Raw genomic sequence first — 62,496 nt, 5'->3', positions numbered from 1 at the left:
CGATGCTAGACTTCTGTCAAATTTTTGCAACCTGGAAAACAATATTTTTTATATCAATGTAATTTGAAATTGGAATCTAAATTAAAAGAATTAAACTCAAATTTTATGCTAAAAGCTTACAAATAAAGTTCCATATATTTCCTTGGTATAACCGCACAATAATTTAGCACCTTGACCATTTTTTTACTGTCAATCGTTAATTTTATTTTCTTTGCTTCCGGTCTCCTTTGGAGAATTTCATCCAATCCATGATGCGCCCCAAGTAATAATACTTCATCTCTGGACGTTGCATGTTATTAATGTGATCATTATTCATCAATTAAAACAATAGCTATATTTGAGTTGGGGTGCCGGTTATTGTTGTTTCATTTTAACCAACTCTTGATATTTTGGTTTAGTACTCTTAATTTATGATTATGTGGATTCTGGATTCTATTTATTCCAATACTTTTCTAGTAATTGAAATACATTAAATTAAATATTTCTTACTAAATTTTGTTTGCATTATATTAAGATTGCCTCTAGTTTTTTATGGCAGAGAGATTGGAGCAGTTTGATACGGTTAGTGATGGGTTGGAAATCGATGAAAAATGAGAGAGAAAAGAGAAAAAATGTGATTACCCAATTAAAACGGGTCAATCTTACTTTCTTATTTTTTATTATTATTTTGCTGATTTTGTTATTAAAGCTGATGTGTTATTTTATTATTAGAACACATAAGGGGTGAGTAGGATGAAGCTACTCAGCTAAGCATTGTCCCTAATTTTAATAGAGAGTTGTGTTATTTCCCCCAACTAGTAAAAAACATACAAAAATACGACACCAACGTGTATGTCATTGTGTGAGCCAGCTGTTCCTTTTATTATTATTATTTTTAATCTTTTTTTATCGCTCCACCAAAGTAATCATGCATCATTTCTTTTCCAATCACACAAACTCTAATCGTGCCTGGATATTCATCAAGTCGGTAGATTCAACATCCCCAAGAGTTGCTACTTTGATATATTTTTTTTACTATGCATAAAACTAAACTGAAAATAAATAAGTCTCTATACCACTCAAATAGCTATTTCTAGAAGAAATAAAAAATACAAAAGATCAATGATCTCAAATTCAATTCAGGCATGTATTACCCAAATTCAATCCCGGAATCGCCTTGTTCAAGATGATTTTGATGTGATTGTTTGGGCTCCAGCTGGTGTCGAATTCAACGGCGAGGATTAGGGCGAGACAATGTTGTTGGAGAAAACATTGAGTACTCGCCGGAGAGATTACTAGCAGGTGAGGTGGAGTTGAAGACGACGAAGGCGAGGCTAAATCTAGGACTGAAATTGATCTCCGATAAGGTGAAGAAGATGAAGAATGTTTAGTTGTATAACCTTAATTACTTCATAACATGAATTGATTTTTTTTCAATAAGAGAGAAATTGGAATATATATATCTATGAGATTTTGAGACCACCAGGTTGTCGTCGCTGCGGCCAATGATTTCAAATGAACGGAGACAATAGCAGAGGAGAGTGTGCGAACAAGAGAGAACATTTATGATTATTACGTGGTATTATGTGACTTGCCAAGTTAATATTTTTTATTTTTGTCGGTTTTAAATGGTTAGATGGATGTCATTAAAATTATCATTTTCCTTTAATAAATGGTTAAATGAGCGAGGTTTGAGTTTATTGCTATCACATTAAATCTTAACCAAAATTGTTGTGTTTGGCTTAATTTGCTTTAACACCCCTTTTTTAAATCAAATGCCTAAATTATCCTCCATTGTTTTAATGACATTTTTATCGTTAATTTGTTAGGCTTTTATACCCCTCTTACACTTCTGAAGTTCTGATCCTGTAGCTTCAACTCATCAACTATGGTATTCAGAGACCATCACTGACCCAGGAAAGAGATTGAAGAACAGAACCACAGAAGAGGACGGAAAAGCATTTGAAATGAAAAAGGAAAAATAATCTTCCTCATTGATATGCAACAAACACCTCAACCAACCAAACTCCTGAAGCTCAGCATCTCACCTATCCAGAGACATAAGCGGGACTAACTAAACAGATTTATTTGATATGATTTAATTGTGCGGGTTTCGTGGGTGTCGTAGCACCTTGTGGTTGTAGCTTTAGAGCTGTTGTGGCCTGACTTTTGGGTCACTCCAGTTTGCTGTATTTCTTCCATGATGGTTCCGTTGCAAAGTTTTAGGCTTTGTTTTCTCCATAGATCTGGAGTCTGTTTTTCATTTTATTGCTTTACTTCATGATTTGTATGTTTTTTTTAGCTTGCCTTTTTATCTCTGTATTGCCGTTGGCCTGGTCTTTGTGCCTTTGAGATGATATATGATATCTTTTCATCCAAAAAAAAAAAAAATTGTTGTAAAGTTTAGGATCACTGTACTACAGCTATTATATTTAATTTTGTTCACAGAAATCTAAATTTTGCATGAAAATATTTAATGTGTACTATATTTTGTTTATAATTTGACTTTTTTTTTTCTACTATGATATCATTGCAATATTTTTTAAGCAAGGCAAGCAAGAAAAATTCCAGAAATAAAAAATAGAACCACTTGGTAGAATCAATCACACATAAATGTTAAAAATTAAATAAAAAAAAAAAAAAAAAAAACTTAAAAGTAATTTATAACAAAACCCATTATATAAAAAGAAAGAAATTGATTGTTTGATCAAATTTGGCATAAAGAAAGAATAAAAAAAAAATGCAATAACTATACGAATTAAAGAGATGGTGTGATCAATATTGAATGTATTGCTGTGAAAAAAGTGGAAGGGCAAGAGTTAAATTTTATTTCTCTGTAACAAAAATACAAAGGGTATGTTTAGTTTGCAATTATGGAAATAGTTTTCTATTCTCAGAAAATGGAAAATAGTACAAAAAAGTTCTACTTCATTCAGTTTTCTGAAAACTGTTTTATGAAAACTTAAATATAAAAAGGTCTGTTTTCAAATAACCGTCTTTGACTGTTCTCTGAAAATGATTCTCTATTTTCTGAGAACTATTTTTAGAGTTACAGACCAAACGAGATTAGAATTACCAAAACAGTTTTCCAAGTCCCTGCACAAACCACATTTTTACATCCTCCAATCTTGTTCTAAGTTACTATAACTATTATAATGTGTTACTGTGAGGAAAGTTTTTTTTAATAAATATTAAAATAATGTAGTACTCCAATTAATGGTGTACACGTAATTGTTATTTTTATTATCAAGAGAAATAATGGATATTTTTATGTTTTATATTAATTGGTTACCGTACAACTATTTATCCATTATCCATATATATAATGAGTGAATAATCATAAACACACCTTATAAGGCCATCTGCACCTGCCTCTCCGGATTTTAGCTCTCTAAAAATGCCATATCAGCTTTTCCAAGGGCCGGATTTTAGCTCTCTAAAAATGCCATATCAGCTTTTCCAAGGGTCACGTCAGCAATTTCAAAAGCCACGTAAGCAGTTTTCGCTCTCCAGAAACGTGCACTTCATCAGGCTTTCCGAATTTTCGCTCTCCAAAAAAAGTAATAATAAAAAATTAAAATTAAAATTTTTATTTTTTATTTTTTAACTTTTCCTAAACTGCTATATTTGTAATGGTTATATTTTTAACAGCTATATTTTTAAGTAAATGGATTTGTAATTTTAATTATTTTTTTTACAAAAACTTTTAAAAAAAATTTTATATATATTTTTAAAAAAAATATAGCCGTTAAGGCACTATTTGTGTCGGCCAAACAGTGTCTTAACGGCCAAATGTATTATTTGTGATACACATTTAAAATTTAAAGCAAAAAACAAAAAAAACAAAAAAAAAAACAAATTTTAAGGGAAAAAAACAAGTTTTTTAAATTTAGTTTTGGCCCAAATAAAATTTATTTTTGACAAACAGTGCCTAAATAATATATTTTTTATTTAATATATTTTATTTTTTTTATTTTAAAAAAACAGCTCAAAATAACCTATTTTTAGGTTTAAAAAAAAAAAAAAAACCTATTTTTAGACACTGTTTGGCGCACTGTGGAGGGAGCAAAGGATTAAGACAAAAAACGGTGCAACAGGAGCGGCGTCGTTTTGACGCAAAAAAAAATATTCAGCGATCGCGGGCCGGCTCGCTGAATACTGCAAGCCGGCCCACGAGCAAAAACTGGGCCCACGCATTTTAGCTAGGGCGCTGTGCGCCCATTTGGTCCTTGGCTCGCGGAAATTGGGCTTCCAAGAGCCCCGCTGCAGATGGCCTAAGAAAATTTCTTTTTAGAAGCCATCATAGTAGTAAAAATTCATTGCACATTGTTGTTTTCCTAATTGATAGTTACACACTTCAGATTTTAGTAATATATCATTGCATATTTTTCTGTAACTTATTGATGCATAACATTTGTCTATCAAATTTTATTATTTTTCACCATGCCTGTATCTTAAGCGTACTTTTTCACTTTTTAACATGAGAGGTTGATTGTTCAAATTTTCATAGGGACTAAGTAAATGTGTAAATGAATCAATTTTCATGAATCAAAGTTACTTGAATATATATCTATATATATATATATATTAATTTTCATGAGTCAAAGTTACTTGAATTCTAACCGTTTAATATCATTTTCAAAATTCAAATAAGTATCGTGCAAAAATTTAGGCCATTTTTCTTCTTCTTCGTTGTTATATTTACTCTCATTTTCTCACCGACTTTATTTAGGATAAATTCACTTACCTTTCTTAAAATTTGTCAATATTTTACATAAATTATCTCTGTTTCATAATTTCACTTATCTTTTCTAATGTTGAGAAAAACTTAATTACTCCAAATGTAGTGAGACATAGTATCTCTAATTACACATAGTGATAAGATTCATCAAAATAAATATTCTCTCACTTAGGTGTCAGTGTATAACTAGTATTTGATATCATGTAATCACTGCAACATAAACAATCTATGCAACACTTTTTTTCATGTTGTTAGGTACTTGACAAGGACAAATAAAATCTGCTGATATAGTGAATAGATCAGAGATCATTTATACCTTTTTAATGCAATGACAACAAATATTTGGTGGACAACACTATAAAATAACATCAAACACCTTATTAAATTCATCATCAGATCAACAAAATAATCCAACGGCAACAAACACATAACCATTGGAAAGCAGCAAGAGGTGTACGAAGGCATGATGGACAAAAAATTATTGGTTACAACAATTGTACCACGTCATTAATACAACAAAGTATTCTGATTTATTAAGCTATTGTAGGATCATGCTTGCTTTAGTAGAGTGTTTCTATTAATTTGTTGTAACAATGATGTATTTTATCTGTTCCCAAAAAAAAAAATGTGACTCATAATTTGAAAGCCACATTTTCCAAAAGAAATATTTATTTTATAACGGATGAAGTATATATAATTGTTGTAACCAATAATTTCTAACGAGGAAGTATCTCGTGTGCTCATGTTGCGATATAAAAATAGTTTCCGTCGCCTACCATGTTGGGTTGGGGTGCTACTTACCTACAAATATATATATATATATATATATATATATATATGATGACGGTTGTGTAAAGCTCTTCTAACATTCTTAGTTACTTGGTAACTTTTTTCGCAACCTATTACAGTACCCATGCCGTAGTGGTCCAATCATATAACTTTATATTTAAGGGTGACAATTAGTGTTCGTAAGTCTTGTCGATGTAAGAGTATTATATTAAATAGGTAAATCTAAATCCAATTTATTTAATAATTGTGTCAAAAATCCTTAACACTAACTCAACCCATTTATTAAACTGACATGTTTATCAAAATAAGACATTTAATATTTAATAAAATACTAAACAATAGTAAAAATTTATCATAATTAACCTAAATATTCAAAATAAAAAGTAAAATCATAAGGCATAGACAAGGTTTATGTTGAAATGACTTAATTATTCATAATAATTGGGTTTAAATAAGTAACATATTACCTAGGTCATATTCACGATTATAAAATGTTGAGTTAAATGGGTTGAACCCTTCAACTCTAATCCGACACGATTAAATAAACGGGTTAATCGTGTCGACCCTTTTATGACCCAAACCCGTTTACACCAAACCCAAATTTTTTTAACTCATGTCGTATTGTTGTATCATGTCGTAATTTGCCACCCCTATTTATATTGGATCCATTCCATTCTTTTGGTCCTATCCCCTTACGCGGACCTCTTGACTCCTTATGGCCCACTATGACTAGGAGGAGGAGCTTGACCTCACTCTTCAATAGGGTTAAGTGCAAAAAAAAATCATGATATATAGGGTTTGTGCAGAACTAGTTCCTATTTTTTGAAAATGTGCATGTTAGTCCATAAAATTCAAAAAAGGTGCAAATAAGTCCCTCTGACCACTTTAACAAAAACTAAATATGAAAATCCGATTATACCTCCCCTCTCTCTCTCTCTCTCTCTCCTATTTTGCCCTTCTCACCTTATATACTTAAAAAATTTATCACCAACCCAATGTTGCCGCCACCACCACCTCTTCTTACATCTCTTCCTTGTATATGTACATAGCTTCAAGGCCATGTATGTATCCAATTTTAAAAGTGGATGTTCGATATAGATGGAAAATGACTCACTCGGATGCAAGATGTGGAATAAGAAGCCTTAAACAGTGCAGAACTGTCATAAAGGAACCTGGAGCTGTGTGTATAAATGCGCTATGCCTGTTTATAAACAAAATCATCATTGAGATGAGGGAAATGCCAATGGAAATGACTTTTATGTATAAAAAAAACCCTAATTAATTTGTGTTAGACTTTAATAAAAAATTATCATAAAATCCTAGATCTTAGAATTTCAATTAATTTCACATCCTTATAACGCATAAATAAATATAGTTAGATATACATACCTCGATTCATGATATCAAACCTTGTTGAGATTAAATCTAATGTCCAGATCCTTTAACCACGAACCAATCTGTAACTCTGATCAACAGACAAAGGTGGAAACTGGTTTCTCTCTCTTACCCTTTTGCACACAATAACCTTTTACGTGTTATCTCAATAATTGTACATAATTGATGAAGCATATGCACTTTTATAAAGGCAGAAAGAGGACCAGTTTTCCTTTTAGTAACATAATTCTACTTTCCATCAAAGTAAGGAATTGGAAGGAAAACACTTCTCCAATAAGTAATTACCAAAAAGGTAATTATAAGTTGACCAAGAAAAATTAATTGATATCTATTTACTTAGCCACCAAGTAATATGTCACATGTCCAAATCATGTGGGCCACAATTAAAAAAATAATCTTACATTCTCCCACTTGGCACATATGATAACTTCTGTAATGGTTTAGTAAAATAGTCATTAGTGTGCACCATAAATCAAATTAAGATATTAATATGGTCATCATAAATACCATGGTAAACAAACTACCAATGTGAGTCATGGCGGTTGTATGTCCCTAAATGACACAGTCCCTTCCATGTACCACAACACTAGTAACCCATTTAACATAGTCTATAAGTGAGAAACATCAATAAAGGTCTAGCTATAATGTCTTTTCTAAGACTATTCATGTTTTCATCATTTAAAGTAATACATGAATGTATATACATAAATTAACAGGAAATATCATAAACAAATTTTAATGAGCTCAAAATGTCAAATATATATAAGCATTGTTAAGCAATCCATAACAAAAATAATAATTAACTTTGATTACATTCAAGACCCATTCTTTTAACATGCCCTATGAATGTCTTGGGTGGTAATCCTTTTGTCAATGGATCTGCAACCATAAGCTGTGTGCTTATATTTTCAAAAGACACTCGTTGTCTCTGAACTTTTTCTTTAACGGTAAGATATTTCAGCTTCATATGCTTAACGCTATTGGAATACTTATCGTTTTTAGTAAAGAAGACAGCTGCGGTGTTATCACAATAAATTTTCAGCGGTCTAGAAATTGAATCCATAACACCAAATCCCGAAATAAAGTTCCGCAACCACAAACCATAATTTGTAGCCTCAAAGCATGCTACAAATTCAGCCTCTATAGTTGATGAAGCAATAATAGACTGTTTTGCGCTTTTCCATGATATTGCCCCTCCAGCTAAAAGGAACAAATAACCAAAAGTGGATCTTCTACTATCCACACATCTAGCAAAATCTGAGTCTGAGTAACCAATAACCTCTAGCTCACCAGTCTTTCTAAATGTGAGCATATAATTCTTTGTTCCTTGTAAGTATCTCATAACTTTCTTTGCAGCTTTCCAGTGATGCATTCCTGGATTGCTTTGGTATCTGCCTAACATTCCAACTGCAAAACCAATATTTGGACGAGTGCAAACCTGTGCATATATCAAACTTCCCACAATAGATGCATAAGGAATATTTTGCATTTCTTTATGTTCTAATTCATTCTTTGGGCATTGCATCAAACTAAATTTATTCTCTTTTTGTATTGGAACAATACTAGCTGAACAATGTTCCATACCAAATCTCTCTAGAATTCTCTCAATATATGTTTTCTGAGACAATCCTAACAATCCACGTGACCTATCACAGAATATTTATATTCCTATCACGTAGGATGACTCACCCATATCTTTCATCTCAAAATTCTTAGAGAGATAATTTTTAGTTTCATGCAATAAACCAAGATCACTACTAGCAAGCAAAATATCATTAACATATAGAATCAGAAATATAAACTTGCTCCCACTAATCTTCTGGTATATACACCGATCAACAATATTTTCTTTAAAACCAAAAGAAGTAATACTATCATTAAACTTAATATATCATTGTCGGGAAACTTGTTTAAGTCCATATATTGACTTCTTAAGTTTACAGACCATGCGTTCTTTACCCTCTAATATGAAGCCTTCTGGTTGATCCATATAGACTTCTTCCTTTAAATTCCCATTTAGAAAAGTTGTTTTCACATTTATTTGATGTAACTCTAAATCATAATGAGTTACAAATGCCATGATAATTCTAAAGGAATCCTTCTTAGATACAGGAGAGAAGGTTTCTTTATAATCAATGCCTCCTATCTGAGTGAAGCCCTTGGTTACAAGTCTGGCTTTATATCATTCAATATTGCCATTAGAGTCGCGTTTGGTCTTAAAGACCCATTTACACCCGACTTGTTTAAATCCTTCAGGCAATTCAACGAGTTCCCAAACTTTATTTTGTTCCATTGACTTCAACTCCTCATTCATGGCATTAATCCAATTAATAGAATTATTACTATTAATGGCTTGTGAATATGTAACCGGATCCTTACATATCCCTATATCAAAATCAAATTCATGTAGATATACCACATAATCATCCAGAATAGCAAGTCTTTTTTCTCTTTGAGACCGTCTTAATGTTATTCCTTGTGGTTCTTCTATAACTTCATTGGTGATAGTTTCATTATGGAGTTGTTGATCATTTAATTGTTCTTCGTTGTTATGCAGTTCAACAACTGGAGAAACAATTATTTCTTTAGAAGTTGTGGGTAAAGGGATTTGTACCCTAACTTCTTGAATGATTACATTCTCATTTTTATTACTCCCACTGATTTCACCATCCTCAATGAATCTGGCATTACCGGTTTCAACAATTCTTGTACTATGTGTAGGACAGTAAAACCTATACCCTTTGGATTTTTCTGGGTAACCAATAAAGTACCCACTAACTGTTCTAAAATCTAATTTCTTTTCATATGGATTATAAATCCTAGCTTCCGCTGGGCAACCCCAAACATGCAGGTGCCTTAAACTAGGTTTCCTTCTTGTCCACAGTTCAAATGGAGTTTTTGGAACTGCCTTATTAGGAATCCTGTTTAATACATACATAGCAGTTCAAAGAGCATACATCCACAATGTTATGGGTAACGAGGAATTACTTAACATACTCCTAACCATTTCCATAAGAGTACGATTATGCCTTTCAGCTACACCATTCTGCTGTGGCGTGCCTGGCATAGTGTATTGAGCACAAATGCCACGCTTTTCAAGGAGTTTAGCAAACGGTCCAGTGCATTAACCCGTTTCATCATACTTGCCATAATATTCACCACCTCTATCTGACCTTACTATCTAAAACTAAACGAAATGTCCCAATGGCTTCAACTGGAATTTTCTCCCTATTCCCTGTGAACAAGAAATCATCATTTGGATTTGTGGTTTGGGTTGAAAGGAATCCCTGCATCGTATTGGAAATACGAACATTAGAGCCTGAATCAACCCACCAAGTATTAGAAGGAACTTCAATTAAGTTTGATTCAAAACATACAAAAGCCAAAGGTTTACCCTTCTTTTCGAACTATTCTTTACATTTCATGTAATCTTTCTGAAAGTGTCCAGATTTGTTACAAAAATGACACTTATCATTTTTACGTTCCTTCTTTTGAGTAGCTTGATCAAAATCCTTTATTTGGGGTGTTGCTTGCTTAATGCCTTTTCCAGGCCTTTTCCCAAATTTCTTTCTAGCTTTTTAAGTCATGAGATGAATATTATGATTATCTTGTTGCTTAAGCCTTCCTTCTTCCTGAACTAACATACTGGCCAATTCATTCACATTCCACTTATCCTTAATAGTATTATAGTGAATTTGAAATAGCCCATACTGAGTAGGTAAGGAATTGAGGATAAATTGAACGAGAAAAGTCTCATCCACATTCATCCCTAAAGTTTTCAATTTCGCAACAAGATTAGTCATGTCAAGAACATGCTCATGCATACTACGAGTACCATCAAAACGCATAGTAGTGAGGTCAGCCATTAATTTCCCTGCAAGAGACTTATCTGCAGTACGAAAACGTTCTTCAATATTTTTCAAATATTCCTTAGCACTATCAGTTTGGGGAAGAGTTGTTTTGATATTGTTTACAATAGTCATTCGCATAAACAAAATACTCAATCTGTTCGATTTCTCCCAAACTTTGTGGAGAGACTTTTCTTCCTCACTGCTTTCACCAGTAATAGCAGTAGGTTTCTCAATTGGAAATGCTAAATCAAGATCTAGCACACCTAAGTTGAACTGAACTTGTTCATTCCATTCTGAGAAGTTAGTCCCATTGAGAATTGGAACAGATAAAGCATGCGAATTCACTGAAACAGGAAGAGATATTGCAATAAAATAATCATAATAAGGTAAATGCTCATAATATTAATACTTTGAGATAACAACACATATAACAATAAATAAATACATTATACAACTATGGTACTCCTTTGGGTAGTAACCATAAAATATAAAAAAAAAAAAATGATGCTTAGATGTATTTATTTATATATATAGCTTCATTGGTGATGCACTAATTAATTAAATAGACAAATTACTTTTGGATATCCTATATCTACCCAATTAAAAATTACATATAACCCCTTAATGTTTATTTAATCACTTGAAAATTAATTCCATTTGAGGAATTATTTCTAATAATTAAATAAACCCAATACTCATGAATTTTACAAAAATTATAAGCATCATTATTCATGAAATATTGCAGTTATGTCTACCACTAAAATTAATATTCATTAATCTTTATGGTTAGGCCACTTTGGTAACTACCAATCTTTCTATAATATGAATATTTAATTATTTAGTGATAAATTTAACATTAAATTACCCACCATATTATGCAACCATACTTTACAAAGTCAATTAATAAACAGTGGGCATTTAAAATATCAATAAATATACATGTACAAAACAACAACATTACAATTCACAGCCTCGATTTGCGCAACGGAATCAAAAGTAAAAAAAAAAAAAATCATTCTGTATACTACTAGTTTTCAGTAGTGTTTTCCTTCCTCTAAACAATTCTACATCATCACCATCAACATCAAAAAGGAGACAATTTGATAGTCACGAAAATCACTTTGATTTGTTTCATTATTTATATATATATATATATATATATATATTTGTCTCATTTGTCTCATTATGATATGTGTATATATATATAAGTTATATATATATAAATATATAACTATACTAAGCAATTAAGTTCGGAAATCGAGGCATAATATAACATAAGGCAACAAAACTATCAATTCAAACAGATCTGTGATTAAAAACGCTACTGTACACTCGAATCGGAAAAGTTTGATCATGCCAAGCCGGTTTACTCTTAAAGTAGCGTCCAAATATAATAAATTAAAATTAAATAATTAAATAATTTTAATTTAAACTTAAACATATTATTTATGCAAGTATAATGGAAAATAATGAGTTCCTAAACTATGGGCTCTGATACCACATGTAAAAAACCCTAATTAATTTGTGTTAGACTTTAATCACAAATTATGATAAAACCCTAGATCTTAGAACTTCAATTAATTTCACATCCTTATAACGCATAAATAAATATAGTTAGATATACATACCTCAATTCATGATATCAAACCTTGTTAAGATTAAATCTAATGTCCAGATCCTTTAACCACGAACCAATCTGCAACTCTGATCAACAGACAAAGGTGGAAACTGGTTTCTCTCTCTTGCCCTTTTGCACACAATAACCTTTTACGTGCTGTCTCAATAATTGTACATAATTGATGGAGCATATGCACTTTTATAAAGGTAGAAAGAGGACCAGTTTTCCTTTTAGTAACATAATTCTACTTTCCATCAAAGTAAGGAATTAGAAGGAAAACACTTCTCCAATAAGTAATTACCAAAAAGGTAATTATAAGTTGACCAAGAATAATTAATTGATATCTATTTACTTAGCCACCAAGTAATATGTCACATGTCAAAATCATGTAGGCCACAATTAAATAAATAATCTTACATTTTATCCTCAGCCAGTCCAAGAATTTAATGAGGTAACACTCATATTCTTAGTGAATTGGATCAAGCTTCCTGGGTTCCAGTTTTGAATGGGCAAAGGGACATGGAACACCAATTGACTCATCCTCAAACCGAATCGTCATCTAATAAGCATCTATGCTCTCCACACTACTATGTTTAAGCTAATAGAATCAAATTAAAAAAAAAAATTAATTGTAATTATAGACAAGGAAAAGAGGTTAAGGAAAGAAAATGTTAGGAAACAGTTTAGAACCCTAAAAAAAAAAAAAAAAAGATTTGATCATTTATTTTGCATAAGGTATCTCTCCAGTTTGCTTCAGTTGACAAAATCTCAAGTTCACCCAAATTGGCCGCAACATCCCCACCCCGGCACCATGACCACCGTCCCACAATAACACCAGCAGGCGTATTTCAGACTGTAATACAGTATCTCCAAATGTGCATGAAGGGGCTTATTCCTTTAGGGTGTGTTTGGTAGGGTTGATTTGGAGGGATAGGGAGAGAAAATTAAAGAGAGGATAGTGTAAGTTTGTGTTTGGATAAGTTAAGTGGAGGGATAGAGAGGGATAGGGAGAGATAGGGAGGGATCCCTCCCTATCTCTTATTTGCTTTCTCTTCAATTTTGAGAAGATAGGGAGAGATAGAGAGAGAAAGCATAGTGATTTTAAGTGGTATTTTGATAATACCAAAAATAGCCTCCACAAATCAATATACAGATTTATTATTCCATTCAAGTCCTATGGTTATGAAAGAGTAAAAAAGTAATTTGTCTACTATCCTTTCTTTTCTTTTCTCTCCTCTATCTTATTTAAACAAGAATAACTATCATTTCTTTTCTTTTCTCCCCTATCTATCCAAACACAAATAGAAATTATTACTATCCTTTCTTTTCTTTTCTTTTCTCTCATAACTAATACTATCATTTCTTTTCTTTTCTCCCCTGTTTATCCAAACACACCCTTAGTGTTGAACTGGATGCGAAACCGTCCTAATTTCCTGATCTAAGATATTTCCTTTCTGATCTCTCAATGCCCAATGATAGCAGCTCTTTACGAAAGACGTTACACTAAACTCCCTCTTATGAGTCCCACCTAATAGATGTAGAGGCAGAAGGATTAGGCAAAGGCTTGAAACCAGGATTGTCAATAATCCACAAGGTTTCCATCGGCCACTTTACAGACTGGACCAGATTGGAGCACATTCATGGAGGCAAAGAAAGGTCATAATCCCTCGTGGTCGTGGAGGGGCCTGCAGCATAACGGCAGCACCATCCCACACCTATACCGACGGCACCACAGTTCGCAATGAAAAATCTTGTTTACTGCAGCGACAGGAAAGGGAAAGAATAGAGAAAAAAAATGCCGATTAGGGTTTTTAAAGAAAATTACATTAATGTACATCATTTTTATGAGGTGGCATCCTCTAATAGGGTTATATTTGTCTAAAAAAAATTGGTATAAGTAAGATATTGATTAAAAATGAGTTTATGGGATTTGCTTTATTATTGTCCCAGACAGAATAGTTATTTTACATTGCTAGTATTTTTAATTATTAATTTATTTTACTGACATGATGGTATTACAGTTATTTTAAGTTTCAAGGGAGTTATTTGTACCAAATCGATAATATATGGGGATTTTAAACTAGACAGGAGCTATTTTACACTATATCAATAGTACAGAGGGATTTTTTACACTTAACCCCTCTTCAATAATAATAATAATAATAATAATAGAGAGAAGAAAGAGATAACAAAGGGAGAAGAGAAAGTAGAGAGAAGAAAGTAACAGAGGGGCAAGAAGAGGCGATGGAGAGGAGGTGATCGAATAGAGGGGAGGTGTCGCTGCCGGAGAATCTATATCTGGCGGTGGTGCTTCTAATCGAGACCACCGATCATATAGCAACAAATCCAACAACTCAGAAGTGAAAGTGGTGAAAACGACATTTTGATTATAGAAGATGGTCCAGTGTACCAAGACGAACACAGCGGTGCAAAGAACAGCCCCATACTACACGCGCCACCTGAAGTTCTTCGAGTAGATCTCACGCTCCAGACACGCGAGGCACGCGCCTTCACCGACAATTTTTTTGGTTATCTTCTCCGGCGACGTTCTCCGACCATTTTCAACAAAGTGGTCCAGAATTCATTTTTTGACAGTTTCATGCCATTTTAAGGCCCATTCTAACTCCTTAAAGACTGGCATCCTTGCTCACCGTCGCTATCGATTCAGTTCAGCAGACCCTTCCTTCATTGCAGTAGTTTTTCACTCCTGTTTAAATTCCGACCAACTTCTTGCTCACCGCCAGTCGGTCTCGTTTGTTCAGATCGTCCATTGTCCCTGCCATTTCAGTCCATTTCATTACTGGATCAGAGCGTTGAGCACAACCTTGCTCGCTAACACCTCCATCCTTACCCGACAAGCACAGTCTTGCTCGCTGAGTTGCCCACCGGTTCATTCCGCCGATACAGTCACCAAGCTCAGATCGTCGCCGTTATTCCTTGGTCGCTGGTAAGTTCGTCCTTGCTCGTCAGGGCTGGCTTTACTTCTTCCTTGTTTGGAAATAGAGGGTAATGTGGGCTCTTTGTAATAGTAGTTTCTAGAAGAGGAAAAAGAATGGGTGGGCAAGGTGGTACTGTAGGTGGACAGATGGAAAAAGAGAAAGGGGGTAAGGTTATGTAACTTAAGATCATTACCTAGGCGTTTAGTTATTTCACTTTTAAGTTTTTTTATTGAAAAATGAATTACAATAAAGGGGTAAATGTGACATTTCAAACATTTCTTAAACACTGTTAGCTACTAATTAACGTTAGTATAGTTATAGTCATTCTCGAATGTAATTAGAGTAAAATTCAGGGGTGTAATCAATTTTCTTTTTTTTAGGGTTAAATGCAAAAAAACCCCCCTAGACTATTGGAGTTTTGCAACAAACCCCCCTGAACTATAAAAAAAAACCCCCTAAACTAAGATTTTATTGCAATTTACCCCATGACGTCAGCTTCTGATGCCGGAAAATTTAAAAGACCAGTTTGTCCTTGTAATACACTACATTGTTTTATACCCTCTTACTGTTTTGATTTTTTTTTTTTTTTTGCCAAAACATTTTAACACGAAGACGAAGTTGTCGGGGAGGAAAACTTGGTCGTACGGTCCGGATCAGACGTTGTCCACATCATGTGCTCTGTGCACACCACGTGATCGACCGGAATCGATCCCGTGTTCTGCGCACACCACCTCCCAGAACTTGGTTCCGATTTGGAGACGGCGACAGGCTGAAGTGGCGGCAGCGGTGCTGGATTGAATCGGCCTGTGGAAGAACTGCGGTTGAAGTGGTGGCAGTGTTCGACGATGAAGTCGTCGTCAGCAACAGCGGCGGGGAATTTGTGGTAGTCGGCCGGGAATCGTCGCCGTCCATGGTGATCCGCGTCTTCTTCTCCGACCACATCTGCCGCGACAACACCACCGTCGCCTCCACTGGATCCATCTCCTCCTCCGACCATAGCCCCCGCCGCCGCCACAACACCACCATCACCTCCACACACGACTTTCCCCACTTCCGCAATCACTATCGTGAAAATCAGATTTGGAGAAGGTTGTTGATTCATACGGATCCATCTCCTACTGTTTATATATAATGTGTTGTATAATCATTTTGCTATAATTGAGACATTGACAACACAACTTGAACTTCACCTTCGTTTTCTCACTGTAAATTGCAGAATTTGAGCTAAAAAATGAATTTGACGCATCAAAGATTGATTGTTTTGAAATAAATAAAGTGAAACTCTTTTAGCAGTCACGAGAGAAATCAAAGATCTCATCCTCTATGATGCACAGATCTCATCTTCAGCGTCAAGAACTGAAACGATCGGAGGTAGCATCTCTCAGAGACAAGACATGGTAGTGTGGGTGGTCTTACGGCAGTCCATTAGAAACGGTTTGGAAATGGAATGTTGGGAAACAAGCCAAACAGGAGTGAACGTTGGTGTGGCGGAGGACTTGGTCAATGTGAGGAAGGCGACATTGACGCTGGTGAGCTTTAGGATGCACTTTACTGGTCTTCGCAGATGACAATGGCGATTTGTGAATAAAATTAGGGTTAAAAATTGACAATTTGGGGCTTTCAATTTGGAGTTTTTATTTATTTATTGTCCTAACAGTAATAAGGGTAACTATGTCATTTTGAAATTATTTTATAGGTCCTGATATTCACACGCCGGAACAGTGTTACCTGGTGTTTTTTGCAAAAAATTAGATAGTTAAGGAGGTTTATTGGAAAAATAAAAGTTCAGGGAGGTTTTTTTGGGAAAGAGAGTAAAGTTCAGAAGGGTTTTTTGCACTTTACCCCTTTTTTTATGCGGAAGTTTTTAACAAAGGCTTAATTATTTTATAGAAGTTTTTAACGTGAGTATAGTTATGGTCATTCTTTTTACCTCTCATGGTATCCAGAATAAGAACTTTTCTTCTCCCTATTTGAATTATAGGACATCTTTTTATTAATGAGACTGTGTACCTTGGAAAAAGTAGTGACAATATATGATTGTTAGAAATTTGTTTAAAATTCATTTATGATATGGCAAAAAAAATTTGGCTAAAGAAGTGTGATGGTGAAGCTTCCAAATTAGCTTCCGAAGGAAGCTTTGAAATTCTTGGGTAACAAGAATTATTCTTGGGCAGCAAGAATTATTCTTGGTCAACAAGTGTTATTTGGCTTCCAAAGGAAGCTTTGTAATATACTTGGACGCCAAGTATATTTTTGGCTATAAATAGCCTTGCATTCATTCAATGAAAAGCATCCGAGAGGCATCCAAGAGTAAGACAATATTTGGATCAAGAGAGTATATTGGTTTTGTGTGTGTGAGAAAATCCTTTTGTGTGTACAATCTTCAAGAGAGAGTTGAAGTTTGTATTTAGGTGGGTTTTTCTCTTTGTGTAAACCATATACTATTTGGAATATTTTTTGAGTATTGAGTGAGTCTTCTTTGTTGGTGAGTAAGTGGTGTGAGAAGAGAGATTATTGTGAGGAAGAACCAAAACGTTCTTCAGTTTGTAATCTTCTTCTTTATAGTGATACGAATCATCATCGCCCGTGGACATAACCCTATTTGTGAGGATGAACCACGTATAAATTCTTATCTCGTTTGTGTGTGCGCTATTTTATTTTCTTGTTATTTATTTTTTTCTTATTCTTATAAACTCCTATACAATCCTTATTTCATAACAATGATAACATTTGTGTGACCATGAAACATTATGTCAGTTCATCAATTTATCAATTTTGTACTAATGTTATTAGCAAAATCCTTTTACGTATTTATCTCTCTATTATTAAGGATTCAAGTTGACGCCTATTTTTATTTTTATTGCTTTTGATATATTTAATTTACAATTTTCTGTAGCTTCTTTGTAAAGCTATCAAAACTCATTTGTACCTTTTTTTTTTTCAAATGAGTTGATTTATAATAGTGGGCTGATGAACCACTTAGTCTCATTTGCATTTTTATTTCTTTTGAGTTGGAAGATAGTGGAACCTTAAGGCTTTCGAAATATGAATTTATATTTGAATACACAGAAAAGGGAAATTCTTCTAGATTTCTCGAAATGAGGCTTTGGTTGGGCAAAGTGAGAAAAAAATGTTTATATTTTGGTCAAATAACACTCCTATCCTTTATTTTGAGTATGTAAATCCATTGAGTTTGAAAATTGTGGCAAAGAATGGCTTAATGTCTATATTTTGTTAGAAAATGACCTTTAAGAAGTCATATGTGTGGAACATGGCTATTTTAAGTTATAAAATTCCTAAAACACCCTTTTGCTCTCCTCAAAATGCCCCTTATACCATTTTTTATATAAATCACATTTCTCCCTCTTTTTTCAAACCCATCTACCTCTTTCTTTGGCCTCTCTCTCTTTCTCCACGGTCTCTCTCCGATCCATTTCACTGTAAGTTTTTCCTTATATGTATATATAACACCCTCCAGGAAAACACAAAAACACTCTTAATTTAACATTTTGAGCAAATAACATCCAAATACTTTATATTTGGGGTTAGATATTTTAGTCATTTTACATTTGCTTAATTTTTCACTTTTTTTTATTTATTTTATTTAGTTACATAAGGGCACTTTAATCTTTTAATCATTCCACTTACAACGGGTATTGGTCTCACTTTTGGCACTTGCTTCTGCTATCAATCCCATTATGTATGATTTAGATTTTATCACCTTTGCACTCTCGCTCTAGCCCTCACTGTCTCTCCCACTCTATGTAACTTAGGTCTAGATCATTAAAGCGTATAATAGATTATTGCAATTGCAGGTGTAGACATTTTTAAATTATTCAACAACAAATAAAGCTTTTTGTATAAAGACATATCGTTCGTCGTCGATCAAAAACCGAAGGTTGAACATATTGAATATTTTAATTCCTAATTACACGTGGGGGTAAAAGTTGGACGGGTTCAAGCCAGCCCAACCTAAACCCGGCCGAGTTTTTCGTGCTAGGTTTTGTTTTATATATATTAGAATTTGAATACAAAAATTCCTTCTCCTCTTTGGAATTAAGAAATTTTTTTAAAAAAAACTGAATTTTGAAAAAGTTTTACGCTTGCTTCCCTGTTTAATGAAAAATGATCAACTGCCATACAATGATTTAACGGGCTGGGGAGCTATATGAGCATAGATAAGAAATTGGAACCGTATAAAAAAATAAAATAAGGGCGGAGGAAAGGTCAGATACACAATAAAGAATTTTAAAATATATATATATATTCGTATTCACAGTATTTTATTTTTTTGAACTTTTCTTTTAAAGGAAAGGTCAGATTGGGCTTACTCGTCAGTTGACCCCAATCAAGTGGTAATAATGTACTGCCAAAGTAAATTAGTGGAGAGAAATAAAGGTCCAACGGCTTCTTTTGGAACAGCGTGCTCTGCCAAAATGAAAAGAAAGCCAGCTGCCAGCTCGCCCTTTGTCAGGAAAATGTTAATACATCATTGAAGACCGTTTCACACACTACTCTAATTCAAAGACAAAACCAGAGCCATTAAGCATAAATTGCTTCTTTTGCTTTGGAACTTTCACTGGCCGTTTGATTTTACCCTTTATATTTTGACAGCTAAATCAGCTTTTAGAGAGTTCAGAGCAAGAATGGAATTGAAAGTAGGTTTATAAAATTTAAGTTATACCGAAGGAAAATCGGTCACATGTATACAGAAGGAAAATCGGTCACATGTACCATAAAAACGAACATCCTCTGAATAAAATTGTGTAATTCTGTATGGAGCCTTCCACTATTGAAAAGGCTCATTAATATATAATTATTAAATAATTTTAGACAATACATGACTTAGTAGTTCAGATCAATCACTGATACATAAATTATTAGATAATTTTATGTATGTATGTGTACATGTGTTTATATATATATATATATATATATATAGAGAGAGAGAGAGAGAGAGAGAGAGAGGAGGGGGAGGGGGGAGATGGAGCTCTTGATGATGTGTTTTAATGCTTTTGCTTGATTATATTTTTAAAAGATGGACTTAAGGTAATATTAGAGGTGGGAAAGACATGGAAAGTCGTATTTAAGTACTATTTGGACAAAGAGGGTAATGTGGGTTGGGCGAACCCAAAAATCTCTGGCTGAAGTAATAATATAAACGTGTATATATATAAATGGGATAAATATTTACTTTTCGGTGGTGTAGCACCGTACGAAGGATTGAATTTATTTTTAATATCAACTATAATGGGTATGCGTTTATTCATTTATTCAAAAGTTCAAATTATTAGATAGTGCTGCATACCCACCTATTTATACCCAATCACTTTTGAGCCATGGCCACACTTACACACCACCCCAACTCATGGCCATGGCATAGATGGTGCCAGGTGGTGAAGGTGGACGGACAGGGACCAAGCCAAAAAGTAAGATAAGGGAGTAATTACTATTAATAAAATTTTTAGAGGCCATGGCCCCGCTTACACGCCACCCCATGGCCATGAGGTGGTGGTGGAGGTGGACAGGCGCCCCTTGGGTGGGAATGAATTTTGGAGGGCAATAATGCATTTTTTAAGGAATTTTAGGGGTCTAAAAGTAATATTTTATAGGTATATTATTAGAAATGAACAAATTATAAAGGTGTATTACTAAAAAAAAGGTATTCAGGGGCCAATTGCCCTCTACTTGTATTTGGCTCCATCCCTGTGGACATATGAAGATTAGGGAGGGAGGGTGAAGTTGTGTAACTTAAAATTATTGTTTGAACCATGTTAGTTATTTCACTTTAAATTTTTTTTAATTGAAAAATGTATCAAAATAAGGGGTAAAGATGACATTTCATATGTTTTTTAAACGCGCTAGCTACTAACGTTGCTCATTCTCGAACGTAGTTAAAGCAAAATTCAAGGGTGTAATAATATTTTTTCCTTTTTTAATGCCAAATTTTTAACAAGACTTATTTTTACGAAACCCCTGAACTATTAATCTTCGACGCATAACCCTCTAAACTACTAAATCATCATGAAACCTGGGACTTTTTTCAAAATAAATCAAACCACTCCTTTCTGTTAGAAGAAAAAGATGGAAGTATACAGGTGCACCCCCTGTAAAAACACACATGCACATTTCTTTATCCACTCATTCTCTCACAGTCAACATTTCTTTAGTCTTGACTCCTGAACATTGGGACTTGAAAGTATTATTTTTTGAATTTTTAATGTTCTGAAGTGAAGTCTTGTGGTGTTACTTTTTAAATATTTTTCATTTATTTGTTAAAACCTGACATCTTGATAAATTTATAAGGGGCGAATACATTAATTGCACGTTTTCTTAAAAAATATAAATAATAAAAATAAATATTTAACACGTTTGGTATAATGGTTGGAAGATGGAAATCATGGAATTCTTTTGGATAATGTCAAAATGAAATGGACAAAAAGTCTAATTTTATCTTACATTTTATTTTATTTCATTTCACCAAAGTTGGACATTTTTGTCATTTAAGAATCTAACTAACGGCTTTGTCACTTTTTGGCCTTAGATACCATATTTTGTTAGTTCATGAAGATCTTTGATACTAAGTGGGTTATATGAAAATTTTGAATAGTTAGGGGGGAGTTTTGTAAAATTAAGCCTTTTAAGAGTTTTAAACGAATTGTATCAGTAAACCGTATTTTATTAACCACGTCGAATGATCTCAAAATTGGACGGCTGATATTTACTAGCCGTTGTGTTTTTTAAAAACGAAGAGGCATGTGCGAACATATATCCGCTGTTTACGATTCAATTTGGGTTATCAGGATTCCAGTTTCTCTTCTTCAGATTTTCTCTTTTTCTTGATGTGACCCAAAAACCTAAAGAACCAGAAGAGAAATAGCGATTTGGAGAAAGAGAGAGAGAGAGACTTCAAGATCAATCACTCGATTGCTGAATTTGATGGAGCTTTTTGAGTAGTCTCTCTCTTCTTCTTCGAGACCATTTTAGGGGATTTTTTGACTTGTTAGATTGACCAAGCGATTCTTGATTGTAGGTTTTTTTTTTTTCCATTTTATGAACTCTATCCGACGACTTTGTCGATCTCAATTTCTTGATTTTTTTTTTCTCTTTATAATTTGATTTGTTACGAGGAACTGCTTTTTGATTGCGATGAGTTTTTGATGTTCTGATGAGTGGTTGTTGCTGTTCTTCGTAGATAGTCAAAATGGTTGGATCAGATGAGAATCATCCGGGCATAATCAGACCCTCAAATATTCAAGGTAATTTGAATTTTGAACCAGTTCTGAATTAGCCCCTTCTTAGATTGGTGTATGCACTTGACCCATTTGGTATACGTCTTTAGATTAAGCTACAAGACCTTTATTTATTTAATAAATGAAATTTTAATTGATCATCCACAGTGGGATTACGCGCCGGAGCCGGAAAGATCCCGGTGGGGATCGGACACAACCGGAGAGCTTTGAGTACCATTGACTGGAATGTAATTGGAGCTCCATGTGCAGTCAACAAGAGAGGAGGAGTATCAGAGTAATTTCTAAAACCCTTTTCTTTGATGATTAAACCCTTTTCATCGATTGTTCATTAGGGGTCAGAGTAATTTCTTCTTTTTTCAAGTAACCATGTTGATCTCTGTCATCTTTAATCTTCAGAAAACATGCAATCTCTAATAAGAACCACCCGCCCATTCCGGCACATCGGCCAATTACTAGGTCTGTAACTAATTCTAATTGTTATGTTTGTTCTGACGATTTTGCTTACAGAATTTTATGTTCTTATTGAGCTCTGTGTTTGTTCATTGTGGTTTTATTAGGAAGTTTGCTGCACAAATGGCTAGCAAGCAGCAGCAACCATTACCTCAGGTAAGTTCATGTTGGTTTTTTTTTTTTTTTTTTTTTTTTTTTTTTTGTTGTTTTTGTTGTTGTTGTTGTTGTGGTGGTGGTGGTGAAGTATACATAAATCTGATTCAAATAGGAAACAAAGAAGCTGGTTCAATCTGCATCAGAAGATTGTGCCATCATAGATGTGGATGACTACGAGGCAGCTTGTGACCACCCTGTGCCAATGTTTGTGCAGCACACAGAAGCAATGCTGGAGGAGATAGATCGGATGGTATTTGGATACACTTGCTTAATTATGTTTTCAGAGCTTGGTATTGACCTTTTTTATACAGCAGAGAGTATCATTAATGTTCTAATTTTATGTAGGAGGAGGAGATTGAAATGGAAGATATTGCTGAAGAGCCAGTTGTGGAGATTGACAGCAGAGATAAGAAGAATCCACTTGCAGTTGTGGAGTATATAGATGATATATATGCCTACTACAGGAAAGCAGAGGTGATGTAGAATTTCTACTTTACTTGCATTCCTTATTTGGAATACTTTGGCCTTATCTTTGCTGAAAATGATGATTTTGATTTTTTTTTTTTTTGGGGGTCTCAATTCACTTTTACTAATTTATAGAATTTCTACCTTATTTATATTCATTATCTGGAAAACTCTGGCTTTATCTTTGTCCCACTGTTATGCTGAAATTGATGAATTTTGTTGTCTCAATTTACTACTACAAATTTGTATTTTGATTTAATACTTCTTTTTTCCTAAGTAGACTTGTGATGCTACACCAAAATCCAAATTTGACTTGAACTAAAAGGAATTGTTGGGATTCTTTTTTGCATGATGTTTTTGGAAAAATCTGTCCTTATATTTGTGCCACTGTTATCATAGCTGAAATTGATGAATAGCAGAATGGAAAATTACTTATAAAATAAATAAATAAATAAAGAATGGAAAATTGATAGCATAGGAGTTCCCCTTGCTAGCTAATTGTTCAACCATATCATTCCTTTACTTTTTATGCATGAGGTTTTTGGCCATGAGAATAGATGCGTCTCTCTCTTGGTTGTTGTGTGCTAATGGTTGGATAACACGCAATGATAGATCGCTTTTACACTTGAACACTTAGCCAAAAAAAAAAAATTGTCTTGGTAATTTGTGTGTCTTGTATTAGTGTGTGTGAGTCAGATTTTTGCAGCATATTTTACTGGTTAAAATCTTTTCTTACAAGAAACTAGCCACGAGGATTAGTTGGAAGACCATGAATGATGTCATTTTTGGTTTTAGGGGTGGAGCTCAAAACATTCGTTTGGGGAGGGTTAGTAATATGAAATTAAAATGTACAAAATTTCACAATACAATTTTTAATGTATATTCTTAAAAGCATGTATCACGAGTACTATTGTACAATATATATAACCCCACACTTCCAATAAGTTTGCGTTTTTATAAACTGTAGATTAAGAGGCTGAACTCACAGCACGTGTGAGCTTAATGAGAGAGCTTCCTCATAAAATGTGTTTCATAACCTAAAAAAGAAGAAGAAAATATAACTTAAATAAACGAAGACTCAAATTTGATATAAGAAGGGGAAAAAAAAAATAGAGAGAACATGCTGGCAGCCGATAGATAAAATGATTGTCTAAGTGTTGTCAAGTGTATGAATGGAGTATTGATATAGATAACAATGTATATGAATGGAATATTGATATATTATAGCAATGACTACAACAATAATGGACTCTCTTTTTTCCCGATGGATTTGAATTTTTAAAAGTAAATTTAAGAAGGTTCAATAGACTTTGTTGTAGGAACCATATGTTATTTTCTTTTGTGAACACAGTGTTAATAGATAACAACAAATAGGCCCTCTAGTTCTGCCCCTGCCCATCTGTTTGGTATTTATAGGTATGATGACACCCTTTTACTATCATTTGAATAGTGTAACAAGCCATACCTATAATATAAAAAAGGGAAATGTCTCTCCTTGAACTCCGAATTCAGAATGTGAGAAAGAGGTGATGGTCTTGTGCGCAATAATGGTGAAATCTGAAATGAAAAGGTGTGGTTTTTTCAACTAAAACCATTGTTTACAGCAAAAAGAAATTGACCCACAAAATGGGCTGCAAAATTCTAATTTTCACCCTCTAATGTGGGGGTCACAAATTACCAAAAACATATTCTAGATTATGATTGTTTGGAGGATAATGCCCTCCATATTTATTTACAGCTTAAATTTTCATCCATTAATATAATGTTATACTATAAGCACTTGCATGCTGGTTTTAAATATTTAATGACGTTTTTTTCTTCACTAAAACAGGTCTCCAGTTATGTCTCACCAAACTATATGGCACAGCAATTTGACGTTAATGAGAGGATGAGGGGTATTCTCATTGACTGGTTGATTGAGGTACATGCGAAGTTGTATTTTAGTGGTTTAATGAATTGGCAGGAGGTGAAACATTATGCAGCCTCAATAACTAACCATTTCTTTGAATGAACAGGTCCATTACAAGTTCGAACTGATGGATGAGACCTTGTATCTCACTGTCAATCTTATCGATAGATTCTTAGCAGCTCAACCAGTAGTGAGGAAGAAACTCCAGCTTGTGGGAGTGACCGCTATGCTTCTTGCATGCAAATATGAAGAGGTTTCAGTTCCTGTTGTGGAGGATCTCATTTTGATTTCTGACAAGGCTTACAGCAGAAAAGAAGTTCTTGAGATGGTAGATTTATGACTAATGAGTTTTCTGTGTTTACCTAGTTTTCTTTAGCATTATAAAAATTAGAATGTATTGTTTTGATTGCCTGCAGGAAAAAACAATGATCAACACTTTACAGTTTAATCTATCAGTTCCCACTCCATATGTGTTTATGAGGCGGTTTCTTAAAGCTGCTCAATCTGACAAAAAGGTTTGTATATTGGTCAAGAGTTCCTTTAATCTATTACTTCCCACTCCAATGATCAGCGCTTTACAGTTTAATCTAAGATCCTTGTACTTAAATGACTGAGAGAAGTATTTAATTCTGATCTTGAATCAGCTGGAGCTTCTGTCTTTCTTCATTATCGAGCTATGCCTGGTTGAGTACGAAATGCTCAAGTTCCCATCTTCTCTATTAGCGGCTGCAGCAATCTTTACTGCTCAATGTACACTCTGTGGGTGTAAGCAATGGAGTACGACCAGCGAGAGGCATACTAAATACTCCCAAGATCAGCTACTGTGAGTGGTTTCTGTCATTAATTACCATATATTTTTCTAGCAGCTCGGTGTATGTGTTTTTACCCCTGCTATATTTCTTTGGTTTCTACAGGGAATGCTCAAGGCTAATGGTTACTTTCCATCAGAAGGCGGGATCTGGAAAACTCACGGGTGTGCACCGGAAGTATAGCACATCTAAATATGGCTATGCTGCAAAATCAGAACCTGCTAATTTTCTCTTAAAGGCTAGATTTTAGCAGAACCAAATACAATGATGAATTGTGTTCATAGTAACTAGCTTTATGGAAATAAAGTACTTGTGGGGGGTGGGGTGCAATTGAGCAACATAAGTTGCCCCTGGCTGGTTTTGAACTTACTATGGATGATGTTGAATTTGTTGTTGAGAATTTTAAGTTCCCATTGAATGTTCTTTTTGAACATTTCTTTATGTTTAGTTTGATCGAATAATAATTATTATTCTTTCGATATTGCTTTAATTCATGAAACTTTTCCTTTGATTCTTAGCAATAACGGTATCTGCACACGTTAGTGGCTGGCCTGGTAGTACCCTCCCTCTTCGTTCTAACCCTTATCTTTAACATGCATTTTCTGCAATGCTAGCATGATGTTTAATCGCTTTTTTTATTTTTATTTTTGGATCTTAGTGTTCAGATTATGTTATCAAACACCATCTAAGACTGTTAATTTTATTGGTATGTGATTCAAAAATTCTTCTTAGAAATGCATTTTAAGGATCGTTCCAGTTGGGGATAAACGGGTGGTCAGTTACATATTGGAGAAAGTATAGTTGTTGTAAAGCAGTCCTGGTTCTAAAGCCCCATCAACGAACTCTCAGCTGCTATAGTCCTAGAGGATGTTCATCTCCTATTGAAATGGAGCATGGATTACTCTCTGGCTAGATGGTCACTTCAGAACATCTTGAATGAATGGTGCATTTGGCCTGCTTGGCTCATTTAAGCCCTCTTCCTTGTAGTTTTTCCTTCTTTTGAATGGAAAAAATAAAATCATGAAAGAGATGGGAAAAGTCTAATATAAAAATAGAAGGCGGCCTCCGAAATGCTTCAAAAAGAAAGTACGTTGAAACTTGAAACTGTCCTTACATTCTTTAACGGTGTTTTTGGATATATATACGAGTGGAAGGAATCGGAGAAGGTGATGAGTATGAGGGAAAGGAAAGGAGAGGCTAGTGCTAACCTCTCTGTGTTTGGTTAACTAGGAGGAGGGAAAAGAAAGAAAAAACAATGAAGATAGTACGATGACTCACAAGCCAACTGATAGGTAGTAGAGTGCTTAGAAGATAGATGAAAATAAGGGAGTGTATCCTTTAACTGCAGTGTTTTAAGGAGAGCATATAAAACTATTCACCCCCTCCAATTTGGAGTGCTTTGAAGGAAACAGTTAAACCTCATTTTCGTATGTATGATCAACACAAGCCTGTGAATAAAGAAAGCTGAGTGCTTCAAAGAAATCCAAGTGTCCTTGTACAATGACACACGGAATTCTACTAATACACACGAAATCAAAGTGCTACAAAGAGAGGAAAATTGAAAATGCTGGTTATGAAAAGAAGAGAGGGTCACCAGATAGCAATCGTAGCATACAGAAAGAGAGGAACCCCTGTATTTGACTACTTTAAAGAAAACAGATGAAACCATGCCGCCATAATAACCACCATCAGCCCAAGATTATATATATATATATATATATATATATATATATATATATATATATATTCTTCAAAAAAAAGGAAAACGGCGAATTATATTAAATCCAATTGTCTTAGAAACCATGTGTCTGTTGCGAGATTCCAGAGTATGGAGAGAATACTCTTAATTTAACTAGGGTAGCTCTTTTCAAAGGGAATTTAACATGTTTTTGCTGCATTCATGCATGGAAAATATTAAAGTTTGTATGAAGAAAAAAGAAGAAGATTGTTTGCTTTCTTAACACACATTGTTTAGTGTGCTTGATTGTGTAGAGGCTTTTCCATTTTGCGGCCCAAATTGCGGTGCTTGTTATGCATAATAAGCGTCTATCTGATCAACCATTGGAATCCTGTCCAAAGCAGTAGTTCACACAAAGTGTCAAATTAAGAGTAAATACACTCAAATTTCAGTTGGCTACTCCTTTTTACCACTCTATTGTTTCTAGCACTTTCATCAAACATATTACATGCAGAAAAGTACCTCAATAGAGAGTTGCTCCCCAGAACACAGAGAGAGATTCACATGTATATATATATATAGAAAGAAAAGAGAGAAACTTCTAATGTAGTGAGCCTGAAAAATAACTAAAAGAAAGTGTATGAAAATAAAAAAAGATTTCCGTTGCCGGGACTTGAACCCGGGTCTCTCGGGTGAGAGCCGAGTATCCTAACCAACTAGACTACAACGGAGTTGCTTAAATCTCGCTTATAAATAGTTTTATTCAAATAGATACAAATTACCTTCTATCGTACCAAATAATGTTTGAATTGAGCGTGAAGATAGTTACCTTGTTAAAATTGAGAAAATAATATCTTATTACATACGTTTATTGGTCATTCCGTACTCACTTTATTGTTATTTATATATTAAGTATTTTAAGAGATCCATTACATAGTAAAACCAACATATATGTATGGAAAATGATTCTTGCACAATAATTACAGTGAATTGTTAAATCTATTTTTTTAATTGGTCAATTATGCAATAAATAAGGAAATAGAACCCTACACTTAGTTGTATTTAGTATAAATAGTCAATTAAAAATTATTCGGTTAGATAATTCACTGCAATTGTTTCAGTGTATTACTATTCTATATGTATGTATATATATATATATATATATAGCAAGGTTGTACTCAAATTGAACATATGGTCCGAAAATTGAAAACCCTCCCATTACAAAAGATTAACATCACATGATAAAACTCAACATACTAGCAAAGATTGATTGCACTCAAATTAAACATTTGGCCCGAGAATTGAAGTCCTAAAAAGATTGGCACCTAGAATGTAAGTCTTAACCAAAGACTCAAAACTCAAATCATACAAGAAACTTCTCTTCTAACGTGACAAGACAAGTTACTGAAAATTAATCCTTTGTTTGATAACCTAAATCTAAATTATTATGTAAAAACAAGCTAACCAAATCTATCACCTTAGATCAAAACACTCATTCCTTCATGTAAAAAGTCATTCGTCCCCTATTTAAATCTAGATTTTACATGTAACAATCATCCAAGCAAGAAATTCTTCATTATTATAAATATATGGAAGAAAAAAAACATTAACATCATTCAAAATTTAATATTTTATTTAACTATAACTACTAAACTACTTTACTTGCATGTTTTTACACCAAAGTTTTTATTTTCTTCTCAATTACTTTCATGTTTTAGCTTGTAATCCCGTTAATTTTTTTTTTTTTTTTTTTTTCCCCAGTTTTGCACCAAAGTTGTTTATTTTCTTGTTTTTTAAAATCTCTCAAACATTGTTTTTATTTATCTGTGAGAAGAAAAAAATCTACAGTAATATAAGTAATACTCGTGGTTAAATACGTGGACCCAAGAGTTTTGACTTTTTTGCCATCGACGGTCTAGATTAACTGGACAAGTCAGACTTGCATTGTCAGAGACACGTCATACTTCGACGTTGATAGAGAGATATGGAACTTTAAGATCAGAAGGTCTCGCACGTTTAACGCCATTCATTGCCAGCCGTCACAACCTACACTCCTACACGACACCTTTCAAATTCGAAAAAAAAAATTTAAAATTAATAATAATAATTTCATTGATTCGTTAAAGTCTTGAATTTTGAACCATAAATTGAAGTGGATCGCCGAAAATATCCAATACAGGCTGATTGGACTCTCTGATCTCCCTCCGAAAATTTCATTTGTTGTGTTAATTCCCATAAATATCTGTTCATTTTTTGGTTCGATTTTATGACAGAGATGGTTTAATGAATGCAATAACAAGGTAAGACGACCCCCACCATAAAATTTATTTTTTATATAAATGAAATTATGAGGTGGGTTTTATCTGAATTTGATATTTTCTTCTAATATCAATGAAATTATGAGGCGGGTGTTATCTGAATTTGATATTTTCTTTTAATATTAACGAAATTATGAGGTGGGTTTTCATCTGAATTTGATATATCAATGAAATTATGAGGTGGGCTTTATCTGAATTTGATATTTTGTTGCGTTTGATCTCAACCCATTAGCTGGTTTTGTCTTTTTCTTGGATAGTTGCTCAATTTGAAGTTTCTTTCTCAGATATTTGCTTAGTTTTTGATGGATAAGTTGATAAGAATGTGGTGTAGGTTGGATTGCAAATTGTTGGATTGATATTGAAGTTTGCTTTGTGGGGTTTGGAGTTTGTGTCAAGTTCAGGGTTTCTAGCAATTTCTGGGTTTCACTCAGATAGTGACATTCGAACTGTCAGAAAATTTTTATTACCCATTTTTTTCCTTTACTTATAGAGAAATCTTGTTAGTGGCATTGATATTTTTACCAATATTGTGAAACTCATTTTGTTTCCCATTTTCATTTTTTCTATTGTCCGTGACTGATTTAGGTTGATGTACATAAATGGCTCGTTCAATATTTAGAACAATTTGTTAATTGTTCTCAGTGTGTCATGGTTGTTTTTTCAGTACAAGTGTCGAGTTAGTTAAGAAGGCTTGTTTTCTTTAAGTAGAGATGATGGAGAAGAAGCCTAAGAAGTTCCTTACTGTGGCACCTTTTGAATGTGCCTGGCGCAACGATTTGAGGTTCAAGGAAGCTGGAAGGGGATGTGTGGCTTTTGAAGCTTTCGCTTGCAACGATGTCACAGTGGTGTTCCGGGAGAATGTGGGTAGCCAACACTACCATTACAAAAGAGACAATAGTCCACACTATACTGTGATTATTGGTAGTCATAGGAACCGAAGATTGAAGATTGAAACCGATGGGAAAACTGTGGTGGATGTGGCAGGGATCGGGCTATGCTGCTCTTCTGCATTTCAGAGCTATTGGATCAGTATTTATGATGGGCTGATCAGCATTGGCAAAGGGAGGTACCCGTTTCAGAATCTTGTCTTCCAGTGGCTAGATTCGAACCCCAATTGTAGTGTTCAGTATGTTGGGCTTAGTAGCTGGGATAAACATGTTGGGTATAGAAATGTCAATGTATTGCCATTAACGCAGAATCATATATCCTTGTGGAAGCATGTGGATTGTGGTGAAAATGAAGGTGATGAGGATGAAGGTGAGGAGATGGAAACTGAAATTGGAGGTTATGAGAATTCGGGGCTTGAAAATTTTCTTGAGAGTTGGGAACTATCTGATATGTTCTTCATTGTTGGTGAGGAGGGAAGGGCTGTCCGGGCTCATAAAATAATCTTGGCGGCATCTGGGAATTTTAATTTAAGTTTGTCTGGAGAAGATGTTATCCAGCTCCAGGATGCAACATATCCAGTTTTGCATGCATTTCTTCAATATATTTACACAGGCCACACTCAGGTGATCTATGTGTTCTTGTGCTCGACTTTCATATATTTTCACTTGCCTTCATCAAGTTTTCACTTCTCTAGCTTGGTTTAGTGCATTATTATTTGAATATTACAAGTAAAATCTAAGGAATAATTTAGCGATTCTGGTTATATTTATTTCTCCATATTTTTTTAGAGAAACAACAGTTCTTGAGGTTATACACATATATGTCTGCGGTTTTGCATGGACCCCATTTGAGTACCCCTCCCCCTGTCTCTCTTTTCTGTTGGTTTGGTAGAAGGCTTATCAGTTATCATCACCATTAGCTAAATCAATCAATCCAGTCTTATGAATTCAGTTGTTCCTTTTCTCTTCTTACTCTCCTTTTGTGCTTCCAAATTCAGTGTTATTGCTCAACTTTAGCTGTGATCTATTGTCTCATAGTAATGGAGACAATGAGTTTAGTGCATCTACTAATAATTATCCTGTTGTCGTTTAGTCTTGGCCTAGGCTACTCTAGGGGTGATCTTAGTAACTGAAACAAAGACTTAACAGCGTATCCACTAATAATTATCTTCTTGTCGTTTAGTCTTGACCTCGGAAACTCCAGGGGTGATCTACAAATTTTATCTTGAGTTGCATCCTTTATGCTACATATCTTAGCATATGCAAATAAAAGATTGGTTCTGGCTTGAGCAATATTACTGCCTAGGTACCTTTCCAACTCAGGCTATGGGTCGCATGATGCTAGCAGTGCACATTAAACTTTTATGCTCTTCAGTATAAGTTCATAACTCACAATTGGTTACCTGATTACTTCATATGCTAATGTTAAGTTGCGAAAGCAGATTAGATTTTATCATTTCTTACATTTCTTATGTTTGTGTCTGATGTAGATTCCAGAGTCGCAACTCAGTTCCTTGAGGGCTCTAAGCTTACAATTTGAAGTGATTTCATTGGTGAAGCAATGTGAAGAAATTATTGCACGTTTTAAGCTGAATAAAAAATTGTTCGATTTAGGTAAGAATGTGGAGATATCATATCCTAGCCCTCGGCCCCATTGTGGTACAGCCTTTCCCTCTGGACTCCCCGTCAATATGCAGAGACTTAAACAATTGTGCTCGACTTCTGAGTACTGTGATCTGGACATCTATATTGAGGGTCATGGTCTTGTGGCCCATTCACATAAACTTATCCTCAGTTTATGGAGTGTCCCTTTTGCAAAGGTGAGTAGACTCATACCTCTTATTTATTATTATTTTTTTACACCCCCATGCCATTTATATAAGGGAAAACGACATATCGGTAAATTTAGTGGCCTTAAATAACAAAATAGTCTAATTTTAAACTTCACTTTTCAATTTGATTAAATTAAACAAAATAATTACAAATACGTCAACAATTATTATTAAAGTCCAAAGTACCTTTCAAACTCTTATTCGAAAATACTAAAATATCCTTATAATTATATAATAATAATTATACTTGGTCCAATATTTTGGAGCCGGTTTTGGTCCGATTCTTACTTGGCATGGACACATCATCGCTCTTACCATTTTGTTTCCTTTCCAAAACGATGTTTCTCTCTCTGTTCAATTAAATTGCTTTCCATTCCCTATATCTTCTTCTTCTTCTTGTGTCCCTCTCTATCTTCATCGTCTCTCTCTCTCCCCTCTCGTTCTAGGTCTCTTTCTTTACTTGATTGTTGTTATTATTGTTGCTTCTGGTTTGATAACTTTTCTGAACAACCACGTTGATGAGGGAGCGACCGCCATAACTGCCATGTCTAGAGGATTATTATACAGACGCTCGTCTTTGTCGTCTTCCTCAGATCTCTTGTACAGTGGCTTAAGCTTCATCTTTTTATCTACAATGATTTGCTTACCAAAAAAATTATAGAATATACTGAAAATTTTGGTCTTTTGTCAATTGATCTATACCCAGTATGGTCACATATATAACCCACGAAAAAAAAAAAAAAAAATCAGAAAATTTTGAAATCAGACAGATCTAATTGAAGGGAGAGAAAGTCTCATTGAAGGGAGAGAAAGTCTCATTGAAAACTAACAACAAGCATCACAACTTGAACCCTAAACATCTAGGGATCACCCAAATTTTACTATCGAAGAGAGAGAAGAAAACATATTGAAAAAAATCAGACCATATATAATTGAAGAAAGAGAGGTTTTTTTTTTTTTGCAGAAATAGAGGAGATGCCGTGGCAATGCCATGTTTGAATCGGACTAAAATCGGCTCAGATGTCATGGCAATGCTAGTCTCAAGGAATCTAAATTTGATCAGAAAATAGTGTTGTGTGTCTTCAAGGAGTGTTTTGTTTCTTCAATTGGGCATTTAATCAAACAATTTATTTGCATAAAATCAAACCTTAACAAAGCTGTCTTTCTTGTTTTAGAACAAGAAAATATTATTCTACCAATAAAAGGAGATTAAAAATTATATGTGTAAACATGTAAATAGTACATATACATAGGGAGAAAATACTGTGTAAAATAAATTTGGATTTATAAGATACTCTCTAATAGTTTATCATTCTTGTTGTAATGGATCTGATTTTCTTCAGTCACGCTTCTTCCAAACACAGGATCCACCATCAAGATTCCATAGTTTCTTAATTGATTTTTGGTATTTTGAAATTATATAACTCTAAGGATATTTTGGTATTTTAGAATAATAGTTTGGAGGGTGTTTTGGACCTTAATAATTATTATTGATGTATTTGTAATTATTTTGTTTAATTCAATCGAATTGAAAATTCAACTTTAAAATTAGACTATTTTGGTATTTAAGGCTACTAAGTCTACCTATATGTAGTTTTCCCTTTATATAATCTGAATGTGGAAATGAGAGAATAAAAGTTCTGATAATTTAGTGATCTTAATTGTTCAACCATTCAGCTTTTTGCACAATTGCACATATTTTCCAGAGGTAAAATAAAATTTCCTGAGGTACAACAAAGATTCTCTGTTGTGTGGGCATATTATTTTAGCAAAAAATGTTCAGAAATGGCAACAATTGTGCTCTTTTACCGAAATTAATGATTTTATGGCATTAGTATTGAAGGAAATAAGTTTCACTGGCAGATGTTCACCAATGGAATGAGTGAAAGCATTTCCTCAGAGGTGTGCTTAAGGGATGTACCACTGGAAGCATTTAAGGTTATGCTCGAGTTCATGTACAGTGGGGAACTGAATAAGGAAGAGAGAATGGATATTGGTACCTTGCTACTCCAGCTTCTTCTATTGGCAGATCAATTTGGGGTTACTCTCCTCCATCAGGAGTGCTGCAAGATGCTTTTAGAATGCATCTCGGAGGTAGTAGTTCGGTTACCCTTATCACATCAATGAATTTAGTGAATCAATTTATTATAATTATATTTTTTGTGTTTATTGTTTTTCTAAACTGCTAGTTGAATGACTAGAAATAAAGAACGGGGAAGTGTGGCGGTTTCGGACTTCTGAAAACAAAAGAAGAGATCCCTTTTTTTGCAATGAATTATAAAATATTAATACCTCTCGTCTACATATTATATGCAGGGATGGAGTTCTCTTATTGGAAGAAGGTCATACAACAAGAGTTTTTCTATTATGCACAAGTTTAATGGACGAGGAAGCAGACACTTTGGCAAAGTAATTGGGTTGTCAACTCTGTAGCTAACTATTGAACTTTGTTGCAGGATTCAGTATGCCCAATTCTCCAAGTGATTCCATCCATTCCTTCATGTAAACTTATTGAAGAAAGATGCGAGAGGATATTTTCAATGCACTTCGATTATTGTACAACCGCAAGCACTGATTTCATCTTCCTAGATGAGGCAACTTTTGGCAATATTCTTCAGGTGGGTTCTTAGTATCCAGGTTGTTTATGATATTGAGATGGTGGTTGATTCAAGGATTAAGATTGCTGCGTCAACTCATCATCTCTCATAAAAGCTAGATGGATTGTCCAACAATTTTAATACGGAGTTTATCAGTTGCAGAAGTATGGAGAAATGTTATTGAGTTGAAAATAAGATACATAAAAACGTAGGCAACTCCTAGTGAACTTTGTTTTATTCTTTTACATTATTTCTAGTGAGACAAGATATGGTCCTAATATGGTGGTTATCTGTGGGTGTGTGCACATGCTGGAAGCAATTATTTTCAGTGAATTTTAGAATGAACTGGTCACAATCCTAAGCCATAAGATTAAACTCACCTCATACATAGATTACACGCTAAAGAACCTCATCATTTCAGGACAGAAGCTGAATCACTCCTCACTTTTTCGGCTAAGCTGAATCACAATTTTCAAACATACTACTTTCGTGTGCTTATATATAATGGATGTTTCTTATAACCAAGTATGGGTTTTGCAGCATCCGGATCTGACAGTAACATCTGAAGAAAGAGTGCTTAATGCAATCCTACTGTGGTGTCTTCAAGCAAAGGAAGTGTATGGGTGGGAGGTAGTGGATGGGATGATGTTAAATTCAACACCCAAACTTCTTTTTGGGGAGAGGCTTCAGTCCGTTAATATATTTTTGCCCCTTGTGCGCTTTCCTTTACTTCCATATGATTTGCTGAAGAAGGTATGGTTGTCCATGATATACTGATAAAATCTGCATAGAAATTTATTATACATTTTGCTAAGCGGGCTATATCCTTAAAATGCTTTGTCATTATTTTTTATGACGTTACAGTTGGAAACTAGCAGTCTTAGCAGACAGATTCCAACTTTTGATTATCTGGTGAGTAGACCTTTTTCCTATGAATGCACATTTTGTGACAAAAGATTATCTGTGTGTTAATGAGGTTCTTATCCTTCTCAATAATTTTTCTTATGATAATGTAACAGGTGAAAGAGGCCTTAAGTTTCTTGGAGCTTCGAGTGGTTAACCCAGAAAATGGCCAAAAGTAAGTACTAAGAACAGATGTTTGAAGTACATAACTAACAAATTTATTCTTCATAGTTATGGATGTTGATTCTGGAGCCTAGATTGCTAGATTTGTTGATTATTAAGTACAAATATATTTCACTTGCTTAAGATGCATGCATTTCTCTTGGTTGCTTAGAGACAGAATTTGGAACTTGTCTCCAATATAAGTTTTGGTCCTTATGGGTCAAATGGTAGTTCTAGTTTGCCAATTATACTTTGTTCAACTCTGTCCATTATTAAGTTATGGATCTTATACTTGGGTCTCCAATATAAGATGCATACATTCTCTAATAATCAACAAATCAAGCAATCTATTACTTTTTAATCCCCACAACATTTTCATCCACTTATTAATACCCTAGATCTCCAAGCTTTATCTTGACTGAGTGCACCACATAAACAACTATAAGCACTGTCCAAGGTGTCCTAGTGCTGTTATACAATGGGTGATTCTCCTATACTACATTGACCGCCTGTCCACTTGTATGTCCTCCACCTGTTTTATGGTTGATTTTCAGCATTCTGAAATATTATAGAATTTATCAGAATGCTTTCATTACCATTCTGCATGACCGAACATTTTATTTTTTGTATACAACTATGCCTCATATATATATGATGTATGGCATAGGAGGTCATAAGATTTTCTCAATGTTATGGAGACATCTTTCAATGTGTATTTCCTTGAAAGAAATTGGTCGTCTTTGGACTGAACAAAAACAGGCAAAGTGACCATATATCTGGCCTGAATGTAACAGGGAGATATTTAGGGCAAGATCCCACATACAAAATGTACGAAAAAAGTACCTATATTTTTACCAAAATATGTCGTATACTTCCATTTTATGATAGGTATTTATAAGCACTACCACTTCATCAGTTCAATTACTGTAATACCTATATGGGTTTCTAATAATTTAGGCTCGTGTATTCAAATTCTCTAACCTTGATGGTTGACCTGAAACTCTCTTTGTAATAGTGCAGAAACGAATGTTTGCACCAGGGCAAGAAATTCTTATCACAACTATGTTTTGCTGAGTCTGAACAAGAGAAGTCTCCTAGCCTGTCTTCAAAATTCCAGCGTCACTCTTTTTGGAATCATTTTTTATTTGAGAATTGAAAAATAAAAAGTAAAAAAGAAAAAGAAGTTAGTTGGGAAGCAATTCCTTATTGAATACTCCGGTTATATTTGGTTTCTTCTTCAACTTGAATACTCCTGTTATATTTGGTTTCTTCTTCAACAAGATGAGTATTTTGATAGTCGTTATTCTTGAAACCTCTGTTGTGAGGAAATGCTTCTGTTGCACCGATTGGAGCATTCATATTTATGTTTTTTTTTTTTTTTTTTTTGGGGGGGGGGGGGGGGGGGGGTGTGGGGGGTTGTTTGTGTTGTGTAATAAGGGATTGGAGCAATAATGTTGTATTCACAAGTTTGTGGTGTTTATATTATGAGGATTGCTACTTAGAATTTTTCCTTTCTTTTTTCTGTTTATATTATTGTTTATCTACATTCAATGAGTATTTTGAAATGAGCATACATTTCTGACAACATGCTGACAGAAAATCTAGGGCTAACATAGTTTGTTTATACAGTGTAAGATTTCAACATAGACGATCTAGTTTTAAGGAGCTCCAGTACATATGTGATGGGGACAGCAATGGAGTCCTGTACTTTGCTGGCACGTCATACGGGGAACACCAGTGGGTAAATCCCATTCTGGCTAAGGTAAACATTTTCTGAGATGCTACTTGCTCTATTTATTTTGCAATAGTAGTTTTTCCAATTAACTTGTTATCCTTCTAAAATTGCATATTTCAGAGAATCATCATTACCGCTAGTAGTCCTAATTCAAGATACACTGATCCTAAGGTCTTGGGCTCAAGGACTTACCAGGTATGACCTATGATGAATCAAATTATTGTCATGATCTATTGCATTCTAATCTCTCTAGGGTAGTCATTGAACTTAATTTATTGTGCCTTAGGGTTTATCTTTTGCTGGGGCAAGGATTGAGGACAGAAAGAACAGCACATGGTGGATGATTGACATTGGCCAAGATCATCAGGTTAAATATTTGTATCATCGTACTTATGTAAAGCTTCTTCAGCATTAACACTTCATGCTTTGATTACCATCTCCTATTTACATAATATGCAGAAAAACTAGTGAGTACTGTATACCTATAACCAGAATATAGCCTGATTCTTCATTTTTGAAAATCATGCTGTATATGGATTTTATACTCAACAAAAGGTTGGTCACACCATATATGTTATAATTCATAAACAAACCTTAAGGACATAAAACTTAGTCAAGAGATGGAAACTAGCTAGTTTTTATTGGATCAAGAAGCCAGCTGCGAGTTTGTTGCTTTTTTGTTGCCTCAGTTTGTGTCCCCGAACTTTAGGATTATATAGGCATCTTACTAAGGTCTGGGTGCAGCTTGAGCTTGGTTTAAGATAGGTCAGACTGCGTTACTTAGATTTATTTTTTCGGCTAGGATACTTACCTTCATTATGTAGATTGTTATTCGTTTCTGTTTGTCCAACTATCTAAAACAATGACCCTCAATTAGATACTCCATAAACATGCTTTACAGAAGAGAACAATGTAAGGCAAATTGAAGGATTCATGTAGGCCCAAGTAGTTGAACAACTCTCTCTCTCTCTGTGTGCACACGTAGAGCGTGAGAAGTATGATTTTTTTTTTTTACCCCTGTTTAGAAAGTACTCAAAGGGAGGTGATCTACAATGTTGTGCCCTTAGATCGAGTAAAATGGTGAAATATCCATAAAAAGTACCCCTAGAAGTTGGTAGCAGAATTGTGAAATTGAGGATCCTCTTTGGATTGTTAAGCTCCTTGTAGGCGTAGGGTAAGGGGTCACACCTAAAAAACTAATACTATTTGGTACCAAATTAAGTAGTGGTGATAATACATGACCTTATGTTACTGGCATTAAGTTATGTTCCTTTAATCTATTGTTTTGTTCATTGAAGAAGATTGCCAATTACTTGTGCTGGAGCTTTTTCCACATTAAACTCCTGTCGGTATTTTACAGGAAATTTCATTGCTTTGTAACTGATTAACTTTTTGATGTGAGATACGGTTTGATTGATGCAGCTTATGTGCAATTATTACACCTTGAGACAGGACGGGTCCAGGGCTTACATGAGATACTGGAATTTTCAGGTAAGGGTGGTGTTTTGTTATGGTTTCTCATTCGAGTTTGACTAGAGAAATTAAGGCAATTGAGAGTGAGATAACACCCAAAGTTTACCTAAACATGTTTCAGGGTTCTTTAGATGGAGAGACTTGGACAAACCTAAGAGTACACGAGAACGACCAAACAATGTGCAAGCCTGGTCAGTTTGCATCATGGCCAATAGTTGGCCCCAGTGCTCTACTTCGGTTTAGATTCTTTAGGGTTATGTTAACGGCTCCCACAACAGATGATTCTAACCCGTGGAATGTTTGCATTTGTTTCTTGGAACTCTATGGCTACTTCCGCTAATTGACGTGTAATAAATTGTCTGCAGACATTTCGTGCCGTGTAATAAAAATTGTCTGCAGACACATTCGTGTAGTCCACGTCGTCGCTATCATGTACAGTCTCAATATTGTGAGAATAAATCACTAGTTGGGGTTTGACTGCTAGCCTCTCATTTTGATTAAATATATGTCTTTGATCAAATAAAATTAGTTTTAATACCTTCATTTCTTACGTTATCTGAGTCATGCCTAAGATAAAATAAGTGGAGACTGCCAAAGAGACCAAGCTCCCCCGAAAAGAGGCTAACCATGGTCGTGCTGGTGTAAAAGGCTTCAAAGGAGCCGAGTTGTTCGAGCTTGGCTGTTCAGCCTATGACTCATTTATGTCAACTGTTGATTATTGTGAAGGCAGATTCATTTCTTAAATCCATCAAGCCCAGACAAGCTGGTTTGGCTTAAGATAGTTTTTATCTATTTATTAATTTATTTACCAAATCAGTGTTAATGTCAATATTGAATTTGAGCCCGAGCTTCTGAAGAGGCTTGAGTTTGAATTTGATCTTGGCCTAAATTAGAATTAAGGTCGGACCTGGCACGTAGTCAATGGACAAGGATCACCTCCAATTGCACAGTAGTTCATTTCTTCCATTTTTGTAAGTAAAAGTACATTCCAACATTTTTGTAAGATGCATTCCAACATTTTCCTACTGTGCATTCTAATATTTTCCTACTGTGCATCCCAAACATGGGTGACGTGGCCATTTCTGGACCACTCGTTTCAAAATGGAGTAAATGGCACACTATTTCACTGGAGGTGATTTTCACCTGTAGTCAACACTTCTTTTCAGGCTCAACTAGAGCTCGAGTGAATTTGAAGAAAATACAATAATATATGGAGCAGAGTTTGATCAGCTAGATATTAAGCTATGTTCCTTTGTAACTCTATCCAGTAGCCGACCACTAAAAGAACAATCTTGTCGTTGTCAATAAGATTCCGGCCAGCAAAGTGAACTTTAGCTCTTGAAAATCTCTTAAGCTGCTGTTAGTCGATCAGTGTCTCACACTTAAAACTTCATTAATTATTTGAAATGGTTCTGTTCTGGAATAGGAAATGTTGTTACCAACCCATACTTTCTATTTATTATGCTACATCAAACGTGGGACAGTGAAAACACTTTCAAAAGTAGAGTACAAGCAATGGCTCTCTAATCTACCAAACCAGTGTAAATCGATCGGTATAAGTCCAGCAGCACAAGAAAACTGCAACGGTCCCGAGTAAGGTGACTGTTTGATAACTCAATTCAGCATAATACTGAATGGATTAAGCATGTGTTTAAAATGTGTTTGACAACACAATTTCAATAGCATTGAAAATCGTAAGCGCCTGGTGTAAAATTTTAAAAATTTTAACAAGAACATTTGAAAATATATCAAAAAATGTGCTTAATTTTCAGTTTCAATAGACAACACATAAGGCTTCCATCTGCCATGCTTACTTACGAGACCACTGAACTAAAACATCAACTGAATGGTTTTTGCCATTTATCACACCATTTTGCAGGGTTTCAGCACACCCATAATCATAATATCAATATCTAATGTTTTCAAGCAAGTTAACATGTGGAGGTCAAGATTTCAACAGCTAATTTGACCGAAAGACATGATTTTGGATTTTCATAAAAGACAAGGAGTGATGACAGAAGAACTTGGCATAAAGGCCACCCAGAGCAAGTACAACAATTAAACTAAGACTATTGTGTTCCTGAGTTTACCCAAACACTGAAAAGTTTGGTAACAGGGCAGCAGCATCACCCCACAAGTCACAACCGAGTTTAGCAACTTCTTGATGGACTGAAGGTTGACAATGCTTTTAGTGTAAACCTCGTGTGGGAACAAGAACCTGCATAGGAAGCTAACTGAAACTCCTCTGGATGCACTGTGCTTCCTCTCAACTTGAAGCATGCCAAAATGAAAGCTGTAACTTGGAAAAATAACAACCTAGATAATCCTAATCGCTAGAGTTTACATATGCACATTGATTGCCTACTAAACCTTAATATGCTAGACTTCCTTTGATGTGCTAGTTATCAAATTTTTTTTATTTATTTTTTATTTAACCCCTTTTTCCCTCTCTGAGGGCATGCTTAGCTGCTGCATTGGAAGAGAATAATTTCCTTTGAACAATCTCCCATGAATATGAAATAAATGACAATACAATGCCGCCATGAATATATTCAGCCTAAAATTATTGCCACTACCTCTATCATTCAATGAACTGGTTCATTAATTATAAATTAATAAAAGGACTTCTTTCCCACTTCAAATTGTAATAGAGTTAAACTTCTGAAGAGAAAGCATACATCCATATGTGACTAGCAACTCAAAATCCAGATAATGTGAACTTCTAAGCGAAGCATTATCCTTTACACCAACATTTTAGGATACAAAAGCAGGGAATCTAGATGAAGAATTACTGGTGAACTTCAAGTGAAGGGATGAGGATCCCATTTGGAGGATAGATTACCTTCGTACAGGTGGCACCATACCCCTTCCAGGTGGAGCACCACGACCAGCAGCCTGAGCCTGCACAGTAAAATATATATATTTGTAAGTCAGGCATCACTTCCATCCATTACGGAAGAGAAGTTCAAAAAAAGCTTGTCAATCTTATGCAACAGCAAATTTTGAACATCTCAGGATCCAAGAGCCCCACTCATGGCACAAAAAGGGGAGGAAAAAGGAACTCCCACATTCGAGAAAAAGAGAAGAAGACCTCTACCCAATGAGTGAAAATTGAATGTCAGTCCTCCCTAACTCGTCTTCTATTAAAAAATTTACAGCTATTATCAAATCATAATGACTTAGTGTCAACAAGCACCAATAGTCTTAGTCACAGTTATACGTGAATGAACAAAACTTACTCTAGCCCGCATTCCAACAGCACGACCCCGGCCAACTCCAAGTGCTGAGCCCTTACCCTGCAAGAAGTTAACGATATCAGCATTGCAAGTGCAAATAAAAGAGGAAAACATACACATGCACAAGGAAAGGTACCTTGATTCTAGCATCAAGACGTTTGAACATAGGAGCATTCTTAAGCATGTCTGGGATCACCATAAACCTGAAAGGATTTCACATCAGTTTCAAGACAAACGCATGGAATAGCAAACAAACTATCGTGTGTAAAAAATAATTAGATACCTGACTTTGCTACCTCTGATAAAGACATGCTCAAGCTGTGAGACCTTCCCATCCTACGGAGGAAATGACAAAAATTAGAGGCTGATAGAAAATTAGAAAACTAGCATGTTATGCATGTATAGTTGAAAAGAAGATTTCTAACTATTCAAGACCAGGAAAAGTAATCCCTCATCACATTCCAACAATATGTGACTGCATTTTCTTTAAAATATCTCTTATCACCTTCTACATGGAAGATAAGGTGGAAAACTGTAAGTTATTCACACCCAAAGTAAAAAAGAAGCATGTGAAAGAAGGAATATCAATGTCTATAAAAATTCAAGTATCTCTTCAAATTAAAATAAGCTTCAAATAACCAATGGTCCATTTCTTGGTTCAAGTCTCATAAGAGACAAGTGTGTGTGAGTACCAACTAGGAAAAAATAAATAAATAAACTTCAAATAATCACCCCATTTAAAGCAATTTCTAAGTTCAACAAAGAACCCTATACAAGAAATATTACATTTACTCAAAAACTTATAAATCACCTCACATATGTTACAAAAACTATACTCGTCATCATGAAAATATTTTCATGATGCATATACAAAAAAATTTAAGAGCAATGGTAGACATCTCAAAAAAAAATCACACCATTAATCTGTCGAGTTCCTATCCAGCAGACTGCAGTACATCTTAGTTGTCAAAAAAAACAAAAAAACTCTTGTACATACTACATTCTAATTTTTCACAAATAATGAATTATATTATATGTGAATATATATAAAAGAAGAAAAAAGCATAAAAAGTGGTATGAAATTATGAATGAAAGGAAAATGGTTCTAGTCAATCATCAATAAATTTTACTTGTTGGCGCATGCATCGATAATATATGTTTGATATTCAACATCTTCTGTGTATCTTGATAAGTATCATTTAATCACTTCTAAATTTTATCACTCATGCTTTTTTTTCCGCTTCTTGTTCCAATATAATATGATAGGTAGAAGCAATCCATTAAATATGCCAGGAGATACAAGATGTGAGAACAAGTAAAATACTATATGTCGTTGCCGAATATTAAATACAAAAATAACAATATAAAGGAAACCCAACGATGATCATGTCATTCATCATATGATACTAGTGCAAAACGCGATATGTGAGATCATATAACATATACATAGGGTGATAGTCAAAGGTCAGTGGAGCACTTCCTACATTATAATTTATTTCTCATCTGTATATCAAGTGCCAGCTTATCATTGATAAAGCACTATCGAGTGAAGAAGTTTATGGTAAGGTTTTTGAGTGACCAGAACTTTTGGGGTCCGATTAAATAGCAATGCCTCTCTGTCTCTCTGCTGCGTTCCATGTCCATATTCCAGCTCTTGCATCTCTCATGGAACAGTTTGCTCGGAAGTTCATGACTGACCATTCATACCCATTGCAAGCATGAGTTTCGTTTAAGCAAATCCAAGATGGATGATAAGGTGAAATCTTGCAAATCAAAGTGCATGCATATCTATGTATAGGTGTGTAAGAAAATAGGGTTCCCTGTCTTCTTTAATTGCTTAGCTAGAAAATAATACTTTGTCCCTCAAGCTATCATGAAAAAAATAAAAACTTTCAAATCTTAAAATAAATTTAGACAGAAAATCAAAAGGCTCGTTATGTAGTACTCCCGAAACCAGAACTGGGATTGCATTTAAGGGTTTAAATGACGTATTTGTCCAAGTTGCCAAATAACACAAGTACGAGCTCTAAACCCATGATTTCTCAGTAATTCTTATTCTATCTTTGATTGACCGGGTATTACTGGAAGAAAATAAGCTGAAACCTTCAACTTATCATTAATTCAGGGGAAAAAAACTGTGAGCCAAACAAAATTAAAACATTATTCCAAAGTTAAGTTCCATGATTACTTGAAAACCTAACTGTAACCACGTAAACGATCGAGGGTTCCATAAAATCATTATTCCAAAATTAAAACATTATTCCAAAGTTAAGTTCTATGATTATTCGAAAACCTAACTGTAACCATGTAAACGATCTAGGGTTCCATAAAATCAGATAGCCGTCATTGAATACAGAGACGTAAAATTGAAAGAAATCAACATGAAAAAGTTAAAACCCTAAGAGATTACAAGTGCAATTATCATTGGAAGCGTACCTTCGCAGTGAATGTGATGTTCTCGAGTTGGCAATTCCAGTTGTCTTCGCATTCAATCATGCTTCCTCTGTAGAGCTCTCCACTCTTCAGTTCAACAGTCACCACATGCCCTGAGGACTCGTGTAAAAGCTTCACCGGTATTCCCAAACTCCTGCTCATGGTTATGGCTTCGCCTTTCTCTCTCTCTAAAAGCTTCTATTGCTTTCTTTCGTTCTCTCAGCAAAACCCTAATTTTCAAAAACCTCACAGGGTATGACGCGCGGACGGCGAAGTTTTTATAAGGAAGTCGCTTCATTCGAATCGTTATCGGACCAGCAATTAAATCATCGAAATGGTTGAGTCAGGGTGCACCCGGATCTATCAATTTTATTCGAGTCGGTTCAAATAGTACGATTTGGTTCGATTTTGCCATTCAGTTGTTTCCAAAAAGGGTAACCTGCAATAAACCCCGCAATTATACAAAATATGCAAAAACCTCCTTTAAGTTTAATCAATTTCTACATTTTAAAAATTGTGTAAATAAGTATATTTAGTCAATTTGTTGTTGACAGGATTTTGAAATGTCTAAAATAACTCTAGAGTAAAGTGTAAGAAAACCCTATTGTATACAAAATGTGAAACAAACCTCCTTTCTATTCCATGTGAGCATTTAATCTCTTCACATTTGAAAATTGTGTGCCTCCTCATTTTATAACAGTTGACTGTCAATTCTGACAAATAAAATATATATAATAAAGATTTAATTGAAAAACCCAAAATGCCCTTTAAAAATAACCACAATGTCCCTTTGTGTCTTCTATATATTAGAACATGCTAAAGGTGAGTGAGTGAGTGAGATTGAAGGGAGAGAGTGTGTGAAATCAAAGAGAGAGGGATTAAGTGGTTTAAGATATTTCAGGTGTTTAAGGTATATTTTAGAGTGACTCGTACGACATCATCTAGTGATTTGTCCTTTTTGGATATTTCGCATCTTCTATGAGTGTGGATAAAGTATAAGAAACCCCTAATTATATACCAAATGTGTGAAAACCCCTTAAAGGGTTGGGAGGTTTTCAGTTTTAAAAAAAAAAAATTGTGAAAATTGATAGTCAACAATCATTTTTATAACAACCAGAGACTAATTTGCACATAATTTTCAAATGTTAAAATGTTACATGCTCGTACCTAATAGGAAGAACAATGTTTCATTTAGTTTAAAGTAGTTTTTAGGTTATATGCTATACAAGCTTAATTCACATGTAATAACAAAAAAAAAAAAACAATAAAATTGAACCAATTTAAATCGTTATTTTACATTTCGGATTAGATTTCATTTGGACAAATATGAAAGAAAAAAAAATTTAAAAAAAATTGATAACATTAATAATGAAAGTATAAAAAAAGTTAAAATAAAAGATAATATATATTTATGTTTAGATAAATTACAAAAGACAATAGAAAAGAAAATACACCATTTTCATACACCATTTTAATCAATTTACTATTACACCTTTTAATATTTATATTACAAAAATAAAAAAACAATCTCTGTGTGTGTTGCCAATCTTCTCAGTCTCTCTCCCTACAATTCAATCTCCCTCCAGGTGTATGTGACAATGCACAATATTTCGGTTTTACTCTTTCTTTTCTTTTTTTTGGAAAATAAAGCAACTGAATATATATATAAAAGGATAATTACAATCAGGCCTTATGCCAAAAACCAATCTGAATGAAAGGGATACAAGCTGAACTAAGGCAAACCCAGCCCAAAGTGCTGAGCATCTAATCCTAGCCCAACTTAGACAACAGAATTAACGATTTTGAAGCCATTAATGGTGGTTATCAGGGTACCATTTTTCCGGTGAAACGAGTGTATTGAGTTGCAAACCTACAACTCAAAATGATTAATCTGGAGGACGGGGAGGCGGACGGCAACAAGAAGGCGACAAGTTCCACTCACAAAGAATTTTCCCGAGAGCTTAAGCAATCACGAAGGAAGCCCAGCTTCAGAATAGCTTTGATGGTGGAGCAAACTTTGTTTGAGACCACTCTTGTGGATGATTTTTTCCCTCTGAAGATCCTTGCATTCCTCTTTTCCCATGTATGGTAGATCAGTGTTGAGAGGCATACCTTCCGTAGGAGGTTGGATGCCGGATTTCTTTTCCGTTGTGAGGAGAGCCATCTAATTAGGTTTTCCCAATTAACATTTGGAGTGATTAGATTGCATCTGTCTTTGATAAATCTCCAAATAGGTGAGACGAAAGAACATTTGAAGAAAAGATGATCATAGGATTCATGGATGTTATTGCAAATAACACAAATGTTTTGATGTTGTGCCATTGATTTAGAATCAAGGGTATGCAATCTGGACTGCACAGCATGCCACATATTGAATTTCATGCGAGGAATTGTTAGTGCCCTCCATACCAAGTTAAACCATTGAACTGCTGGAGAAGGACCTACAAGAAGTTTAAGTTGTACTGTCCAGAGTTGCAAGCTGATAGGGAAAAATAAACATAACTTACCTTGACCTAACGATAGAAGCAACTAAGTGTTTACCAGCCGCTAGACCTTTTCGACTTTCGAACGATGATATTTCCATTGGATAAGAATGATAATATTTCATTATCAACGATAATGAAAGATGACGTGGTTCAACAGGGTAAAGATAACCTTGGCATAATTTAAGGAAGTTAAAAGAGTAAATCATATCCCTGACAAATCTGGCAACAAACGGATTTCCTCTGATCTGGCACAAGCTGATGATAAGGGAGACCTCAACCATCGACATCGACGGGACCAATTTGATTCCAATCGACAGCCATAAATAGGGCACCAAGCCATTAAAAAATGTACGGGAAAAACCCCTAAACAGAAATTACATAATTATTATGTGATACGATTACAAGTACTAACTTGATCGTCGGATGGTCCTCGGCTGGCACCCCACCGGTGCCATTCAAGGTGACGTCCCTTTGTTTTGTAGGTAAACACCGTCGTTCCGAGTTGCGAGGATTTTCGTATCAACTGTTGGTGCCGTCTGTAGGAACGATTAGTTCTCTGAAGAAATAATAATCCTGACGCGACTTGGCTCAAACGACAAAACGAAAGTTTCCGATCATGGAAACCATCCCAAAGTCATCCGTTGACAACGGATTTCCATGTTCTTATATAAAGACGGGTCTCTACATCATGATTACCCGCCCATCATATTGGGGGCAAAACGGTGGGTTGCGTGATGCCACCCAATGTACGATAACTGTAATACCCCGTAATTTTAAAGAATGTATTTAAATTAATTTTGTGTGCATACTACATTATTATATTAAGTTCATTTAATGGTACATGTAAATTAATTGTGTATGGTAAAATAGTAAATTTATTCATTTAATTATGCATGTATTATTATTAATAATTTAATTTGTTGGTTATGCTTATATTAATCATTATTAGTTAATTAAAGTATTATATTTGTGTTATATAGTATTATGATGATATAATGTATTATTTTGTAATAATAATAATTATATTAGTTTAATAATATAATGATAATAATATTATAATAATAATAATTATAAAAGTTTATTAATAATAATATTAGTAATAATAATAATAATAGTTATAAATAATAATAATAGTATTAAACCAATGTCATGATGAAATTAGAGATTAGGATAGGATTGCATCAATGGTTATGGGTGGAATTGAAGCCTTATGGTTGGGAGGATGGTTAGTAGATGAAAAAATAAGATATTTGTAATATTTATATTATATATTTTGTATATAAATTAACTAGCTTACCTTAGAAGAAAATAAAGGGAGTTAGAAGCAAAGTATAATTTCTAGTGAGCTATTTTATAAGAGTGAAAGGAAAAGAGAAAGAGAAAGAAGCTTGGACCGGTGTAGGCAATTTTACCCAACTACGCGCAGACCGGCGGATTTATTTTAAATCCAAAAAGGCAAGTTATTATTTACTTTTCCCCTTTGAATCCATAAATTATTCATTTAATTTATTTCGGGTTTCTTTTTGAGACTAGAAACCATGCTAGAAGTTTCAATAAATTATTTTAGTTTATTAAAATAATGTGTTTTAATTATTAAAGTGGTTAGTTATTTATTTATTTAGCCTATGTAATTAAAATATAGCTGAAAATAATTAACTAAGACTTTAGGGATTTTTCTAGAATTTTCTAGATTTTTCCGGGCATTTTCTGCAATTTCCGGCGACCTTCCGGCGAGTTTTCCGGTCGCCGGCAATGGGGGAGACGACCGGAGTGATCCGGTGTGATGCGGCGCACCATAGGAGGGTATGCGCGTGCATCTGGACCATTAAATAGCAGCGATTGATCCGGTGCACCGCGGTCCATGTTACCGCGGTACACCCGGATCCGTGAACGTTGGATGGAGGAGATGTAGGTGGATTGATCTGGTGTGGCGCGCATGTAGGAAAGCTGATGCAGCCAACCAACCGGAGGACGCCACGTTAGCAGGAAGCCATCAACGCGCGCGTGGGAGCGCGTGCGCGCGCGTGGAACGCTCTAGACGCGCGTGGGAGCGCGTGTGCGCGCGTGGCTGACTCCAGACGCGCGTGGGAGAGTGGGAAAGCTTGGCGGCGCGTGTGGGGAGCTCTGGGAGGCGCGTGGGGGCGCGTGAAGGGCCTCTGCGGCTGCTGGAAAAGTCCAGAATACCCCTAGGGACTGTTTTGTCATTACCAGGACCTTCACTATACATTTTGGGGCCTCGGGTTGGCATTTTTGGAATTAACGGGACATTATATTATTATTTTATTTCTCGTTAATTATTATAATTGTCCGATTAATATTTCTAAATATTAATTGTATCAGTTAAAGTGCGAATCGCTAGTAAACATATGTAATTGATTTAACGACTATTAATGGTATTATTTTAGTAAACTGTAATAACCATTAATGTTAAATTAATTAGTGCTTGGTTTTATTCATATAAATGACCCATTATATATTATGGAATATTTATACTGTTAATCGTATATAAACCATGATGATTATGCTGTGTGCATTTCAGGGAATAAATGGACTGTTTATTATGTCGCATTTATATTATATGGATGTGTTGCCATATAGAACCATGTGAGCTGACTAATAAGTTTAGACTCATTTATACCTTATGCATTCGTTGCGATAGACAGATGTATGGCTGTCGGGGTATATGGTTTAATATTATTGGCATGTGTTGCCTAATTGACATACTCGGTATATTTATTAATATTATTGGCATGTGTTGCCTAATTGACATACTCGGTATATTTCTTAATATTGTTGGCATGTGTTGCCTAATTTATATGCTCAGTATATTCATCAGTACTTTGCGAGGTGTTATCACTGTGTAGTTCGTTATAGTCTGTGTTGTCAGTACCGTGCACCATGTATAATAGCTGATTTCCCGGGTAGGGAAAGGCGACACTTAACCACCTAGTGTGAGTCTAAGTGATCACCGTCTATTCTGGTTGAGGTCATGTTATACATCGGATAGTTCCCGTAGGATGTATACAGACATAGTACTCATCCGATTCATAATGATTAATTTATTTGATTCTCTGATTTGGGTCATAGTAGAGGGACTTGCTCGTGGGGTTGACCCACCATTGTTGTTATTTCAGGATACGGTCAGTATCCGTTTCAAGGCTGAGGTTAGCAGTGTGGGACCATCATCCGAACTCATCTACTCTTACGATCCAGTTCAGGGTAGAAGTTTTATGTATTACTTCAGTTTCAGTTTTTATTTACTTTTGACGTTGAACTCTCAGGGTTATATTTAGGGATCCCTGACGTAGGATTTCCAAGTTGTAATGAAGTACTGTATTAAATAAAGGATGGATGGATGTTGTATTATTTAATGTTTCTTTCCTGTCTAAGTTCTTTTATTTCCATCATTTTGTATTCCATGCTTGTATATTGCCAATTGTTTTTGATATCCCTCGTTTTTCGTGTATAAGCCTGATCAACTTATGCGTGGAAAATGTGGGGGTGTTACAATAACAATAATCAAAATTTGGCATGTCGACCTAGGCAGTCCAATGCGTTGTTTTTCTATCTAGCGATGCTTGGTCCCCTCACTACTGAGGTTTGATTATCTAAGACCAAACTCTATCTCATATCTGGCAGCAGCCAACTACCAAGGTTTTATCGTTGAAGACTAAGGCCTGGTCATTCTGCGCCTACATAAATGAGTAGGTTTTCACCCATCAAGAAGATCACTACCAACAAGGGGGTCTCTACATACTAGTAAAGCCTCCACCTACCAGACGACAGTCGTCACCTCTCTTCCCTTGCAGGAATTACCTATCGACTTCAGATTATGCAAAATTTTGGATTGATAATCCATTGCAAGTTAATTTTCAGTAATCATTTCTAACATAATCTAATATTTTTAGACAACTATAAATTGTTGCAGCACCAGGCACCCCGTCCGCTGTATAAACGTCTACAGAATGAGTCATCACCCAAGATCCCTCCATCGGGGGCAGAATAGTGGATCACACGATATCAATCGTCGATCTACATATGATGACAAGGTTTAGAAGATTGACGTACCAACCTTGGTACATCGAGCTAGTCGGGTTTCTAGTCTCTCTCCGTTAGCGACCCCTCGGGGGCACTAGTCGTCCAAGACCGATGCTCAATCCTCCGAAACCATAACCCGGTAAGTCTCTACACACCGGGAAGGACTCTAAGTCCAGTGAAGTTTCTACAATCAATGAGTCCACCGTGTCTGTAATACCCCTAGTTTTCAAAAGGATAAAATGGGAATTTAATTTTGATTTTATTGCGTTTTTATTTAATTATGTGACTTTTGTGTTTTGGGTTCTTAATTGATTAATGGTGAATTTGTTTTATATGTATTGGCTTAATTGATTAATTGATTATTTCTGTGTATTTAAATTAATTGTTAATTAGAAATTGTTTTAACTTAATTGTTGATGTGTTTGGAATGTTTTATTTAATTATATTTATTTATTTGTTTTCCTTGATTTGGTTGTTTTAAATGTCTTATTTAATTATATATTTAATTGTAATGGACGTAACTGTTTGGTCATTTGTTAATACAGTGTTTGCGTATACTTAAGTTTAGGGTTTTGTTTTATGTAATTAGGTAAGCCGACGTATAAGTAGGCTGGAATTAGGATTAGGGTTTTTACAGAAGCCTATATATATAGAACAATATATTTCTGCAAGGGTTTGAGAAACCCTATTCACGTAATAAATTGGAGAGGGGAAAAACAGGGGTTCTGGAATAGTTTTGAAAGATAAACAGAGAGGGTCTTGAGAGTTAATTAAGGGAGTTGCTTGTGAGTTGAGCCAAGAAGTAACAGAGATAGTAGAGAGCAGTGAACGGAGGAAGAAGGGATGGTCTTAGGGTTGTCGAAACTTGGAGACGGATGTTGAAAGGTTTCAAACCGAAACTTAAAAGCAAGTTTCATTCTATCTCCTTTCTGTAAACTTGTATTCTATGCTTGTATTCTATCTCCTTCCTGTAAACTTGTATCATCTGTTTTAAAGTTTAATTAACTTCTTGGAATGCATAATGCATGATACAAGTTTACAGGAAGGAGTTAATTAAACTCTAAAACAGATGAGTATTGCATGATAAATTAAAACTGTAAGAAGTTTTTAAGTCTCTGTTTAAACTGTAATTGTAATAGATGCTTGCAAACTGTTTTTGATTCGGTCTTAAATTTTTGTCAAGCAATGCTTGTTGAGATTTGAGAAGTTTTTAGGAGCTTAAACGGACAGTAAAATTTATTTAATTAGCATGCCTGAATTTAATGGAATTAAATTGCATGGAATTGAATTGTTTTAAGACTGCTTTTACGGTTAGATTATGTTCCTGTTTTAACTTTGATTTCTCTTGAATGTACACTTGTTTTGATTCATGTAGTGATACAAAATTACTTCTTATAATTAGTTGGGATGGTCTGGAACTTAAAACAGAGGGTTATGAACTTTAACAAGGGCAACCGGAAAAGTCATAAAGTGTCCGGAATTTAAGAAGACGGAGGCTGGGAGAGTGGAGGCTGCTCCACCCTTCAATGGAGACGGCTCCATTGAAGTGGAGCAGGCTCCACACTCTTATGGAGGCGGCTCCAAGAGGATGGAGCAGGCTCCAAACTTTTGTAGAGCCGGTTCCTCTTTTGTAAATGCATAGTAAGTGCGTTTTGCTGATTTTTTTTATTAAGGGGTTTAAATGTAATTTTTGGAAAGTGATGTAGGATTTTGAATGTTTAAAATTAACCTATTAAAACCTTAAAATAGTTAGTAAATGCTAGTGTGCTAATATTAATGGACATCGTGAATTTTTTTAAGATTAATGTGCATGTTGTCTACGAAAGAGGAAGATTTAAATTTCTAGTTTGTTTAACCAATTGAATGGACTGGAACGAAAGATATTTTAGGGATGTTGTATCAAATATATATAACACATAATTAAGGCCCAAGAATGTGGGTGTGTGATCTGGAAAGGGACGTCATTAAATTTAGATATTAATTTACATGCTGTCAAGAGTTGAAGAAGTTTTACTCACTGGTTGTGTTTTAACTAATTTAAATGGATTAGTATCAAAATACTATTGGGGTTTCATAAGGTGCAGTTTAGACTTCTAGGTGTCATTAGATCATGCACAGGATTTATAGTTAAGGATTAAATGGACGTCATGAGATTTGAATAGTAATCTGCATACCGACAAGAATTGAGGAGGATTTGATTTCTGGTTTAATTTAGCAAATCAAATGGACTAATATGGAGGTATTTTTGGCATTTTAGTATAATGTGCTCAGTTATAATTCTGTTTATCACTATATCGTGCTATGAATGTTAATTGATGAATTGTTATAATTTCAGTTCTGTCAATTATATGGATGTGGATGATTTAAATTGTTTATTGTACTTTAGCAATTTAAATGGAGAATATATAGTTAGAATTATATACTGGATACATAATAGAACCTTGCATATATTTAACTTCTATTATGTTGGCTTCTGGATATACTTGATGTTCATTTGAGTGTGCATCATTTATGGATCATATGCATTATATGCACCGGTATAGGACGGTGGCATATTGGAGATGGATTAGATCACAAAGCTAAGTCCTACCTCTTCATACATACGGAATGGATTAACTAAAACAGTTAAATCCTACATGGATGCATGTTCTGTCAAAAAAAACAGTTGAACGACATAACGGATGGTTGTTTTTTTTCTGTACTAAGAAGGATTTTATATATATGTCATTATGGTACCGTGATATGGGCTTGAGTTTCCTGATCACGGTTAGGGTGCGTATATTGCCTAAGATAGATAACTGGACGTAATGACGCTCCCTGGGAGGTCTAGGTATGCATGACTACGCTACATGCGTTTTGCGTGTTACCTTCTACTCATGTGTGATGACTATAGGCTAGTGAGCGTCCTATAGTGCGTATCTATATCTATATGGACTATTTTAGTTATTGCCGAGTTGTCTAGGATGTATTTGCGTATTGGGTTTATGTATGGACTGTAATAGGTTGGAGCTTGCATGTGGGCTTGACCCACTCTTATTTTTCAGGTGTTCGTCAGTACCAGACTTAGAGCTTGATCGTGTTGATGCAGATACAGACACTCATTCTTCCCACTACATAGGATTTTTGTTCTTATTTTTAGTTTTGGATTTTAATTCTGTAAACTTATTCATCGTTTGGGATTAGGGGTCCACTAGATGGATTCCCAAGTTGTAAAGATTTGAAGGTTTTAAATTTATTAAAATTTTATATTTGGAGGATTTTCGTATTTAGAATTCTTTTCAGCATATTATTTTATTCTCTTTTAATTCTTTTGTAATCTGCTTGTTTACATATTGATTGTCTGATATCCTTCGGATCTGTGCTCGGACTTGATCACCCGTGGCTCTAGAATCGAGGGGTATTACAGTGTCCAAGGTGGTCCCATGAGGTTTTTAACCATCAAGCACCAATGATGGTTTTTTCTACCAGGAACCGAGCTTAGTCATATGCACTTCAAATTTGACAGGTCACTACCACCATAGCCACAAAGCAAGGCAAGCATAAGGATAAGTCCATGAAAGTGAAAAACTTTAACTCCCTTTATTAAAGGGCAAGCATATAAAGCTTGGGCAAAAAATCCCCTTATTAAAGGGGTGAGCTGGGTGAAGCTTGTAAGAAATAACCCTTTATTAAAAAGGCGGGCTGAGTGAAGCTCGAAATTATTATTTCCCTTATCAATAGGGCATGCTGAGTGAAGCTTGAATATATTACAAACCCCTTACCAAAGGAATAAGAATGACTACTTCCCTTATTAAAGGGTCGAGACATCAATGGTCAAACAGATCTAAAATACAACTCTAGAAATAGAAAATAGTTCCAACACCAAAAGTTAGATCATAAGGGTACAACCCTTGGTTATCATAAATCAAGGCTTGGTTATCCGAAACCAAGGCCTAGTCAACCAAGATTGAGAATTAATTGCCCAAAGTCTACAAAGGCTCGGTTATCTGGGATCAATGCCTGGTCACACCAAGTCTGGTCATCAGAGACCAAGACCAGGGCCTAACTGACAAAAATATGGTCATCAGAGATCAGAACTTAACCTACAAAGGTAAGGTCAGAAAACGATCCTTCTCACAAGTTCCTGAGAAGTTCATCTTTAAAGGGACGATGTTTATTGATCGGTAATTTATTGTTTTAAATGGAGGGAAGCTCCCTCGCGTGTTATACCTATGTGGTAATTAATGTTTTGCAAAAAGCTAACAAAAAACCTAATTTCCTTACTAAAAGGACGAGCTGAGTGAAGCTCGTAAAACATAATTCCCTTACTAAAGGGACGAGCTGAGTGAAGCTCGTAAAATTTAATTATCTTATTAAAAGTGTGACGAGCTGAGTGAAGCTCGTAAAATTTATTCCCTTGTTAAAAAGATGAGCTGACTGAAACTCATAAAGTTTACAACTAGTATATTAGGTTTTCAAAAGAAAAATCCAGTTTTACATTACTAAGAGTTATTGATCATGGGTTTGAATCCATGCCCTTCCAAAATAGAACCTTGATTTGGTATTTGTGTTAATTCCACCATTGGTAGTAGTACCTAAGGAAACATTACCCAAAGAAAGAGTACCTAAGGGAACAGTACCCAAGGGAATAATACCCAAAGGAAGAGTACCCAAGGGAACATTACCCAAGGGAATAGTACCCAAGAGAACATTACCCAAGGGAAGATTACCTAAGGGACCATTACCCAAGGGAACAATACCTAAGGGAATATTACCCAGGGCAAAAAATAAAATAATAATAAAATAAAATAAATAAAAATCTACTGTTCAAGTGAATAGTACCCGCGGGCACTATTCCCGATGGAACAGTGCCCAAGGAGGGGAAAAAAAAAAAATTTCACATTCCAAAAGCTAGACGAACAAGCTTGGGAATGGGGGGACAACTAATAGGGAAAAATAAACCTAACATACCTTGACCTAACGATAAAGGCAACTAAGTGTAAACCAGCCGCCAGACCTTTTCGACTTTCAAACGATGATATTTCCATTGTATAAGAATGATAATATTTCATTATCAAGGATAATGAAAGATGACGTGGTTCAACATGGTAAGGATAACTTTGGCACAATTTGATGAAGTCAAAGGAGTAAATTATACCCCAGAAAAATCTGGCAACAAACGGATCTCATTTGATCTCGCACAAGCGGACAATAAGAAAGACCTTGTAATACCCCTAATTTTCAAAAAGATAATCTCGGTATTTTGTTTAATTGTTTTCTGTTCATTAATTGTTTTTGGTTCATTAATTGTTTTGAATTATGTTTTAATTGACTTTTTAATTATTTGATTTACTTGACTTATTTGTGTTATTTGAATTAATTAGTTGGTTTATTTGTTTTCTTTGGTTTAATTAATTATTTGAATTATTTACATTAATTGTGTTTAATTGTAATGGTGTTATATTTAATTCTTTATTGTAAATTTAAATTGATAATTGTCTTGATTTAATAATTAGGGTTAAATTGGTAATTGTCTTGATTTAATAAGTAGGATTTTACTTTTAATCAGTTTGTAAGCCGTCGTAGGTTTCTCAGTATGTTGGATGGGCCGGTTAGGATTTCAGTTGGGGCTTGAATTAATTTAGGGTTTAGTAAAATCCTATAAATATATGTTAGATGTTTGGTTAGGGTTTGAGAAACATAACAAAACCAAGTATACGACTGTAGAGACAAAGGAAGAACAGAGAGTGTTCACGTTGGTTTTCGTCGGAACTTTAGAGACGGCGTAGAGATTTTTGGACAAAGATCTCAAAGGCAAGTTCTAACCTTACTCTCTCCCTTATACTCGTGATCTTTGCATACTCAATAGTTCCAGGATGAATTACATGTTTAAAAATAAAAACGTTATCTGTTTCATGTTTAGAGTTTAACTGAAACTGAATTTGTTTTTAAAATTGTTAAACTGGTTAACTTTGAACTTTCTTGTTAATTCTTGGGTTTAATCCATATTAGTAGCATAATAAGGACTGAATTAAAGGTTGGAATCTTCTGGGATTAAGTTAAATTCTCTGAAAACCTATACTGTGAAGTGTCAGAGGCGTAAACGACGACTGGAGAGGAGAACACGAAGAAGAGGAGGGAGAGAGCCGGCTCCTATTGGGTTGGAGCCGGCTCTCCTTGGATTGGAGGCGGCTCCAATGGTCTAGGAGCCGGCTCCAAGGCCATTGGAGGGGGCTCTAATATTCTGGAGCCGGCTCTAGGTTGTTTTCTACGTGGGTTTTTGGTTCTGTTGTTTGTTTTTCCACTTTTCAGTGATTAGGCTTCATAGTGATTGTTTTAATATGTTTTAGTGGAGAATGAATACTGTAATAGATGGTTTAGGAGTGGTCTAGAGTAAACCTAAATATTCAAAGATCAGATTAACATAGAATTGGACACAAAGCATTAATCATTAGGATTACATGGAGTTAATTACGAATGTCTTGTAGACCTGTGTGGATTTGGAGTTTCTAACTTCTAGATTATAATGTAAAATTTCTTGTGAGAGTTTGTGCACTGCTAATTGCAAATTCTTAGAGTATACATACATACAAGGAATCTGTATTTTTGCGAAAGATTAATTGATGATTAAACTTAACATTTAATTCGTCAATTTTGTTGAATAGGAGCTTAACAGTATGATAAATTGTCTAGATTTATTATGCATGCCATGGAAATAAATATTATAACATTTGTTTAAGCTCTGTTAATTATAGATACCGGGAATAAACTTATATTTACAGACACAGTCCTGTGGGTGATCAGGTAACAGCTTATTGTTGGATTAATTAAGCATGTTTTTCTAGTATACTTTAATGTGCTTAGTTTGGAACTGTGGGTTTTGACACTGATACTGTTAGTACTTAATCAATGGTTGGATTTATTAAAGCATGATGGTTAATTTATTCTGACATGGTTAGGTTGGAATTGTTGGTTTTGGCATTTATAAATTATTTAAATGCGTGGAATAGAATAATTAATATTGATATTTATATTTCCAATGTTAATCAATTTGTTGGGACTATTCAAGAACGGTTGTTAATACATTCTGATAGGCTTGATATGGACTCGTTGATATTGTTATGTACTTGTATATGCTTTATCAACTATTGGACGGATTGGATTGTATGTACCGGTATGGGACGGTGACATACTAGGTTTGGATTAGCTCAAATTGCTAAGTCCTACCTATTTTGGAGTAAGGGCACGGGTTATAAAATATAATCCTTCTTATATATATAAGTCGGTACGGTTGAATACGCCGAGTGACTTACTGGATTTCTTGTGGATGGTTAGAAACGGAGTTTAGATATATTTTTATGTTACCGTGTCATGAGCTTGAGTCTCAGTGTCGACGGTTAGGGTGCGTATATGCAGTTGGATGTGTAGCTGACTGTGAAGGTTGAGGTATACCCTGTTTAGGTTTAGGTACTCATGCCCACTCAGGTGCGTATTGTGTGATGCTTTCTATCCAGGTTGAGACCCCCTTCATGGCCTAGCGAGAGTCCAGTAGTGTGGATATATTTATGTACGGATTATTAGTTATTGTTGAACTATTTAGTATGTACATGCGTATCGAGTCTCTGCTTGGATTGTAGTAGGATAGAACTTGTTCGTGGGCCTGACTCACTCCTATTTTTCAGGTGTACGTCAGTTCCAGGCTTGAGCTTGTTCGTGCTGAGCAGAGACGATCTTCCATTCTACCGACGATGTAGGATTTCTTTCCAGATCTTGAATTTGGATTTTATCTTTCATTTTACTTTCATTCAATGTGAGGTTTTTATTAGGGGTCCACTAGAGATGGATTCCCGAGTTGTTCAAATTATGGATATTTGGTTTATCAAATTTAAGTATTTAATTATTTAAGGATTATCTTTTAGTTTTCTTTTCAGCTTTAAGCTTTCATTTCTTAATTCATTTTGTATTCCGTGTTCGTTATAAAATATTAATTGTTCGATAATCCCTCGGGTTTGGGCCTGGGCCTGATCAACCCGTGTCTCGGATCCGAGGGGTATCACAGACCTCAACTATCGACATCGGCGGGACCAATTTGATTCCAATTGGCAGCCGTAAATAGGACACCAAGCCATTAAAGAAGGTACGGGAAAAAACCCCTAAACAAAAATTACATAATTATTATGTGATACGATTACAAGTACTAACTTGATCGTTGAAGGGTCCTTGGCTGGCACCTCACCGGTGCCATTCAAGGTGACGCCCCTTTGTTTTGTAGGTAAACGCCGTCGTTCTGAGTCGCAAGGATTTTTGCATCAACATAAGCTATCCAAGAGACCTTGTCATCTCTTGAGGAGCATTGTGGATGTAGCAGAAGTAGCTTAGGAATTACTGTTGAGCATTTCGGTTTTACTTTGTTACTTGCATATATATGAATAGTTCCAGTGACTTTTCAACGCGTTTCTCTCTCTCACACACACACCAATTTATTTATTTATTATTATTTTTTTAATACAGTAACATAAATCATTCATATACAAACAAATAAAATAAAAACTAGAAAGAAAGAGTATTTACGCATATGAAAGTACCAAAAAATACATAGTCAATTTCAACAAGCTCCTCACAACTAGAAAAGAAAACGTTTTATTATAAATGAAAAAAAACATAACTACAACCAATTACTTTTTCCCTATCTCGGAGAGAAGAGACGAGATTTATGTGCTTGTATTACTGAGGCGAATGATGTACTACTCTGTATTATATTGTCATAATGTTAAAATGAGCACAAATTAACCACATTTCTGGTGGAGAGGCCAATTTTAGATATGTCTAAGTTCTACCACGAACAATGAAGATGTCGCGGCGACGGCAATAAGGTGCCGGATGGCAGACGTATATGAGGAAGCTTTAATAATTTTCAGGGCATGGTTGATTGATTATAATTCTTGAGTGAGTGTTTGGTTCTAAATTTGTTGCAAGGGGCGTGCCAGAGTCTATTGACTCAACTACAGAATAGCCAAACCTATCCTATTTATAACCGAATAAAAGAAATCAGTCCTTAGAGAATTTCAGGCGATTGTAGGAAAGTTAGGATTACCACTTTCCTTTAGGGTTCTTCAATGCCTCATTGAAGAGGACTTTAATAACAGATAATGAAATAGATGAAGGGAGCAAAAGAACTGCAGTAGCATTAATCAATCCTAAATTTGTTGCAAAGGCGTGCCAGAGTTTATTGACTCAACTTCAGAATAGTCAAACCTATCCTATTTATAACCGTATAAAAGAAATTGGTACTTAGAGAATTTCAGGAGATTGTAAGAAAGTTAGGATTACCACTTTCCCTCAGGGTTCTTCAATGCCTCTTCAATCTTCAATGCCTCATTGAAGAACCGTGACTCATTATCCCAAACAAGACATCCTTTTTGGGACAGAAGGAGTAACAGATAATGAAATAGATGAAGGGAGCAAAAGAACTACACAAACATTTATCAATCCCAGTACCATATAAAATAACAGATGGAAGGGACAAAAGCCAAGCGTCCAATCTCTTATTCCATAAATAGAATTCCAGTACAAGGATTACAAATAATGAAATTGTAATCAAACTATAATATCCTATGAAAATACAGAGAAAGTAAACTACAGGAAAAAAAAAAATACACGAAAAGTTGAAAAATACTACATGATAAAATATGCATTTTGTGGTAGGAAACCTTTGCACAAACTCCTTCTGGCGATATTTATACTTACTTCCCAAAGCCGCACTTGAAACTTCTGTGTAATTTTAAATTCAAACTACCTTGTTTGAATTTAAATACAATTGTTGTCTAAATTTGAAACCCCGCTTTAGAGGTAAACTTCCATTTGCAAGTTGATAAACTTCTTTATATAACTGATGTAATCACCATGTGGCCAATCAAAATCATCTACGTATAGTTGCAGTCTTTGACTTAAACATCTCCTAATATTGGTTAACTTCTCATGCAACCAAAACTATTAAAGAACCAATCAGCACTTTCCTTGCTCATTCTTATTATGTCACGTATCATTGTAACAAATATCATGTGCAACAATAGACAAAACAATTATGGTCATTTTAATGTACGAAATTACTCCACCTGTTGCATCAATTGCCCAATTTGATTCTTGCTAAGTAACCCATGATTACAAAATTATTTTTAGGGTGCAAACAGTGAGAGCTATTGATTTAAGACATAGGTAACCCGTTTTTTGCAAGTTTGATTAAATTTTTTTTTTTTTTTTTTTTGTTAAATAAAATTTTAATATTATATAATTTTTGAAACAAATGTAAAGTTTTGAGTAGGCCACCTTAACCATCAGGTATGGCGTGAGATAAATATTGTCTTGCATTGCAACATCCTATAAAT

General features: G+C 34.7%; 3 protein-coding genes and 1 non-coding gene across 4 annotated transcripts; 2 read left to right on the top strand and 2 right to left on the bottom strand.

Moving 5' to 3' along the window:
* The first annotated feature begins 22,076 nt into the window (after positions 1-22,076).
* On the top strand, positions 22,077-26,833 carry LOC132279617 (G2/mitotic-specific cyclin-2-like). Its single transcript, XM_059781636.1, has 12 exons — positions 22,077-22,341; positions 22,508-22,571; positions 22,713-22,839; positions 22,962-23,021; positions 23,123-23,171; positions 23,284-23,421; positions 23,517-23,645; positions 25,468-25,557; positions 25,652-25,873; positions 25,962-26,060; positions 26,190-26,368; positions 26,460-26,833. Exons 2-12 carry the CDS (start codon positions 22,517-22,519, stop codon positions 26,602-26,604), a joined length of 1,293 nt encoding a protein of 430 aa, XP_059637619.1. The 5' UTR covers positions 22,077-22,341; positions 22,508-22,516; the 3' UTR covers positions 26,605-26,833.
* A 1,857-nt stretch (positions 26,834-28,690) lies between these two features.
* On the bottom strand, positions 28,691-28,763 carry TRNAE-CUC (transfer RNA glutamic acid (anticodon CUC)). Its single transcript has one exon. It is a non-coding gene; the product is annotated as a tRNA-Glu (tRNA).
* Positions 28,764-30,199: 1,436 nt separating this feature from the next.
* LOC132276801 (BTB/POZ domain-containing protein At2g30600) lies at positions 30,200-40,441 on the top strand. The gene is made up of 13 exons (XM_059778411.1): positions 30,200-30,332; positions 31,015-31,861; positions 32,728-33,057; positions 34,933-35,163; positions 35,526-35,687; positions 36,207-36,419; positions 36,531-36,578; positions 36,686-36,744; positions 38,361-38,493; positions 38,587-38,661; positions 38,753-38,833; positions 39,889-39,957; positions 40,061-40,441. Exons 2-13 carry the CDS (start codon positions 31,061-31,063, stop codon positions 40,277-40,279), a joined length of 2,421 nt encoding a protein of 806 aa, XP_059634394.1. The 5' UTR covers positions 30,200-30,332; positions 31,015-31,060; the 3' UTR covers positions 40,280-40,441.
* A 2,082-nt stretch (positions 40,442-42,523) lies between these two features.
* LOC132279042 (small nuclear ribonucleoprotein SmD3b-like) lies at positions 42,524-45,905 on the bottom strand. Its single transcript, XM_059780966.1, has 5 exons — positions 45,612-45,905; positions 43,459-43,511; positions 43,312-43,378; positions 43,179-43,235; positions 42,524-42,840 (listed from the first exon to the last, which is right to left on the bottom strand). The coding sequence occupies exons 1-5, from the start codon at positions 45,768-45,770 to the stop codon at positions 42,778-42,780; spliced, it is 399 nt and encodes a 132-aa protein (XP_059636949.1). The 5' UTR covers positions 45,771-45,905; the 3' UTR covers positions 42,524-42,777.
* Positions 45,906-62,496: the final 16,591 nt, after the last annotated feature.

This window comes from Cornus florida, unplaced genomic scaffold (genome assembly GCF_030987335.1).
Source record: "Cornus florida cultivar Cherokee Brave unplaced genomic scaffold, ASM3098733v1 CherokeeBrave_3.0.0_Hap2_Chr10, whole genome shotgun sequence".
NCBI classification, from domain to species: domain Eukaryota; kingdom Viridiplantae; phylum Streptophyta; class Magnoliopsida; order Cornales; family Cornaceae; genus Cornus; species Cornus florida.
This window is presented reverse-complemented; position numbering and strand designations above follow the sequence as displayed.

Excerpts from the sequence above, each read along its gene's own strand:
- LOC132279042 (XM_059780966.1), bottom strand. The coding sequence starts at position 45,770 with ATGAGCAGGAGTTTGGGAATACCGGTGAAGCTTTTACACGAGTCCTCA. Across the intron at positions 43,236-43,311 it reads GTCTTGATGCTAGAATCAAG|GGTAAGGGCTCAGCACTTGG; the intron begins GTACCTTTCCTT and ends AACTTCTTGCAG. Across the intron at positions 42,841-43,178 it reads CTGTTGGAATGCGGGCTAGA|GCTCAGGCTGCTGGTCGTGG; the intron begins GTAAGTTTTGTT and ends TTTACTGTGCAG.
- LOC132276801 (XM_059778411.1), top strand. The coding sequence starts at position 31,061 with ATGATGGAGAAGAAGCCTAAGAAGTTCCTTACTGTGGCACCTTTTGAA. Across the intron at positions 35,688-36,206 it reads CTTTTGGCAATATTCTTCAG|CATCCGGATCTGACAGTAAC; the intron begins GTGGGTTCTTAG and ends TGGGTTTTGCAG. Across the intron at positions 38,494-38,586 it reads TAAATCCCATTCTGGCTAAG|AGAATCATCATTACCGCTAG; the intron begins GTAAACATTTTC and ends TGCATATTTCAG.
- LOC132279617 (XM_059781636.1), top strand. The coding sequence starts at position 22,517 with ATGGTTGGATCAGATGAGAATCATCCGGGCATAATCAGACCCTCAAAT. Across the intron at positions 25,558-25,651 it reads TCATTGACTGGTTGATTGAG|GTCCATTACAAGTTCGAACT; the intron begins GTACATGCGAAG and ends TTGAATGAACAG. Across the intron at positions 26,061-26,189 it reads CTGCTCAATCTGACAAAAAG|CTGGAGCTTCTGTCTTTCTT; the intron begins GTTTGTATATTG and ends ATCTTGAATCAG.